The sequence below is a fragment of the Macrobrachium rosenbergii genome, chromosome 11, assembly GCF_040412425.1.
Source record: "Macrobrachium rosenbergii isolate ZJJX-2024 chromosome 11, ASM4041242v1, whole genome shotgun sequence".
Classification (NCBI taxonomy): Eukaryota; Metazoa; Arthropoda; class Malacostraca; order Decapoda; family Palaemonidae; genus Macrobrachium; species Macrobrachium rosenbergii.
The window spans coordinates 6261908-6333996 of NC_089751.1; the positions used below are offsets into that span (position 1 = coordinate 6261908).

Below are 72089 nucleotides of genomic sequence, written 5' to 3' on the forward strand. Positions count from 1 at the left end.
TCCCAGGCTGTTTCAGAGCGCCGTTGGAAAGGCGACTCAAGGAAGTGTCTTTCTTCAAGCTCCAGTGATTCACCTGCAGAGGCTGGAGATTTCCAGACGAGTCTAGACCATTGAAGAGGTCCAGGAATCTTTCGCCTTCAGCGGTTCAGAAGAAGAAGCCATTTCGCTTATCACAGCCTTCCTGTAGTTTTTGGGAGAGTCCGGAGAGATTTTCGTCGTCAGAAGAGTCTTCTCCCAGGCGCAAGGCTCATGTGCGCAAGAGGTATAAGACTTCCCATTCGGTATTGCCCAGCGTTCCCGGTGTTTCTCCTTTGGTTTCACGTAAGCCTTTGTGGCTTCTGCGCCTCTTCCTCATCACGATCCTGGCTCTACTGATCATCGTTCCCCAGTTGGATCCTCGTCTACTCATGACTTTCTTCGAGCGATGCACAAGAAAATTGGAAGCATTCTTGGCGGGCTCGAAGGCCTGGTTCTTCTCCAGCAAAGCCTTCTGAAGTGTATTTGATGCCTCCTCCTTCGTCTCGAGCTCTCGGAGCGCCCAGTACAAAAGCTCCTCCTCGATCTGTGTCTCTTGATCCTCCTTTGGTTCAGGCTCAGGATCAGGCTCGTGACGCCTAGTCAGGCTCAGGCGCTCCCTCAAGATTTAGCGCTCTCTCAGGCTCAAGCGCCTCAGGTAGCGCCAGGTGAGGCGCCATCCCAGGCTCCTTTGTGGCGCCAGTTCAGGCTCCTCTTGTGGCGCCAGTTCAGGCTCCTCTTGTGGCGCCAGTTCAGGCTCCTCTTGTGGCGCCTACTCAGGCTCAGGCTCCTCCTCAAGCTCTTATTCAGGCTCCTACTCCTCCTTCACAAGATGTGTATGTGCAAGCGGAAGGTTTTTCTCCTATTTCGTCTGAGGAAGAAGTTGTGGAAGAGTTTCCTGTAGACGAACCAGACTCCTCTCGCTCGGATTATAAGAAGCTTCTTCGCTTCTTTATTGATAATTTTCCTGAGGATTTTGCACCTGCGGCCCGGCTTCCCCTCTCTCTCAGTACGCAAGAGACTCAAGCCTCCTACCTCTTCCTTTATGAAGTTAGTGCTTTCTATTTCAGCCAAGAAGGCATTAAAGAAAATGAACTCCTGGTTGGAAGACAAACGTGATCAGGGAAAACCACTTTCTGCTTCCCTCCTTCCAAGCTTTCTACTAAGACGAAGGCTTGCTACGACACTGGGGAAGTTTTCTCTCTGGGAGCTTCTGCCTCCTCTCAGGGACTTCTCCAGTCTCGTTGATTCTACTCGTCGTTCTGCAATGAACTCGGCTCGGATTTTCTTCTCTCCTTCAGAGTTGGACCACCTTTTGAAGAACGTTTTCCGAGTTTTGGAAGTCATCAGTTTTATGGACTGGACTATTGGCGCTTTGGGTAGGAAGGTAAAGTCTTTTGGTCTTTCCGAAGCGCATTTCAATGATTTCTCTTCTGTTATGTCCTGCTTAGATAAAGGGATTCGTGACGGTGCGTCTGAGTTAGCCTCCATCTTCACGTTAGGAGTTCTTAAGAAGCGACAACTTTGGTGCTCTTTTGTCGCTTGTGGAGTCTCTAGGACTCAAAGATCGGCTCTTCTTTTCGCACCTCTGGATAAGAAGTACCTTTTCCCTCAAGAACTTGTGGCCGAAGTGTCGAAATCCCTTACTCAGAAGTCCACACAGGACCTTTTGGCGCAATCCACTCGTAAACCAAAAGCTCCTCAACCTTCTCTGCCAGCGCAAACTCGTCCTCTAGTTAATCAAGATAGGCCCTTTCGTGGCAGGCCCTCACCCATACAGGATCTAGTTTCCGGGCAAAGCAAGATTTGTCTCCAAGGCTATCAAACCCTCAATTAAAAAGTGATCTGCATGTCCTCCATGCACTAGTAGGAGCCAGACTTCAGCAGTTCTGGCAAATTTGGGAGGAGATCGGAGCGGACCAGTGGACCACGTCCGTGCTAAAGGAAGGATATTCTATCCCCTTCCTCAAGAGGCCCCTCTTGCAACAGAACCTTTAGCTTTGACAGCATATTCCAGCAACTTAGAAAAATGCTCGGTTCTGAGTGCGAAGTAGACTCCATGCTTTTAAAAGGAGTGATAGAGATCGTGGAAGAAGTCAACTCTCCAGGCTTTTACAACCGCCTTTTTCTTGTTCCAAAGGCCTCAGGCGGCTGGAGACCAGTCCTGGACGTGAGTTCTCTCAACCTTTTCGTGGAGAAACCAGTTTCTCGATGGAGACGACGCAATCCGTCCTCAATTCTCTTCGTCCGGGGATTGGATGGTCTCAATAGATCTGCAGGACGCTTACTTTCACATTCGATCCATCCCGCGTCCAGGAAGTTTCTTCGCTTCGTTTTCCAGGAGAAGACTTATCAGTTCAGGACTCTGTGCTTCGGTCTGTCCACAGCCCCTCAAGTATTCACAAGAGTTATGTCCACTGTTGCCAAAGCTCTTCATCTCAGAGGAATAAAGATCTCTCTCTATCTAGACGATTGGCTCCTTCGTTCCCAGTCTCAGTCTCAGTGCTTGGAGGATTTGAAAGTAACTCTCGACTTGACACAGAAGCTAGGACTTCTAATCAATTGGAAGAAGTCTCACCTATCTCCCTCACAATCCAGGATCTATTTAGGAGTGAGACTGGAAACAGTTCCTTTCTGGCTTTTCCGTCAGATCAAAGAATCTCGGACTGTCTCGCAAAAGTCCAGAACTTTCTGGATATGGATACCTGTTCCGCAAAGGCTTGGATGAGCCTCCTGGGAACTCTGGCGTCAATAGAAAGTTTGTCTCCTGGGGAGACTTCACATGAGGCCCCTTCAATTCTACCTCAGGGAGCAATGGAACAGGAAAACGCTTCCAGACTCCTTCTCCTTTCCAATCTCGGACCGTATCAAGGAGGATCTAAGGTGGTGGTTAGATCAAGAAAATTAGAGAAAGGTCTCTCTCTTTTCCGTCGAACCCGAACCCGAACTGTTTGCAGACTCGTCAGAAGTAGGATGGGGAGCGACGTTGGGGGTAAAAGAAATTTCAGGTTTGTGGAATGCGACAGAAAAAGAATGGCACATCAACAAGAAGGAGTTGAAAGCAATCCACCTGAGTCTCGTACACTTCCTACCATTCGTACAGGGACAAACAGTTCTGGTTCATTCAGACAGCACCACAGCGTTGTCTTACATAAAAAAACAGGGGGGCACTCATTCTTACTCCCTCAGCGAGGTAGCAAGAGACCTCCTTTTGTGGGCAGAGAAGCACAAGATTCTGCTCCTAACGAGATTCATTCAGGAGCCCTCAACGTGAGAGCGGACTCCTTGAGCAGGAAGTACCAGGTTCTGTCCACAGAGTGGATTTTGCACGAAGAAGTGTGCAAGTCGCTGTGGAGACTTTGGGGTCAACCTCTGGTAGACCTGTTCGCGACGAACAAGTCGAACAGGCTCCCAATCTTCTGCTCTCCTGTCCCGGACCAAGCAGCCTTCCAGACGGACGCAATGCTACTGAATTGGTCGGGTCTGGACCTTTACGCCTTCCCGCCGTTCAAGATGTTAGGTGCGGTGTTGAGGAAATTTCAGCACCACTCCAACACCAGGATGACGTTGATAGCCCCCTTCTGGCCTTCCAGGGATTGGTTCCCAGTTCTCATGGATCTCTTGATCGACTTCCCGAGGAGCCTTCCAAACAGAGTAGATTTACTCAGACAGCCCCACTTCAGGAGATTTCACGAAAACCTGTCAAGTCTGCGGCTAACTGCGTTCAGACTATCGAACGTCTACTCAGAAGCAAAGGATTTTCGAAGAAAGCGGCTCAATCCATCGCTAGAGCCAGAAGACCATCTTCGATCAAGGTCTATGAGTCCAAGTGGAATATGTTTCGTTCATGGTGCAAAGATCATGACATTTCCTCTTCCAGAACCTCGTGACGCAGATTGCGGATTTTCTTTTGTTCCTCGGGAATAAGAACCTTTCTGTATCCACACTTAAAGGTTATCGTAGCATGCTGGCTACTGTTTTTCGTCACAGAGGTTTGGATATCTCTAATAACCAAGATATAACGGACCTTATTAAATCTTCGGTACCTCTAAGAGGTCAGATGCTAAAGTTGTTTCGTGGAATCTTGATGTAGTCCTGAAGTGGCTTATGTCTGAGAAATTTGAACCTATGGATTCTGCTTCTTTAAGAGATCTTACGAGGAAAACCCTCTTTTTAGTTTTGTTAGCTACAGCTAAGAGAATCAGTGAGATCCACGCCTTGGATAAGAGAGTAGGATTCTCTGCTTCAAAAGCAATTTGTTCTTTCAAACTGTTTTTATGGCCAAGAACGAGACCCCTTCGCACCCCGTGGCCTCGCTCTTTTGAGATTCCGAGTCTGTCGGAATTGGTAGGTAAGGAGCAGGAGAGGTTCCTCTGCCCAGTCAGAGCCTTGAAATATTATTTGCGAAGGACTAAAGATATTAGGGGTCCTTCAGATTCCTTATGGTGTTCGGTCAGGAACCCTCTCAGACCAATGTCCAAGAATGCCATGTCCTTTTTTATTAGAGATCTGATTTCTGAAGCTCACTCCAATATTTCAGAGAATGATTTGAAAATGTGTAAAGTGAAGGCTCACGAAGTGAGGGCTATCTCTACTTCTCTCGCTTATAAAAGGAACCTCTCCCTTCAAGATATTGTGCAAGCAACCTACTGGAGATGTAAGTCTGTATTTGCTTTGCATTATCTCTCGCAAGTGCAGACAGTGTTTGATGAGTGCAGCACGTTAGGGCCCTTTGTTGTATCTGGCACGGTAATGGGTAAAGGGGTAAAGGAGGATTAACCTACCTTTACTTACTTGTTTTTTGGAGTGTGAAGGTTTTTACGGTTGTCTGTGAGGGTAAGTGTTGGTTAGTTTTACCCCACAGTTGGTTTTGGTTTTTATGGTTATGCTTTTTCTTTGGTGTTGGGTGACCCCTTTTGTAATTCATGATGTTTGTGCTGCGCCCTGAGCAGGGGCATACTTGTGGTATTGTCACGGCCATGTCCTAGGTGACTGATACCCAGCTTAAGCAATCTGCGACCAGGTCATTATACCCCGCGGTTGCTCTAAGGATAGCAGGTTACTGAGGCAGTAACTGTGGAATCAGCTACCTTAGCAGGTGAGGAACTAAGAAATTTTCTACATTAATAACCTTAATGTTTCCAACAACTCTTTTAGCTGTCATTGCCCCACCTCCTAAAGGTGTCAATCAGCTATATGTAACTAACAGGTAAGTTGTATGTGTTAAAATGACATTTTTATTCTAAAATAATGTTTAACACATACTTACCTGTTAGTTACATATACGAAAGCCCACCCTCCTCCCCACGGGGACAGGTAGGCAAATTATTCTGAAGCATGTTGGAATAGTTCCTAGTACCCCGACAGAGGGCAGGTAAGGGCGATCACCCGATATTCGGACTGGCGCTGCCGCGCGTTTTGAAATTTTGCCGTGACGTCAAAGACTAAAGCTATATGTAACTAACAGGTAAGTATGTGTTAAACATTATTTTAGAATAAAAATGTCATTTTCAGCTGCAGCAGGAGTTTTGAAAAATTGTTCAGAAACTTGTATCAGGTAAAGTGGTTTTTTACTTATATTTACCGTGATGAAGAGATAGAAACTTTAAAAAGATTTTGCCTTAGTGAAATTATTGTTGATAAACCTTTTGTGCATTTTTGTATGTTCTTGTTTTTACATTTTTTGTGCGTTCTTGTGTTTACAATTTCATAATTTTACCCAAACTTTTGTGTTGGTGATTTAACATTTATTTATTATTACTTAGCATTTTACATATATTGATACTTTAATATTGCATACTTGATTTTATTGTCATGTTAAGATTTCTTTTTCAAATCTTGAGTAAATCTTAATTGTTTGAATTTTGCTTGGTTAATGTAATTTCTTGATAAATTAAAGTTTTTTAATTAATCTTATTTAAGAATGAATTATATCTTGTGTTGTTTTCAAGTAATGGTAAATTATTTTCAGATAGTGAATCCTAATTATAACTTTTGAAGTTAGAAGTAAATTTTTGTATTTAAATTTTTAAAAACACAGTGTTTCATTTTTGACCACCATTGAATAGGGTTATTTGTGTGGGCATAAGACAAAGTGATAGACATGTTTTGTTCTCCTCCAATGAATTGAAGTGAATGAAGACCAGGGAAACAGTTATAGTTGTTTGATGGAGTGATGCCCTTTTTTATCTAGTATATCTCAATACCTGACACATAACTTGATAAACCTAGTTGATATTTCTAGTGATAAGCAAGTTTTAAGGGATCACTGTTACCTTTAGAGTGTTCAATCATAATTTTATTGGTATGAGGGGTTCAGGTATCTGGCTGAAGTGAGGTAAATTTTTGGATTTTGTGACTAGTCGTGTAATAACCAGGTACTTGGTACGCTTCATGACAGTATATATATACAGTATATGTATATATTATATATGTGTATATATATATATATATATATATATATATATATATATATATATATATATATATATATGTATATATATATATATATATATATATATATATATATATATATATATATATATATATATATATATATATATATATATATATATATATATATATATATATATATATATATATATTATATATATATATATATATATATATAATTTTTGTTCATGAAACTTACCTGACAGATATACTGTATATATATAGCTGTATTCTCCGAAGGACCGACAGAAATTCAAAAACTCATGGCACACGCAGTGGGGCCAGGTGGTTAGTACCCATTCCCCCCGCTGGGAGGCGGGTATCAGGAACCATTCCCATTTTCTATTCAGATTTTCTCTGTCGCCGGTATTGTCAACACCCGTTGTCAATACCTTCGTCGTTGGATTTCGAAAACTTTTCCACTTGAGTATTCTGATTGTCTTTTGGTTTTTGACTTTGGTTTTGTGGATAGGCATACGCTTTTGTGGACTGTTTTGATTTTGGCTTTGTCTTTCTCTTTGACTACGATGTCTGGATCTAGTTATGCTAGTTTCAGGGTGTGTGGTGTGAAGGAGTGTAAGGCAGGCTACCGAAAGCTTGTAGACCCTCACACAGTATGCATGAGATGTAGAGGGCGTGTCTGTTTGTTTGATGATCGCTGCAAGGAGTGTGAGTCTTTGCCTGATGCAGATTGGAAGGTTTATGACTCTTATGTGCGCAAGTTAGAGCGTGACCGATCAGGAGGTCTTCCTCCAGGAGTGTGTCTGCTGGTGGGAGTCAGGGTAATAATTTGTCTCCTGTTAATCCGTCTGTAGACTTTGCTTCACCTATCCCTGTAGTGTTGCCTTCGGGCCCTGTGGTTGCATCTGCGGAAGGTAATGCCCTGACTGGGAGATTTTGAACTCCATTCGTGCTTTGGAGTCTAAGGTGCTTGCGATTGAAAGTGTTGTGAAGTGCAGTGATCCCCCTAGTGTTGTGGAGGGGGCGTCAGATCGGCCCTATAATGCCTCTAGGCCTGGACCTCTGCCGGACTCCCAGGACTCATGGAGTGGGCAAGTCGAAAGCCGCAAGAGGGTTACAGGGACTCCCCACCGATCTGGCGTCCCTTCGGCAGGCCCTGTTGTCGATTCCCAGGCTGCCAAGGATCGTGCTCGCGCACGCATCCTTAAGGATTGCTTCTCGTCCTCTGAGGCGCCCTCTCCACGCAAGGGGTCGTGCTCTCAGATGGACTCTCGCGCTTGGAAGAGAAGCTTCGCAGAGGAGGACGCTTCACCTCCTCTTTCTCGAGCACTCGTTTCTTCTCCAGATTGGTTCCACGAGTTGCCACCGCAAAAGAGGACCAGAACTTCTTCCGAGGAGGATGCTTTTGAGCGTCCCAGTCGCCCCAAGAAGAGAGCTGTCGTCGCCCCTGGTAGAAGGAAGAGGGCGTCCTCTCCCCCCCTCTTCTTCTCACAAGAGCAGCCCTTCTCCTGAGAAGGAGTCTTCTCTTTCTAAGCGTCTTCTCCTGGACATGCAGCGGCAGTTGGCGTCCCTCCTTGCTGCAAAGGAGTCTGAACCTCGTAGGCGCCGTAAGGATTTGAAGCTGCCTATTAAGAGGTCTAAGAGGTCTCCCTCTCCTCCTCTTCGTTCGTCTCTCTCTCCGGCGAGTTCTCTTGGTCGCCCTCATCGTTCGTTGGATCGTCGGGATTCTTTGCCTCGTCTTAACGCTCCTCAGGCTGCTGCTCCTAACGTTTCATACGCTTGTCAGGACGCCCCTCTTGCAGTTCGACAAAGCGCTCGGCTGGAATCGCGACAGGACGTTCGGCATGACGCTCATCTGGCCTCTCATCACGCTCGTCAGGACGCTCTTCAGGACGCTCGGCAAGACACTTCTCAGCACTCTCGTCAGGACGCTCTTCTGGACGCTCGTCAAGACGCTCGGCAGCATTCTAGGCAGGACGCTTCTTTACGGGACGCTCCAGGGCTGTCTTCTACACTCTCTCGCAAGAAGAGGTCTCTTTTACAGATAGGGCCAAAGGGCCTTAGTCTTCCACAAGTTCCGGAAGACTCTCCTGTTGCTCCCGTCGAAGAGGGATAGTTGTCTGCTGAGTCGGAGTCTGCAGAGCAGGAACAGCCCCTGTTGTCGTCTTCATCGGACTACCAGGTTTTGGCCAGCATGCTGAGAGACTTATTTCCAGATAAATTTCAGCCTTCTGCTCCTCTCTCACCCCCTTCGTAGTTAGCTTCGTCGAAGGTGAGGAAATCGCCCGGTTTCCTTCAGATGAAGACATCGCTCGCCACCAAGAGAGCGTTTAAGAAAGTTAATTCTTGGATGGAGGATCGGAAGACACAAGGCAAGTCTTCCTTTGCCCTACCTCCGTCTAAATTGTGCGGGAAGGCGGGAATGTGGTACGAGACTGGAGAAGAAATTGGTTCCAGAGTTCCTTCTTCCCAAGGAGATTTCGCGAGTCTGGTCGACGCTCCAAGGAGAGCCCTCCTTTCTTCAGCGAAGGTGACCTGGACGCTTTCGGAAACGGACCATCACCTTAAGGGACTTTTCAGGACGATGGAGGTCTTCAACTTTTTGGATTCGTGCTTTGGGGCCTTGGACTTGAGGACTCGAAGTCCAGACTCGATCACTCTGGGGGAGCTGTCCAGTGTGCTGTCGTGCATGGACAAGGCCGTCAGAGATGGCGCGGATGAACTGGCTGCTCACTTTGGTACAACCCTCTTGAAGAAGAGGGCCTTATATTGCAACTTCGCAGCGAAGTCAGTTTCTCCTGTGCAGAGGGCGGAATTGCTTTTCGCCCCTCTTTCTAGCCATCTCTTCCCCCAGCCTTTAGTCAAGGATCTCTCCTCCAGCCTTAAGGAGAAGGCTACACAAGACCTCCTCGCACAGTCTTCCAGGCGTCCGAATGTCCCGTCCACGTAAGAGGCAGAAGCCCTTTCGCGGTAGAGCTTCCTCCTCAAAATCCTTTCCTCGAGGAAGAGGCCTCTCCAGAGGCGGAGCCCCTTCTAACCCAAGGGGCAAGAAATGATATACCGGACCTCCAGACACCAGTAGGAGCCAGGCTTCTTTTGTTTTCGAAAGCCTGGAAAGCAAGAGGGGCGGACTCCTGGTCTCTCAGTGTCATCGAAAAAGGTTACAGGATCCCGTTCCTCGAATTTCCCCCCCTGTCCTCAACACCCAGGGATCTGTCGCCCTCTTACCACCCAGAGAAGCAACAGATTCTTTTCGATCTGCTCAAACAGATGCTCGAGAAGAGAGCCATAGAGCCAGTCCTGGATTAGGATTCTCCAGGGTTCTACAATCGTCTCTTCTTGGTTCCAAAACAGTCAGGGGGGGTGGAGACCAGTCATGGATGTCAGCAGATTGAACCATTTTGTTGTCAAGGAGAAGTTCAAGATGGAGACGTCTCAGTCTGTTTTAAGTGCTTTAAGACCAGGCGATTGGATGGTCTCTCTAGACCTCCAGGACGCCTATTTTCACGTCCCCATCCATCCTCGGTCAAGGAAGTACTTGAGGTTTGTCCTGGGGGGACAAGTGTACCAGTTCAGGCCTCTTTGTCTCGGACTGAGTACGGCTCCTATGGTCTTCACGGTTCTGATGAGGAACGTGGCCCGATGGCTTCACCTAGCGGGCATAAGGATCTCGCTCTATTTGGACGACTGGCTTATTCGAGCTTCGTCGGAGGAAAGGTGTCTGGAGGACTTGCACTCAACGTTGGAGCTGACAAAGTCCCTGGGACTTCTAGTGAACTTCGAGAAATCACATCTGATCCCTTCTCTGTCCATTGTTTATCTGGCGATTCAGATGGATTCAGTGGTTTTTCGAGCCTTTCCATCCCAGGAACGTCAGCAGCACTGCTTTGACAAAGTTTCGGCCTTCCTGGGGAAAGAAACATGCTCGGTGAGGAATGGATGAGTCTGCTGGGGACCATTTCATCGCTGGAGAAGTTTGTTTCCCTGGGGAGGCTGCACCTCAGACCCCTCCAGTTTTTCCTTGCGGAGAACTGGACGAACAAGGAGAATCTAGAGGAGACTCTCAAGATCTCTCTCTGCCAAGGACCATCTAAGGTGGTGACTCGATCCCGCAAAATTGGCAGAAGGGGTTACACTCTCTCTTCAGAACCCCGACCTAGTGTTGTTTTCCGATGCGTCCACGTCGGGATGGGGAGCAACACTAGGGGGGGAGGAAGTGTCAGGCACCTGGAAGGGGGAACAGGTGTCCTGGCACATCAATCTAAAAGAATTGGGAGCGATTCGTTTAGCTCTCCAGTTCTTCGAAGATCAGGTTGCAGGCCGGGTGGTTCAGATCAACTCGGACAACACCACAGTCCTGGCGTACCTCAAGAAACGGAGGTACTCACTCTCGGTCCCTGTTCTTGCTTGCAAAGGAGATCCTGTTGTGGGCCCATTCTCGACAAGTTACGCTTCTCACGAGATTCGTGGCAGGGGTCGAGAACGTACGCGCGGACCTTCTCAGTCGATAGCGACAACTTCTTCCGACAGAGTGGACCCTGCACATAGAGGTATGTCAGGAGCTTTGGAAGCTTTGGGGGCGTCCCCTGTAGACCTTTTCGCAACATCGAGGACGACAAGGCTACCTCTGTACTGCTCTCCCGTGCTCGACCCAGGGGCAGTAGCAGTAGATGCCCTCCTATGGGACTGGAAGGGTCTAGACCTTTATGCCTTTCCCCCATTCAAGATCCTGGGGAAGTCATCAGGAAGTTTGCGGCCTTGGAAGGGTTGAGGATGACATTAATCGCCCCTTTTTGGCCTTCAGCGGAGTGGTTCACAGAGGTCATGACATTCCTAGTGGACTTCCCAAGGACGCTTCCCATGAGAGTAGATCTTCTCAGACAGCCCCACTTCGAGAGGTACCACAAAAACCTCCCCGCTCTGAGTCTGACTGCATTCAGACTATCGAAAAGTTGGTCAGAGCGAGGGGTTTTTCTAGACCAGTGGCTAAGGCTATCGCCAACGCCAGGAGAGCCTCCTCCAATGCAGTGTACCAGTCGAAGTGGGCCATCTTCATGAGATGGTGTAAGCTTAAGGGGATTTCCTCTACCACGACCTCTGTGTCCCAAATAGCCGACTTCCTTTTTTACTTAAGGAAGGAACTAAAGCTGGCAGTACCTACCATCAAAGGCTATAGAAGCATGCTGTCAGCGGTTTTTAGGCATAGAGGCCTCAACCTTACGGACATCAAAGACCTTCACGATCTTTTAAGGTCTTTTGAAACTTCTAAGGTAGCTCACCCAAAGCTGCCTTCATGGAATTTAGATGTAGTCCTGAAATTCCTTATGTCCAGACGATTCGAGCCTCTACATTCTGCATCCTTCAAGGACGTATCCAGAAAGACTATTTTTCTAACTGCTCTGGCGAGGCGAAGAGAGTTAGTGAACTTCAGGCTATCAGCAAGCATATAGGTTTTAGAGGCCATGATGCGGTATGTTCTCTAAGCCCTATGTTTCTTGCAAAAAATGAGAACCCGTCTTCCCCCTGGCCCAGGTCCTTCGAGATAAGGGTTTGACGGAAATCCTTGGACAAGAACCAGAGAGAACCCTGTACCCTGTCAGGGCTCTGAAATTTTACTTGCAGAAGACTCAGGAATGTCGAGGTCCTTCCAACAATCTGTGGTGCTCGGTCAAGAGGCCAGATTTACCTCTTTCTAAGAATGCACTGGCGTTCTTTTTAAGAAGCACCATTATAGATGCACATTCCAGTGTTCAAGACAAGGACTTGAACCTTTTGGAAGTCAAGGCTCACGAAGTGAGAGCCATTGCTACCTCAGTGGCTTTCCAGAAAAACTTGTCTCTCAATGACATTCTGGGTGCCACTTTTTGGTGAAGCAATTCAGTGTTCGCTTCACACTACCTTACTGAAGTGAAGACTTCTTACGAGAATTGCTGTGCGCTAGGGCCTTACGTTTCCGCAAATACGATCTTGGGGGCAGAAAGCGACACTCATCCTATCCTGTAGTAAATGGTTAGATGTGTTTTTATTTTTTGGTTATGGTGTTTTTATGGTTGTTGGGTCACCACTGGGGGTGGTCGTCCCAGTCCTTAGCTTATGTTATGACGTCATGACGTAGCTAGGCTTGGTCAGGTGGTTGTTTCTTTTGTTGTTTGCCCTCATAGTAAGGTCATATGGTCTAGTCACATTGTGGTCTCGCCCCCGTTGACAGATCATCTAGAACTCACCAGCTTTATAGGTCGCTACCTCGCTGGAGACTCTAGTAAAGCAGAAGCAGGCTTGGGTGACAGTAATCTCGAAGTCAGCTATGCTAACAGGTAAGGAACCAAGGCGTCAATCGCCTACATATGTTTGTTTCCTAAATTCTATTCTGTCTCTTCCCACCTCCAATGGTGGGATTTAGCTATATATATATCTGTCAGGTAAGTTTCATGAACAAAATTATATTCTTATAATAAAATAAAGTTTGTTCATACTTACCTGGCAGATATATATAATCATAGTACCCACCCTCCTCCCCTCAGGAGACAGTAGCACTAGAAAATCTGAATAGAAAATGGGAATGGTTCTGATACCCGCCTCCCAGCGGCGGGAATGGGTACTAACCACCTGGCCCACTGGCTGCAGCCGTAAGTTTTGAATTTCTGTCGGTCCTTCAGAGAATACAGCTATATATATATCTGCCAGGTAAGTATGAACAAACTTTATTTTATTATATATATATATATATATATATATATATATATATATATATATATATATATATATATATATATATATATATATATATATATATATATATATATATATATATATATATATATATATATATATATATATATATATATATATATATGTATATATGTATATATATATATATTTATATATATATATATATATATATATATATATATATATATATACATATAACCCATATATACATATATACATATACAGTATATATATATATATATATATATATATATATATATATATATATATATATATATATATATATATATATATATATATATATATATATATATATATACTCTATATATAGAAGTTGAAAGCGGTTGCTATAAAACCCAATAGACAGTGGCAAGCGTAGAACCCAATAGACAGTGGCAAGGGGAAGGACAATTCCTCATTCCTTTCAAAGTACTTTATTTAGTTGACGTTTCAAGACTTATCAGTCTCATTTTCAAAGCTATAAAACTAAAAGAACAAACGTTAAAAACAGACTCAGGTTAAAAACAGAAAAGTTTTAACATAAAAATTACAAAAATTGAAGCATGATTGGAAGGAACAAAGTTTACCAAAGAGTGCTGAAGGCACTCTTTGGTAAACTTTGTATGCCATTCCTGAAGGACTTTTCCAACTCTTCTATTGCTATCTCTTTGTTCTTCAGGCTTTCATATATTGTAGCAAGCTCATGGTGACCAACGTTCTGGTGAATTTCATTAGACCACTTCCTATTCTGGGTGGTCATGGGGTCTCATATTTTTCTGTTTTGAGGGCCCTTTAACCTTTCAGGTTTTATATTCCTCACTGTTCCCTTTATTATCCCAGTGTTCTCTATTTGGTCTTTATCTGTTCATTCAGAGGGTTTCCAAAACTCCTCATTTATTTGCTTAGCCCCTTCTGCATGTTTTCCATCTCTCTTCAGCCACTTTCATATCCCGTAATATCTCATTTCCCTTTGTTGTGATTTTAATCCAGTTCCTCACAGTTCCTCTTTGGTCTTGCATTTAAGCTTCCAGCCTCTTGTCCCTGCAAAAATCCCCATCTTCCCTTTGCGCATTTTGATTTCACCATCATGCTTATTTCTCTACAATGCCCACCCCCCATGACGACTGGCATACATCTTCTGTTGCCGTTTGTATTCCCTCTAAGCAATTTCCACCAACCACTGGTGTGTAATATATGTTGTCACTTTTCTTTTCGGTCTCATGGTTTTTGTTTTGACTGAGTCTGTTATTTTATTTCCATCTCTCACAATTGCATTTTATAATATATATATATATATATATATATATATATATATATATATATATATATATATATATATATATGTGTGTGTGTGTGTGTGTGTGTGTGTGTGTGTGTGTGTGTGTGTGTGTGTGTGTGTGTGTGTGTGTGTGTGTGTGTGTGTGTAAAGTGCGTGAGTAAAATACATTGTTACATGCATTCACATTTATCACAATAAAAATCAAAATGTCTAATTTACAAAGATACCAACAAACGAACCTGAAGGTATTCCTACCTCTTGAAGAGTTAAAATAACAGAGTCAAAATTCTGCTTGAAAGGTGCATCATGTGGAATTGGCCAAGCATAGAGCCCAGACATCACTCCCTCCCGACCGATGTAGAATAAGGAGGAGCCATCTGCTTTTGTGTAGTGAAGAGCGAGTTGATGCTGAAGAAAACGTAGAGAATCGATGTGAGGATATCTGGAAAAGATAAAACAGACTACAACCTCTTCTTTTTAGTTATTTATGCTTCATTTGGTCTCACCTATTCCTGTGAAGAATGTTGTGGTCGTGAGTGTTGCTGCAAAGAAAATTGTTATAAGATTGTATGTAAATTTTATTCATATCTGTTCTTGGCAGGACTGAGTAAAAGACAAATTGCGTAATGGGTAACTATTTAACCAGTATCCTCACATTCTATTTCTCTAGAACGACCGCTGGCTTCTTTTCATACAAGGATAATATTAGTTGTTATTCACTCCCTGTTTTACGATATCATACAGCAGTAATATTTATAGACGTTATAGCGTAGAAGCTAGTTTTCATAGATTTGCAGTTTCTGCTCCACACTCCACAGTGAGGATAAGCTCATTTCTGACTTCATGCAATACCTGATATTGAATCTTATGCTTGAGATGAAATGATTTCTTGTCGTCTTGGTGAAAGAATGGCCGAATTCACTGAACTTGTGGACCTGATATCAAGACCAGGCTGCCCACATGAAAATTTCCTGTAGGGATGTAGTGCCGTCAGTGCAACTCACTCGGTGCACGGTAGGCATTACTTAAGGTTCTTTGCAGCGTCCCTTTGGCTCCTAGTTGCAACCTCTTTCCTTCCGTTTGCTCTACCTCCGTTCATATTCCCTTTCTGCTGTCATACTCTCCACCCTCACAACAATTTTTGTATCATAGTGCAACTGCGAGGTTCTCCTGTTACACATTTCAAACCCTTTTCACTGTCAATTTCCCTTTCAGTGTTGAGTGACTTCATAGGTCTAAATGCTTGGCCTTTGGCCTAAATTTTATATTCAATCCTCATATTTCCTTTAGGAAAATTAAATATTCATATAGGTAATGATTGTTGTAATTAGCTTGAACAAAATTGCAGTTATCGTATGCTATCTTATCCATTTTTTAGATTGTTCTCAAACGGCGCAGTAACTCAAAAGTTCATAAGTAAATGGAGAATATCTTTAGAATCATCACTTTTTTGACAGTGTAAGCTGGTTTCTGTTGTTTCTCCGATGTTCTTAAAACAAGAGAATATACGAACATAAAGTGCACAAGATTTGTCAGTTTTCGTTGTGTGTATGTTTGTGTCACTTATCATAGTGTCTGCCGTAAATCTCTCAGGGTAATTGGAAGTTTTTGGTCTTTTCCATATTTGCGAAAATGATTCCTTTGTCTATATTCACCTGTTCACGGGAAATGCCACTTATCCAAATTATGTAGCCTTCTGGTTATTTTTACATGGTTTGCAGCAATATATATATATATATATATATATATATATATATATATATATATATATATATATATATATATATATATCATATATGTAATTTTTTTATTTTAAATCACAAAAAATTAAAAACATGATAATTATATGAACAGTTACAGCCATGAAGGAAAACTGAAACACTGGAGATGCTGAGGACTTTTGTCTTATTACCAAGACATGGTCACAGCAACTATTCCCACCATATATATAGGCCCTTGTCTCTGTATACTTTTAGTTGCAGTGACCATGTCTTGGTATTAAGACGAAAGTATTTAGCATCTCCATTATATTTTCTTTTGTAAATATATAATGAATTAAGTTAAAACCCAGAGGTTATCTAATCACTCCCCTCTAGAAGTAGTCCTTCAGCTGTATTTTGTTGTTTATGATTTTAGCTGTCTTCAATTTTCCTTCATGGCTGTAACTTCGTTCTTATATTCCGTATATGTAAATGTATATATATATATATATATATATATATATATATATATATATATATATATATATATATATATATATATATATATATATATATATATATATATATATATACAGGCAGTCTCCGGTTTACTGACGGGGTTCTGTTTTTACGCCGTGTCGTATACCGAAAAATCGTCGTAAACTGAAAAATCGTTGAAAATCGTCAAAAATAATAAGAGAACCTTACTTTTAATGCTATGGGTGCATTGAAAATGATATAAACTGCATTTTTATTGAGTTTTCATCAAAAAAAAAACCTCCAAATTATGATCTTCCGTCGGATCGGCGTACGACGCGTCGTAACCCGAACATGCGTCATAAACCGGGAAATAATTTCTGATGAATATATTTGAAAAGCGTCAGAACCTCGAACGCCGAAAGCCGGACCCGTCAGAAAACCGGGGACTGCCTGTATATATATATATATTTACTGTATATATATATATATATATATATATATATATATATATATATATATAATGTATAATTATATATATATGTATATAATGTATAATTATATATATATGTATGTAAATATTTTATATACATATATAAATATGTATATATGTACTATGGATTACCTTAATTTCTATCAATATTCACATTCCAGCTGAAATAACTACCCATTGTTACATAAAAACTCACCTGTACTTGAGGGTCATTTGTAGTCCTTCTTCAATATCCGTTCCCACCTGCATCATATTTCCTAGGGTTCTTAATGACTCGATTTCAGATGCTAGAAGACTGTCCTGGAAGGTGTGTCCAAAAGCAGGTATGGTCACCCTGTAAGAGTTTGTCTATTTTTGTAAAATAAGCAATAACCCAAGAATATTATAACTTTAAAATCACACGAAGGGTAATTAAACCTTTTGATGTATTATCCGATAACTCAAGGGTGTAATCATAATATTGCAATTATTACTTGTAAATGAAGCTGCCAAGTTGTCAAAGATAGCATAACATTAATCATCCAAATATATTAGATGAAAGATGCATGAATGCTCTTGTCATATGTGCTTGAAAAAGAGTAGAGAGGACCTAAAAGGATGTCAGAAGCTATGTTAGAAGCTTTCCTGAACACAAGGACTGTGAACAGAGGAAATCAAAGTTTTATTTTCAAATGTTCAAATTCTAAATAACAATGGAACTCATTCAAAGATTGAATAGCAATAGAATTAGAAAATTTGCAAAACGCAAAATTGTTGCTCTCATGCCAACAGTAGTCGTGACAAATATAAAACTATTTTGTGGCTCTGAAAAGTTTATTTATGACCTCCCTAACTGAACAGTACACAGGTAACAGACACAAGAAAATTGGAACAGTTCTGTGAAAAGGGTGCAAGGAGAAAGGTATTCAAATAAACAAGGAAAGATGATTAACTGAATACATTGTTTGATAAGATGACAAACAGAAGAATCCAAAGTATGCAAGGATAGTGACGATGGATGCAAGAGATCCCGACTGGGAACGAATCATCCAAACCCCAAAGTCATGAGGCCTTTTCAGAATCCAGCCCACAATGGATATGTGTCCTGTTAAAAACACACACACACACACACACACACACACACACACACACACACACACACACCAAAGCAGGGTGGGGGAGGGGCTTTCATGCACCTAATAGAAAAGTATGTCGTAAACTTTCTGAAATTCATTCATAAAGGCTTTCTCATAGTTCTTTCTGGAGTTTCTGAACGTTTTCTTCATCTTTACTTGGGTATTATGAATTTATATGATTTTTTAATCATTTATTTCAAGGCTTGTTAAAACAACACTAAAAAAAAAACTTGTAAAGTCCCTGCTCAACGCGTTCCCTATAATGAACATCCCATTTTGTAACACATCGGACATTATTAATCATTATGTTTTCTGTATGTACCTGTCCTGTTTTTGTAGAGAAATAGTTTGACCTCAGGTCACCTGTAAATCTTTGTACCCGCGGTCTATGCGAAATGCGTGGATGTCCGCACACCGCTTTATAAGCGGATCGCTTCATCAATAAACTAGCAGTACTTGTCTTCCTGCTCATTATTTTGCACTCTCTCACAGTGGTGACCCCTGGAGTGGTTCCCGGAAGCCATTAACGGACTCAAACGATGACTAAATCTTGGCCCGATGAACCAACCCACGCCCCTAATGGACTAACTACGGCGCTCTAACCAAGCGTTCGGGCGTTACTGACCCTCGTCGACAGGTCACTGGCATCATTAGCAGACCCACACAGCACGCTCCCAAGCATGTATTGACACGAGTGTTCCCTCACACTCCAAGTGAGAGCGCGGAATGAACATGGACATAGACATTCCCAACCACATACAAATTAGCGTGAACTTCTCGGAGGCAGACGCCTCCCCCGTGAAACCACCACCCACGCGCTCCTCCACGCCGGTACCTGCACCCCATGCGATGACCTCCCTGACGGACCAACCAAAGGCGACCCTCAGCATAAGGCTGCCGCCATTCACCCATCCTGGTCCTACAGGGTCGAGGGGCAATTCAGGGTAGCAGGTCTAACCGACAAGGTGTTGAAGGCGGACATTGCCATCAACGCCCTCCTGGAGGAGATATACAAGAAGATCGCCCCATGGTTAATGATGATGTTGACCCCTGCCATCTTCCAGGGGCTAAAAGCCACTCTCGTCGAGACCTGCTCCTTGCCGGTCCCCGAGAGAGTTGCCCACGCACTCGACCTCGCCCTCAACCCCCGGCAGGAGGGAAACCTCTTGGAAACATGGCATGCCCTCCAGGACCACCGCCTCTTCCCTGAGACTGACAGCAGCAGCAGGCGCAAAGAAATCAGCCTGTCGAGGGAGATGTTCCTGCAGCAGCTACTGCTGGAGGTCCGTGGGCAGATCACAGGCATACACCCTGCCGGTCGAGGACCTGATCAGGGTGGTGCAGCAGCTGATGGACTCCACAAAGGCGGCAAAGCGGGTGTCCACGCCCGCACACCCCATCAACTGCCTCCAGCTGGAGGACCCCACCACAGAGGACGTCAACGTCGTCGCCCAGAAGAAGCCATCCCACCAGAGGCCGGGGCTTTGCTATTACCACCAGAGGTTCAGGAAAGCTGCCCGGAGATGCAAAGCCCCCTGCCTTTTCTTCCCTCCAAAAAATGGGGGAAGCGGCAGCCACCCACACAGGCCACTGTGGCAGCAGCAACTGAAACACCCAGGGGCCCGCACCAATAGGCTTTTACGTCCGCGACACCATCTCCGGCAGGATGATGTTGATTGACACTGGAGCCATGCAGTCAGTGTTCCCGCCTTCAGTAAGGGCTGCAGACGTCCGCTGGACCCGACTGCCTCCCTGATGGCTGCCAACGGGTCCCCCATCCTCTCCTATGGCACCAAGCTCCTGTCGATCTCCATCCTTGGCCGGAGGTACAGGTGGAAATTCATTGTTGTGGACGTTAAGACCCCGCTCCTGGGTGCAGACTTCCTCACCCACTTCGGACTGGCAGTCGATGTTGGCCGCAGACGCCTGCTGGACACCAAGTCCTGCCAGTCCCTGCCCTTGTCGCTGGGCCCCAGGGAGCCCACTGTCTGTTCCGTCGCGCCCCACCAGTATGGTTCCCTCCTGAAGGAATTCCCAGAAGTCTTCAAACCCGAGCTTCGCCAGGTGCCCGGGCCCCATGCCAAACATGGGATATATAATCACATCAAAACAAAGGGCCCCCTGATGCACGCGAAGTTCCGACGGCTTCCCCCACAGCGCCTTCAGGAGGCCAAGAAGGTCTTCGCTGAGATGGAAAGGATGGGCATATGCAGAAAGGCTCCCAGCCCATGGGCCTCCCCCATTCACATGGTGCAGAAAGCAGATGGCACCTGGAGGCCCTGCGGCGACTACAGGCTGCTCAACCTTGCTACAGAACCAGACCACTACCCTCTGCTAAACATGCAGGACTTAACGGCCTCCTTCCACGGGCCCAAAATATTCTCAAAGTTAGATCTCTTAAAATCATATTTTCAGGTACCAGTAGCACCAGAAGACATCCCCAAAACCGCCATCGTCACGCCTTTCGGTTCCTGCGTCTTCTTTTTCTCTACCTTTGGCCTGAGGAACACGGGCGCGACCTTCCAGAGGTTGATGGACAGCATCCTTGGGGACCTGGACTTCTGTGTCTGCTACGTCGATGATATCCTAATTTTTTCCAGATCCCAGAAGGAACACCTGCGGCACATCTGGAAGGTCTTGCAGCACCTGCAGGAGACTGGCCTCGTCGTCAGGTTCGACAAGTGCACCTTCAGCGTCGAGAAGGTGGAATTCCTGTGCCACAAGATATCCCCAAAGGGCATCTGCCCAATGTCGTCGAAGGTTGAGGCTGTCGAGAAGTTTCCTACCCCTACCTCCATCAGGGCTCTACAAGAATTCCTCGGAATGGTCAACTACTACAGGAGATTCATCATCCTGGGGATCGCGCACACCATGGCCCCCCTGACGGAGGTCCTCAAGGGTCATCCAAAGACCTTAGTGTGGGGCTCCAACCAGCAGAAGGCCTTCTTCCTGATGAAGGCTGCCCTTGCCAAGGCAACATCTTTGGCCCACCAGAACCCCAACGCTCCCCTCCAGTTGACAATGGACGCCAGCAACGTCGCCTGCGGAGCCGTCCAGGAACAAGTCATGAGCGGGACCCCTCAGCCCATCGCCTTCTTCAGCAGGAGGCTCAGCCGCCCCACCGAGTCCCACTATGGCACCTTTGACTGGGAACTCTTCGCAGTATACCAGGCGGTACGTCACTTCAAGTTCCTCCTTGAGGGGACGCCCTTCACGATTTGGACTGACCACCAGCCGCTGGTCCACGCCTTCATGAAACTGGCGGACGCGTGGTCCTCTAGGCAGCAGTGGCACCTCGCGGCTGTTTTGGAGTTCACCTGCCCCATCAAATACCTCCCCGGCAGGAAGAACCCAGTAGCCGACACCCTCTCGAGGATCGAGATCGATGCAGTGCAGCTTGGGATCGATTATGAGGACCTCGCCCGCGAACAGGCCGCCGACCCAGAGACCCCAGCCTACCGCACAGCTGTCACGTCACTGAAGTGGGAGGACATGCCCCTTGGCCCTGGAGGGTCAACAATGCTGAGCAACATGAGCACTGGGCGCCCCCACCCCCTGGTGCCCGCCTCCAGACGTTGGCTGGTTTTCTACATCATCCACGGCCTACCCCACCCCTCTGGAAGGACGACGGCCAGGCTACTGATGGTGAAGTTCGTCTGGCACGGCATTTGGAAGGATGCGATGGCCTGGGCAAGGCAATGCATGCAGTGTCAGGCCAGCAAAGTAGGGCAGCACATCGAGTCTGGGGTGGGCGAGTTTCTCCAGCCAAAGAGACGCTTTGGGCACATCCACGTCAACGTGGTGGGTCCTCTTCCCCCATCAGGAGGAGCAAGATACTGTACCTTCTAACAGTCATCGACCCCTCCACCAGGTGGCCTGAAGCTATGCCCATGGAAGAAGCCACCTCTGGTGCGTGCGCAGAAGCCCTCCTCTCTAGCTGGATCACCCGGTTTGGTGTCCCGGACCACATAACGACAGACAGAGGTCCCACTTTCCTATCCGAGCTGTGGACTGCCCTGTCATGCCTCCTGGGGACCACTCATCACAGCACCACCGCCTACAACCCTGCAGCCAACGTAATGGCGGAAAGGTTCCACAGGTCCCTGAAGGCGTCCCTCGTGGCTCGTTGCACCTCCGAGAATTGGAAGTACCAGCTGCTCTGGGTCCTCCTCGGGTTAAGAATCACCCCCAGAGCCAACGGCGACCCCTCCTCAGCAGAAAAAGTCTACGGGGAGACCCTGGTAGTCCTGGGGGAACTTGTCGCAGAAAACATGGACGACATAGCAACGCAGAGGCTCCGTGACAGGGTTGGGAAGTTCACCCCCTGCCAGAGGACATACACCAACAGGATGTCCCCCTTCATGCCTCCCAGTCTGTCCTCCGCCACACGTCTTCATCAGGGACGACGCCGTGTGGCCACCCTTAACCAGGGCCTACAGAGGACCTTTCCTTGTGCTCGAAAGGAACAAAAAGGCATTCAGGGTAGCCGTCCATGGAAGGGAAGACTGGATATCGGTAGACTGCCTCAAGCCCGCATTCCTGGAGGAGGACATCGAGGGCGGTTCCCAAAGCTTCTTGCAGGATATAACAACCCTCTGGCCAGCCCCATGTGCAGGAAAACGTCGTGGGCGTCCCTGGAAAACCCCGAAACCAGACAAGGAGGCACCCCAACACACCGCTCTAGAGGGCGCCGGGGAAGGCAACCACCCCCTCCAGTTGACATCGAGAAAGCGGGGTCCCCTCCGTCGCCCCAGCGGATACCTACTTTGATCAGACGTTACCTACGTCTTGGGGGGGCAGTATTGTAAAGTCCCCACTCAACGCATTCTCTGTAATGAACATGCCGTTTTCTGTGGTGCCTTTACATTGACCCCCCTCGAAGTAGGTTCCTTCACGTGGTGAGGGGGTAAGGGGCCCTGGCTTTTCTTCTTCGTTCTTACAAAGAATAAGAGCCCGGGCCCTGACGGATTACCTACAAACCTTTCGATTTAAATGGCGTGGATATTTTCACTTTCGTACAAATTTCTTGGACCTGGTAAATAGGAAAAGGTATCATAGCTGGGATTGGGTTTATATCCGAAGCTAAATAGTGAGAACCGTGGCAGGACCATCAACTGCCCGATAATGTTCGGACCTGAGTTTTCAGGCGGAACTATTCTACGGACTGGACCACGGATTCCAAGGGGGTCTAGTTCTGGGAATAGGACTCTCGGCATTCTGTCCGGTTTGCCCATAATGTAATTAGGGTGGGGATGATTGTATTCTAGTAATACTCTCGGTCCTAGCAAGCGGGTTTGGCTTACACTTGGGCCACTCTAATCATGTTATGCCATCCCCTTTGGGGTAGGGTAGGGAGCGGACATTTGGGAGTCAGTTCTCACTTGTGCCATTAGTGGAAGATTAAAACTCCATGAAGGGCTGATGATATCTTTTTAAGGTTTACAGGTTTTTTATTTTTGTTTTCCTCCCTCAAATCTGTATGGTAAGTGAAATTAAAGATTCGAGTACCCCTGGGCTCATTGATGGTAGTGACTTGGCACAGATGACGACCACTGGAACCTCCTGTAACAACCTTTCTTTGGAAAAAACAAACAAGAATCCAAATGTAATCACACTGGAACCTTATACTCCAGTACTCAATAAATCAAAAAGAAGTAAATATCGTCTTGACCCAACCTTGACTCACTTCGACTCTCTCTTTGGGAGTGGAAGTTGGTCAAGGTTTCTAACCATGGAAGCTGACCAAAATATTTCAGCCCTAAAACTAGAAAATTTTTTATTGAATAGACATCCAATGACAGATATGTCGTTTAGACAAGTAAAGGAAAAAACTTGGCTTACAGAAGCCACAACAAAAAGTCAGTCCGAGGACTATTTGTCTTTGAGAAAAATAGACAATATTAACATTAAAGTAAAAAAACTCGAAACTATGAACAATATTCAGGGTACCATAGTACTTCCTGAAAACAATAACGAACCAATCGATAAGAAAATGCTATTGGGCTCTCTCAAAAAAAGATACCCAAAGGTCCAAGATTGTGAGGTATATGCTGTACCAAGTAAAAACAGCAATAGACAAACGTTAAAAATAGCAAAAATAAAATTTGAGGGTGAAGATCTACCTCAAAAAATAAAAATTTTAGGCCAAAATAGAGAGTTGAGACCCTATGTCCCAAAGCCACTGCAGTGTCAAAATTGCAGTAAGTATGGGCACACATACAAAAATTGTAGAAATGAAACGGTATGCGCTTATTGTGGATCTACTGATCATACCACACAGTGGAAGTGCAGTGAACCCAAGTGTGTAAACTGTGGGCAAAGTCATCATGCAAGATCCAAAGAATGCATGTATTACATATACAATACGGAATTAAAGATACTACAAGAACAAACAGGGATGTCTATAAGAGAGGCTAAGCTAGAATTAAAAGTGAGAGGAATTCAAGATCCGTCTAAGAAACACACGTATTCTTCAATAACAAGAGCAAAAAATGAAACAAAAACGCAAACAGATAGAAGTAACAGAGCACAGACAAGTAAATCTCGAGAAAAAATTAATAATTTAGAAATAAAAAATAAAATAGAGAATAAAGAAACAGGCACAAATGAGATGGATAATATTTTATCCGATTCATTTGAAATATTAATGCAAATAGAAACACAGGACGATGCTGCTACTAAAGTGACAGAAGAGGGTAGAGATAGACAGGAAATTAAAGATAAAAAAAGGCCTTTGGAGAGAACACCACCCAAAACGAAGAAACCAACTATTATTAGAGAAACATCAGTTAAACCAAAGATAAAGGAGATGAAAAAGGAACAAAAACAAAAACAAGCTAAGAATATACCTTTATCTCCTAAAATAAAAATAGAACCTATGAAGGCAAATGTCGAGAACACTGATGATAATGATTATGTCAAGGGAGAAGAGATTACTCCTTCTCCAGTAATTGGAACAAGAGCAAATGAAAAGAGAAATACACATGATAATACTTGTGGATGTAATGATTGTTCCATTGAATTATGCAATAACAACAAAAGCATAACAAAAGATGGTTTAACAAACATTATAAGAAATTTTATGAAATATAGAAAAAAGAAAACACAGATTTGAGTAACCATGAAAAAGGGTGCATGTGCATTGAGCACTTAGTCTATTATAAGGAAAAACAGATGAATGTCGTGAGTAAATTATTAGAAAAATTCCAAGTTGATAATACAAAAAAAGAGAGTAAAACCTGACCGCTATAAAAAAAATATTTTCAGTAGTTATATTATACAATGGAACGTAAATGGTCTACAGACCAGATTACACCTAGGAGAAATACAACGGTTATTAAAAGAATATGAACCAATGATATTATGTTTGCAACATGTCAACAAAACAATATTAACGATAGGTAAATATACCTTAGCATCTGCATCAAGAGAGGAAGAGGGAAATTTAGGTACTGCTATATATGTACATAACAAAGTATGTTATGACAGAGTACCTGTAAAATTTACTGATCTGCAAACGTCGAGTATTAGAATACGAATAAAAACGATAATTATGTAATTCATAATTTGTACAATCAACCTAATAAAAATTATGACGTTGACAAAATCAAAGAATTACTTAATAATACTAAGGAACCAACGTTAATAGTAGGTGATTTTAATGCCCACAACCCAATGTGGGACTGTAATTGTACAGAATCAAATAGAGCAGGAATTAAAATAGAGGAATTCATAGATTCATATGACATGTGCTGTATAAATGATGACGAAATCAGCACATATTTTTCTAAAACACATGGAACATATTCCTCAATTGACCTAACTCTATGTACAGCAGACATAGTAGACAGATTGGACTGGAATACGGTAGATGACTTGCATACAAGTGATCATTTCCCCATATTAATTTCTTTATTACAAAATAACCCCACCAAACATGCCCCTCGATATAACATTTATAAAGCAGATTGGGAACAATATGAATTCCACACGAGGAATATCCCACCATTTGAATATTTGAAAGACCATAATGAAACTAATGAATTTCTTGTTGATTTCATTACAAATGCTGCTGATAAAGCAATACCAAAATCCAAATCTCATCCGACAAAACACAAAGTCCCATGGTGGTCTGAAAAACTAACAGAATTAATAAAAATAAAACACCAAATTGGAAGACGACTAAATAATTTGAATAGAAAATTCAGTAAATTAAACAAAACGTTATCAATATTAGAAGGAACCTTACAAAAACTGACTATGTTATTATTAGAAATTGATACATTAAAACCTCTGTATAATAAAATATCTGCAAAGTTTAAAAGAGAAGTAATACAAGGAAGAATCATTTCATGGAAAAAATATGTATCAGATCTCTCTAAAAATACTCCCATACAAAAAATATGGGAAAAATTCAGGAAAATAAATGGTACCCATGTTAAACCACCTAGACATGCTATAATAAAAGATGGGAAAAGAATACTTGATCCTAAAGAAATTAGTAATGTAATAGGTGAAAATTTAGCAAAAGTAAGTAGTAACAAAAATTTAGATGAGCATTTCCGCACAAAGAAAAATAATATAGAATTAATAACAATAAATTTTGAAACAGTAGAAGATATATATTATAATAGAAAATTTAGTATGGAAGAGCTAGAATTTGCTCTGTTGAACAGCAATAAATCTGCCCCTGGAGGTGACAATATTTGTTTTGAAATGATATGCCATTTAGCACCTTTGGCAAAGACATACTTGTTAGAGTTTTATAACCACTTATGGCTTAGAAATTTATTTCCTGATGAATGGCGTAAAGCTATAATTATTCCAATCCCCAAACCTGGAAAAGATCCCAGTAATGTAAGCAATTACAGACCAATTTCTTTAACAAGTTGTTTGTGCAAATTACTAGAGAAAATGGTAAATGCTCGACTAACATGGCACATACGAGAAAATAAAATTTTAACTCCCACTCAGTTCGGGTCACAGTGTAACAGATCTACATTAGATTCTCTCTGTAACTTAGAAGACCATATACGCCGAGGTTTTGAACGAAAACAAATTACTGTAGCTGTCTTTTTTGACATTGAAAAAGCATACGACACTACATGGAGGTATGCTATATTAAAAACTTTACAAAACAACAACATCTGTGGACATTTACCTAGGTTTATACAAAACTTTTTGACAAATCGCAGTTTTCAGGTGAGAACTGATGATGTTCTGTCTAGAACATTTCCTCTAGAAAATGGTGTTCCGCAGGGAAGCGTCCTTAGTGGCACACTGTTTACATTAGCAATTAATGATATCAGTAAAAATCTACCTACTGGTATTAAAAGTAACCTGTATATGGATGATTTTGCCATATATTATTCAGCATCTCGAATAAAACATGCAGAACGAATCATTAATAAAAGCATAGTAAAAATAGATGAATGGGCTTTATCTGTAGGCTTTAAATTTTCCATAGATAAAACCCAAGCAATCATGTTTTATAAAAACAAAAATGGAAAAAAGGAGAAGAAATAGACTTAAAAATCAGAAACCATAGTATACCAATTGGCCAAACAGCAAATTTTTAGGATTAGTATTTGATACTCACATGAACTGGAAAGCCCACATAACATACATGAAATCAAAATGTAAAAGAGCATTAAACCTAATTAAAAACTGTCGAACACTACTTGGGAGCCGATAGACATACCCTTACTTTATTGTATAAAGCAACAGTGCTGTCTATCGTTGATTATGGAAGTGAAATATATGGCTCGGCATCAGACGCAACGCTGAAAACGGTAGACCCAGTTCATAATGAGGGTCTTAGAATATGTTCAGGAGCTTTTCGATCATCACCAACATCATCTTTACAAGTTGAATGTGGTGAACTACCTCTGTCTCTCCATAGAGAGCTAGTAACGATGAAGAGTGCTCTGAGAATTCAGACAAATGATTCTCCAACCAAAAAATTATTTGGATTAAGAGATGTGTTTATAAACAATCATCCACCTTCTTTCCCAATTAGGGCTAGAAGATTGTTTGAGTCGCTAATTATGTATATACAATTACCTGTAATGTTAAAATTGCCTCCTCCTTGGACAGTGAATAAAATGAGAATTTGTACACACTTGAAATATATATCAAAAAATCATTCATATACTCCATAATACCAAAGACAACATGCAGTAGAGCATATAATCCGAAAAGGTCCACATTACGCAATATACACTGACGGATCGAAATCACAATACGGAGTGGGATATGCTGCGGTATCCCAAAACAAAACGTATCAGTTCTCCTTCCCAGACAAAGCCTCTGTATTTACAGCTGAGTTATGTGCATTAGTATCGGCCATAAAAATAATTAGAGAAGTCTCATATAATAATTTTGTAATTTATAGCGACTCCGGAAGTGCTATAGAAGCTATTCAAAGCTATAATCCCAAAAATAATATTGTACAACATGTAAAGTTCTCACTCCATAAATTGTATAATAAGGGAAAAAATATTGAAATATGTATTAAGGGAAATGAAGAGGCTGATAAAGCAGCTAAAGAAGCGGTCCACATGACAAGAACAAATGTAGACATCCCTATCAGTGACTATACAAAATATATAAAAACAGTCATTGTAAAAAAATGGCAAAATATATGGAACGAAGAACCTGAAAATAATAATTTAAAACAGATAAAATCCAGTGTTGGAAAATGGAATTCGTCATATCAAAGAGAGAGACAAGCACAAGTAATTCTGACACGTCTTCGAATAGGCCATACTCGTTTGACACATGGACACTTAATGAACAGTCCATGTGGCCCTCTTCCCAAATGCCAAGATTGCAATGTGCTGATAACAGTTAAGCATATGCTGTGTGAATGTCCAAAATATAACCTGCAGCGATTATCAAATTTTGGAAATAGACCGATAGAAGAAATTTTGTCAGAATCTTCAACGTTCTCAATAGCACCCATTTTAATGTTCATGAGAAGCTGCAAATTAATTGGAAAAATGTAAGAAAAAACAATCAATCAGTATAATGAATTTTAAAACAAGTAAATTTTATGATTTTACTTAATTTATTTTAAATTTTAATATACCTTTTTAGTGAGTATGTATGGAAGCATGAGTTTAAATGTATTTATTGTGTGAGTGTGTTCCAGTATGAAAGTGTATGCCTTTTTACAGCTTTTAATTTCATTTTCATTTTCGTTTATCATCATTGACAAGTGACCTAGACTTGTCATTCCATCCTAATCCTTTGGGCCAGCCCTATGAGAGCTGATGGTCAGCTCAGTGATCTGGTTAAACTATTTTAATAATAATAATAAAACTTTACATTGACCTGGGGTCGACCGAACACATATTATCATTATTGTGAATTGTATATTTTATTATCTGTTCAAGTGACCATGCATTATGTATATGTAACAGAGTATTTTTGTAACACATCAGACATTATTAATCATTATGTTTTCTGTATGTACCTGTCCTGTTTTTGTAGAGAAATAGTTTGACCTCAGGTCACCTGTAAATCTTTGTACCCGCGATCTCTGCGAAATACGCAGACGTTTGCACACCGTTTTATAAGCGGAGCGCTGCATCAATAAACTAGCAGTACTTGTCTTCCTGCTCATTATTTCACACCTGTCTCACAAACTCACCGATTCGTAGTGCTTCCCTTCCGCACTTCATCAGGCACAAGTCTTGAAAAACTATTTTTTAATTGCATACAGTATTTAGTTTCAAACCCAAATCCTAATGACCTGAAGTGCAGTAAGGAATAACATTCCCCTGATCATTTTTTGATAAATATATAACAAAAAAGACTTATTACTTCACTCGCTGTCCTGGCAATAAGATATATAACGTTAACATTCTTTTTATGTTTGGCATCACCTTTCAGTCATCAAAGTAAGGTTAATACAGGTTTCCATGCAATTATCCAAAGTATTTATAAATATTAGAGTAAATATTGTTCTAAAGTAGTAAATACTGAAAGATTAGAATTCAACCTTATAATATGCATATAGATTTATGCTTCATCGCACATACAACGCATCTTTATTTAAACTATAAATGCTAACATATGAAAAAGTTCTTGTAAACTACATAAATCCTGTAAAATTCTAACCCAAAACTAAAATGAAGTAAAATATCAAACTATTATTTTATCGTGACTATGATTCCTTTCAGCAGAAGGCGGACGCAGTAGAAAGGTTGATTTTTAGAATATTTGTGCGAGTTAAGTATCAGCTCGAGTCTACCCTGTCGTGTAGGATTTGGAACTGGATCATATTAAAACATTGGTATATACATGTAACAGCCTCACCTTTTAACATCCTTCACGAGCTCCTCCAGCGTCTCTGGTCTTGGAGGGTACCTAGGAGCCACGAGAAACGCCACGAGATTTCCCTTGTACACATTCCCAATAACAAAAGCAAAAATTAACCAGAAGGTTAGCAGGATCCTTACGCTGGCCCCCACAAGATGTCGGCCGCTTAATCCTTGACCTAATAGTGTGCCAATGACCCCTAAGACAATGAGACCAGAGTCGATTTTCATCATGGCTGATTGTTTCCTAGAAACTCTGATTAGCTGGAAAAGTATGCAGTATATTAAAAACTGTTCATGAATGGAAATTGGATTTTAATCTGTGACTGTTACACACACACATGCATATGGGGTTTTGTTACGTGTACACACATGACTTTTGTGTACTAAAGTATTGAGCCACAGATAACACTTAATATCAGATTTCCTTTACTCTGGGAATAACACACATCTAAGGGCATTAATAATTGATTAGTTTATCTGCCCAACCAGGATTCCAACCTTTTCATTTAACTACGGTGATAGGCAGTCGACTTATCCATTTCAACTCTGCTTTATACATTCCTCTCACATTCAGCTTTTGTACTTAGCAGACTGCACTCATCCCCGCCATGATAGCTGAATATTATGTTTGTAACACTTGACTAATTATGAAGTTTTGTCAAATTTACTCGCGTGACTTTTACATAACAAATATTAAGCCACAAATATCACTTAATATCGAATTTACTTTACTTTGGGAATAATCTTACACTAAATTCATAACTACCCAAGTGTTACAAACTCAGCAGTCAGATATAATGGTGGAGATAGACTGATATCGAGCCTAAGGACAGAACCTGAATTCGCCCGGAGTATGTACAGCAGAGTCTAAATCTACCTCTCCTGAGAGCCGAAAGGATACGACTACTGTCTATCACTGTATCCTAACGGAGAGGTTCAAGTTTAAATTCTGGCTGGGCAGATGCACATATCAATTATGATTCCCCTCGGATGTAAGCTGTTCCCAGAATGAAATGAATTAGGTTTGTTTTTTCTTTAAGAATTCAGTTGCTTAATTTACATACAGGCAGTTACAATAAATTCTACATTTCATCATGTATGTGTTTACAACATATATTTACAGATTCAATAAGCTTTTACTGCACAACAATCTCCTTTCAGTACTAAACAAATGATAGAACTTCTCTCCAAAAGATGTACAGGTATATAAGAGATTTTCATGGTACACAAATTTACTTCGAATTATTTGAATGACATTAGCAGAATCAAGGCCCCTAGCTCTCAAAAGCCATATTTCTACTATAAAAGTGTTACCAATAGTATACACATGCGTTAGACCTTTTTATTGCTTACTTTGATGTCATAGTGCAATATTTCTAACTTCTGTGGTGAATTAATATTACATAATTTTGACAAAGAAATTTTGAACTAATTAGATATAATTTCATTCCTCTTACAAAGATATATAGAATGGAGAACAATTTATTCTATATTGAAGTGCTTACACCAATACTTTCAACACCAATCCGATACAGCCTTTTCTGAGATGTGAAAAGCATCATGCAGATACCGATAAATAATTTTTCAATCCAATAGCTGAATATCTAGATTTTACATGGGACCATACATTTCCCCAACTGAAAGTTGAATATTTCAGCTCCACTGCTATAAATGGTTTTGGTTTCCTGAGCTCTTCGTAAACTAACTGACTATTCTACATCATATCTTCTAGAAGAATTTTAACGCCCATGAACATTTTATATGAATCCACAATAAAGGACGAGAGATCTCTTGAAATCCTATGTTGAACATTTTCACTAACAGTGAATAACTGAATATGGGCATAATAACCATACTTTTGAGCACAACAAAAGAGTTATTTTTCTGTTCACAAACACACAAGATTCCAAGTCAGAGATATAGCTTCATCGTAACAATTCGAGTAAAACAGTCCAAGTATCTTACGCAACTCCCTAGTTGTTAGGCAGTGTGGTAGGCCAATTATTCTTAATTAAAGCAACGCATAGTCCATAACTTCACTTTTCCTCATGGTGCAACCCAGCACTGCAAAAGCTTTTCAATTTTGCCAATAACATTTTGAATAACAACGATACTGTTTTCATATCCATCAAATATTCTTAAATCATCAGCAAACCATACGAGAATTATTGCCAGGTGGGACTGGAGGTGATATTAAATTGTCTCTCTTTATTGCTATGTAGAAAGGTTCTAAATATTATCACAAACAACGATAATGATAGAGGGCAAAATCACTTAACTGATCCATTTACAGAGAAAGATTCACTTAACAATCCATTAATCAAAGTCCTGCATGGGATAAGCTTGCAGAAACTTTGAATCCATTCTATGAAATTTTTATGTATTCCCGTTGCTGCCAGGATTTTAAATACCGACTCTCTGTCCTTCCAGAGCCATCTTGAAGGTCCTGATTCCATTCACCAATCCTTTCAAAGATCCATCAGGAAGTCGGTTATGCCTAATTGCCTCAATTTCCCCGTATATACTCAAGATTTATTTCCCAGTGATACATATGTAATCACCGAGCTGAGATTTGTTATTCAATCGTGCTCAGTGTAAGTGATCTTCACCTCTCCCTCAGCATACTTTTCTATGTTCTGAAATGCTTAACTACTCTGTTTCTGCAATGTTCTGCACACCAGCAACAGCATCATACTTTAATTCCATAATATTGAAGATTACATCCCTCGCTTTATCCATTGTTACATAGGGGTAAGAGAACACAAGCCCACTGGAGTCCTGTCTGTACAGTGCACTTGGAAAATCATGCGCAAAGAAATTGTGCTAGGTGGACGTTTGCTGTCTGCTCACCAGCAACAGCCCCCAGCCGAGGTAGAGAGCCCCAGAGCTTACAGTTCTTTCCGGCGAGTTTGCAGTCTTATTCCTATTTAAAGGATAGTAATGGAATAGTATTACTAAAAAAAGCACTTACTGCTATAAGGCCCCATGAAGCAACCGCAGTCGTTGCTAAGATGAGAATCCACACTTGATATGTTAGTGGGTAGTAAAGACTCTGCCACTTTGGTTCAACCGATGGTTTGACCATGACAAAGGCTAAGCTGACATCGTTTTCATAATTCCAAGTAAAATCTGTAGATTTTAATCTTGATGGCAGCAAAAAGTGGATTACGGGTGCCACCCATGATGAACGATTTGTCACACTCTGGAACACCTGAAAACAGTTACGTAATTCATTTAGAATTCTCCCTTTTTCCCTCTTTGTAAAACTACCACAGATTTATTTACACCCTTCGTATAACACTGTTTAAATTTATATGGGCTGTATGCACTCTCTTCTAGCATAAATAACATTTTCTTTAAATGCTCAGTTCTTCGTAATTCAGGGGAAATGTTAATCAATCACAAGAAGTCCTAACAAGAAGTGTTTTTAACAGTTTATGTATATATATATATATATATATATATATATATATATATATATATATATATATATATATATATATATATATATATATATATATATATATATATATATATATATATATACACCAGGTGTTTCAAAATTAGAACCCGCCCTCCACAGAACAAATGGAAAGTTATGAAGTTTTCTGCCATAGCCTATCTCCAAGTACATTGTTTTAAGTTTCTATTAAGCTATTTTTCATTTTACATTTCTTGTATTTTCAGACTGAGTGACAGAGTTAGATACAGCCATGGCTAACAACTTGGAGGAAATCAGATGGATTGACCTAAATCCGGGCTATAATCTTCAGAGAGGCCAAGGATGCTGGTGCATCCTTCATTTCATGTTTCTGGATAGCTAAATACATTAAAAGAGATGAATCCTTTGTTAAAAGAAAGTGGAACAAAAATCCATAGTTGCGAAAAGAGAGAATCTTGGAAGGCCTGAAGTCCTTTCTCAGGAGTCAAAAGACATCATAGCTGAGGCAGTGGGTAGACCAAGAAAGTCTTTACGTAAATTGGCACTTGAACTAGAAACAAAAAGGGGAAAGAAGGGAAGTTACAGTGCTGGTATCAAGCCATTTCATGTTATCAGCAAGCCCAACATCACTCAGCAACATAGAGAAGACCGTGCATGGTTTTGTGGTTCATTTCTTAAAGATTGGGATGAAGCTGGCTTTCCCTATGTTGCTGCATCAGATGAATTCTTCATTTACACAGTCAGGAAGCCAAATCATAAAAATGACATCATTTGGGCTGCAAAGTTGGATGATATCAGCAATGACGTGCGCTATCGCCAAGTTGTGAAATTTCCTGAATGTCTGGGAATTTTTCTTTATTTCACAGCCAAACGGTTAATGTGGATCATCAAAGAAAAAGGACAGTCATGGAATGGCGAATACTTCAGAGAAACTCGGCTTACTGGTGGAGTATTTCCTTTCCTCAAAGATCCTGAAAATGTGTTATCTGTTGAAGAAGTCACACTTTTGCATGATAAGGCATCATGTTTCAAGGCTCTTCAGACACAGGAGCTGCTTCGAAACAATGATATCGATTTCTTCTCGTCAAGTGAATTTCCAGGTAGCTCCCCTGACCTTAATGTGTGTGAAAACATTGGTAGTATCTTTTAAAGGATCGTGTTGAAGCACGCACAGTGAACTATGATGGTGTACCAAGCCTCAACGACCTGCAAAGAGAGGTGACCGAAGTGCTCAGGGAAATGGAGTTTGAGTCTCAGCTTTTTTGCAATTTGCTGAAATCATACCCCTCAAGAATGCAGGCTGTGGTACAGGCAGATGGAGGCCACACAAAATATTAAATACTCAGAGAGAAACTTAAATAAATACCTGTTCTGAATTACTTTTGTCTTTGTCCATATTAATTTTAGTTTATGCTGTAGAGGGGCGGCTCTAATTTCGAAACACCCTGCATATAAAGGTGCATTTGGCTCTTTTAGGAAATGAAACCTACATTCCTTAGCAGTTGCCATCTATACCCATTTACGGTAGTGTGAGATTATACATTCTTGGTGGAGATAGGCCAACATGTATTTTAACTTCCTGACCTCAAATAAATCATTTCTAGAATGTACAACATTATTCTGTATCGTCCGTTCATATCAAACAGTCAAGAATAAATCCACTTTTTCTTCGGACCAATTCTTACCAAATTTGCAGGCAGTGTCACCGAGGTAAATTAGTGCCAGAGAAGTGCACTTTACATTCTCTCTCTCTCTCTCTCTCTCTCTCTCTCTCTCTCTCTCTCTCTCTCTCTCTCTCTCTCTCTCAAAGATCTCTTTAGAGAGAGAATTCTAGAGAAGTGTCACATGCCATGTGATGAATTTTCTGCATGTTTTCTTTCGTTTACATTTGTTCTCCTAATATGGTCGTGTTCGGTTTTATAAAAGGCTTGATGCTAAATGAGTCACTCGTCAATTTTGCAGACCGTAACTAAAGAAAACAATTTTTAAACTACGGGTGTTATATATGTTACAGTCAACACGCGTAATCAGTCATTACGCGTAATGACTGAAATTTCAGTCATCATGCGTAATGCACTTAGGGGACATTTGATCCCCCCAGGAGCTAGTACTAAACACGGCGAAACAGTGAGTCACCTACACTGTTTCGCCGTGTTTAGTACTAGTCCCTGGGGGGTCAAATGTATTTCGCCGTGTTTAGTACTAGCTCCTGGGGGGATCAAATGTCCCTAAGTGCATTACGCGTGATGACAAATTTCAGTCGTTACGCGTAATGACTGATTACGCGTGTTGACTGTAACATATATATGTCGTGACCATTCATGCTTTTTGGCCTTATCACTTGCATATCAGACAATTTTCTTTTTTTTTTATCGCATTTCTGGCACATTATTCACTGATACAGTCCATGTTTTTAGAGCTTAAGAACTCAAAAGAGGAAAGTTAACTGTATCCTTGAAATTTGATTTTACTTTTCTGGAAAGTTTTTTTGGTCGCCTCAACAGAAAATAAAGGAGATTTAGTTTATTCTTTTTTCTTTGTTGAGCAATCAATAAATGCGGGGCTGTGACTCTCATGGGAAAGAAACTTACCATTCACATGATGACAAAACCTTCCAGTGGGGGAAGTGTCCCCCTTGCTCTGTGAACCTATTGAGTTTTCACCTAGATAAACATCAAGAAAAATGAATGACGAAATATTCCACCACTTGTTAAGAACTGATTTAGAATACACAAAGCAAAATGATTTTCATATCTCACCTCATCCCATGTTGTAACGGGCAAAAGAATGACAGAAAAGTTGAGGGTTGAGGCCATGGCCTCAAGCATAAGTCTGTCTGATCCCGAATAAGTGACTGACCCATCCTTGGCTCTGTCTTCCATCCAGTATGGTTCGTAGGGCAAGGCCGAAATGTTTATGGAGCCACCGTACATGCTGTGAATGTCGGAAGACGTGTCACTGAGAATTTGCAAGCTTATGGAACGATAAAATCGAGCTCTTATTTTCCCCCATTGTGTTAGATATTCCCAAGGCAAAGTAAAATCGAAATTAAAGCGTAATTTTAGCTTAACATTGTAAGAGAATTAATGGAAGGGCGAGAAGACCTTAATGGACAACCAGAAGAGGTAGAAAGGTAACAGTGACCGTCTTAATTGTTTTTCTTCGGAGCCACCCTTGTCGGGGACTTAATGGTATAAAGTCCTTTTTTATTTTCATTTTTGACTTGGGATCAGAGTTGAGATTTATCATCTGTCTGTCGTACTGTACAGTATGTATTCTTTTTTACTTTTTTACCTTTTCTTCTTTCTACAATAAATATAGACAGGAGAGAGGGTAAAGAAGCAGAAAAGAACACACAGTAATCATGCACTCCCACAAGAAAGGAGACACTGATAGAAAGAATTTCAAGCTTGGATGTGTATGAGAGGCATCAATAAATAAATGGAAACGTTATTTGGTAAGAGAATTGAAATACAATAAATTAAATCACAAATAATCGGACGCTAAAAGAAGTCACATTACAAGTGAAATTGGGAGAGAATCCTTTGCAACGACAAGATTTCTAAATTAGACAAAACGTTGGAAGCAGAAGGAAATGCAGACAATAGGAAGAGTAAATAGTGCCGTCTTTGGTATGATGGGGTGAAAATAGTTCCAATAGTAAATGCATTGCAGGCAAGCAAAAGGCTTAGTGCAGGAGATACATAAATATTCACATACATGCAGTGGACTTGAGATTAGAAAGAAAAATTATTTGCATTGGTTGCTGTAACTTACTTTGAAAATTTTTGAGGGAAAAAGGGGAGACTGCTATGTTTTACCAGACCTTTTGAAAGGCTCCAAGATGCGAGTCGAACCAGTCGGCTCCCAGAGGGAGTGAAGGGCATAAACGTAAACACATCCCACCTGCAAGAAAACTTGTTATTATCACCTTTTGTTTAAATTTGTGTAAAATGGTTGTGGATATTACATGTCCATTTTTGGTGTAGCTGAATCACAGTGCATGCAGGAACTGTTTGTATTTCAGGCTAAGGTTATTCTGTCTTGACATGCAATTAATGGACGTGTCTTCCATCGAAGCATCAATTAAGACTAAATACGACCGTTTCCGACAACGGAGACATGTATATTTTTTTAACAGTCAAACTAATGAAATTAAGTTTTATAACGAGGCTAAAGGTCAAAATATAAGTATATAAATAACACTGTGGTACTTTTTTTGTGACATATGACCCAGTTATTATTTCTTTCCCGATAAACAAGTTTTATATTTTTCCTCAACCGGAAACGAAAACCTTAATACTGTGAAACTCAACATTGATTTTTTGTGATTATACACGTAATGTGGTATGCTGAAAGCATTTTCATAAAAGCTCCAGTATTTATCACATCTTATCTAATGTTTTCTTTCATCTAATCTTTTAATAATCATGAAAAGTTCTACGTAGAGGTAGCAAATGCCAATACTGCAGAAATACCTCAGTTAGCGTATACTCGCTTCAGCGTACCCAGCTGCACAGGATTAAGATTTTTTTTTTTTCAGACAGTTAATTTTATCGCTTAATTTGGCCCAGATGATTAGCACAAGTCAGGAAAGGTGCCTTTCACACCTGTGTTTGAATTGGTCTCAGGTTAAAACTAAAATGCATGCAGTGCTTTTGACAGTAAATGTAGTGGTTAATCTTATCAGTGTCTTAATTCTAAGTTTCAGTATGTATAATCAGATACCTTTAGAAGTAATCAAATGTTTATGGGACAGCAAGGCTTGAAAGCCTATCCAACAAAAGAAACCATATCGTTATCAAACAAGACATCCAGACTGACCGAATGAGAACCAAAAATTGATTCAAACAGCTTACAAAACCGGAAACATGATCTTAGAGCTACAGTACATTTTCACGATATCAGCTGACCTTCAGCAAAGGAGATAACTCACCTTTCACGCAATCCTTTCGTCTTTGGTATCATTAAAAGAGTGTTCATGACGGAGACTGTCCAGGAGCTAGTAAGGTCCTGGATAGACTCGTTTTCCAGACGCCCTATGACGACTAGTTTCGTGATGCCGGATAGGAGGCGGTTTTGTGTACACGATATGACGAACTCCTTCAGGAAAGCTATTTCGTCACTCAAAACGACAACGTTAACGCCCAGAGAGGCTTTGCGAACCTGGGTGGTTGGGGCAAAAGATATTTCATCGTTATAACCAGATGATGAAACTTCTCACGTAATCTTTTCATTGTGATAAAAAAAAGCTATCGAAATATAAGTTGCAGGGCAATGTGCAAGTGCTATTTACTATGGAACCCAGTCAAGTCTTCTTTCATAATGGCACCCATAGCCTCGAACTGCAGCTCAAAATCATTTTGTAAAGACAGAACTTCATCTATGTCATTACTCATAAAGTAAGAAACAACAAAGCAAGACCTTGTCCTCTTTCAATACACGTAATTATAACCTGGGCCTGAACGACTGGGTTGCAGGGGGTACATAGTCCGAGGGTTTTAAGGCTCCAGGTAATTTCCTGTGATCTTAGGAAACTTTGGCAAAATAGAAATCTAGCGTAAACACATTAAATAAAAAGAAAATATTTCTTTCAAGTCTTTTACCTCGAGAGACAGTTTGCAAAGTACAATACAATAACAGTAGATACAACACCAAATTTCTCTTGTACTAGACGAACTTTTCTTTAGAGATCTTCTTCTTCGTTTTAACTTGCTTTTTCCCGTTTTTATATAGGGTAAGCACGATGCCTTCTTTTGAAGGACTTTGATTTGGTGTTGGGGTAGGCCGTAGCCTCGACCGGCTTCCCTGCCTGACATTGCTTAGACCCCGGTAGCAAATGTGCACATGTCTCGTACCAAATCCCCAGCTCCCTTTCTCCCAGCAGCGAGGAGAACAACGGTTAGGTTGACAGTTCGAGACGTGAGGTGTCTGTTATGTTTTTAGAAGATGTTTGAGTGGCTTTGTTTATGTGTGTATTAGTCTGTAACACCCATTTGCTCTCAGCAAACTTACCCATTGATTACATACATAATCCCGGAGCGTCTACATAGATAACAAAGTGTCCGCCTCTCTGACCAGTCGGCTGTGGATTTGTACCCGCGCCACAGACCTCTATGAAGTCCGAGGCTGCTGCTCTACCGACCGAGCCATTGAAGCTCTTGACGAACATTTCTTTAGAGATAGGTACTCTTAAAAGTGTTATTAAGTTTGCAGATTATAATAACAAAAGAGGAGAAATCGCTCAGTTAATGATGACACACTGAAAGAACATGCTCTGTAATTGTAGACCTCAGCCTATGAAAATGAGGCAATAATTTTTTACTTTGTGGCCGTCGCACTCATAAAAAATGTGGAGAGAATGGTCTTGAATGCTTACATGTTGCAAAAACTTTTTTGAAACGATTCACAGTGTACCACGTGTTCAGTTCTACATGGTGCGATTTGTTACAAAGCCGCATTGGTTGTTCTCTTCATGGTATGTCTAAAGCAAAATGTCTGGTCGTGTTAAATGTTTTTTGTAATTCTTGTCTTATCTATTTATATTTATTTATATCTATTATTGGGGAGTCTAGGAGAATAAGACCTCGAGCATCAAGTCAACAGGGCCGTCCATTCCACCCCTCCATCTTTCATTCCACTTTGGCCTAGCAGCTCATGACTTAGGCTTAGTGGACAGGAATAAGCTGACCAAGGGAGGAAAGGAGGCCTCTTACCCTTTGACAAAATTCCTCTCAGGGACCCTGGTTATACCAGCTGATTTCATTAACCCCTGTTTGACTTCATGAAATGCTTTTCAGTCTTATTCTTTCCAAAAGTCTCCTTCGACGCTAAGCCAGTTTCCTGATGATCGTTTCATGTTTGAGTCCATCAACTACTCAGTTATTACTATACCCTTGCACTTGAAGTATTTCTCGTAGGCAATGCCTTTCTTTTTATAGACGTTCACTGGCTAAACTTGCACCTTAAATTTAATCTGTAACCTGTGTTAATGTTTCACGTACTGATTTGTTTAACTTTTTCTTTTCCTCTCTTCCTCTGTTTCTCCGCAGTAGTTTTCTGATCTGGAAACTTGATTGTCTTTTTTTTTTGTATTTGTTCCTTAAAGATACTTTTCCATTACTAATACTGTATTATTAATTGAAAATTTGCCATTTTCACATTTAAAACCCATCTAGGTTCTCAGAATTTATTCCCTGATTATATGATAATCGGATATATTCCTTTAGAGGAGATATTGATAATCAGATGTCATTTGTGTATGAAAAGCCTTCACAAAAAGGAAATCTATATATATTTATTTACACTTTAAAAAGAAAGTAATTCATCACATGTTATCACAACAAATGTAATTTCTCTTTGTGGTGAAATGAAATCGTTGTTTTTGTATTATGAATTTTTCCTCAAGTGGATCTCGGTAAATTACTGAAGTGTTGCGTATTCGGTCAGCAGGTTGAAAATGGTTTGGTAGTATGTGCTCAGCGTAATAAAGGCAGATACAAGAAGTCAACATGTGCTATATTTTACATACAGGCACTTAACCGCGAATCCCCCAAACTTAAATATTTACTAAAAAAAATTTTTTTTGATTTCTGATAGAAGAGTGATTGATATGCAGTGATATTACCAGCAGCAGTTGTTATAAGACACACTATTAAAAGTTAACCTTTGACAATAATGGTAGGAATTGTTGTCAGCGTGGTAATATTAAAATTAATGGTGATATTTTCTCAGATTAAAAACTGTTAAGAGAAAAATATTACTTTTCCTGCTGAAGTAGTCAGTCTGTTGACTAGAGTACCGTTGGAGGCATCGCTCGCCATCGTGCTGAAAAGCGCCACACCGTGAAATACTTTCCCCATGATCAGTTCCTGTATTAGATATACAGTAAGTTAGTAACGATACTGTATTAAATAAAAGTCAGTAGTAATACTATGGAATATAAGACACTTGGGATGCCGGAGTTACGCTCATTGTTCACAAGAAGTGTTATGTAGGGCATTAAAAGGTAGTAATTGACGAGGTCGCTTGGGCTTCATAGTTAACGAAGTCGCTTAGGTTTGTCGTTACATCCAAGAGCTCTGATTTTTTTTTTCATAAGATTTGTCAACAGTTTTGATGAAAAATATACTTAGATTATTATTAAGTATTATTAGTAAGGATGCTCACTTATTAGCATATATGTTAGTAGATGCAGAAGTAATTCTCCAGAACTTCGCTTCTTGGAAATGGCAATTTTCTTTTAGTGAATTAGTTTTGGTACCCTTTAATCTTAATTATTTCCCGGTTACCAGGAGTTAAATACTAAGCACGGCTTGTTTATTTATTTTTTCTGTATTTAAAAAGTAAGAGGTGTGTATTTGCTCGTAAGGAACTAGTCTGGTGGAGGAATATCTGGGAAGAGTCTGGGTGAAGTAATTTTCAAATTGGGTATGGAAGCCGTATTTTTACTTGGAACTGGGGGCTAAGCACTTCTCCGTGCTTTGGGAGGCGCTTGTTTGTTGGGAGGTCTGCTTGTGTACTCATTTGAATGGGATTTACCGTCGGGATATTAGGTTTGTGTTGTTGATGGTCAACGAGGATTCATTTGGGTGTAATATGATTATTTAACATAAATTTCTATTTGGATGTGGAATACGTAACAACTTAGTTAAATATAAAAGAGAAGTGATTATTCGTTCTCTTTCGTGGCTCAGTGGAGAAGGTTCCTTGATTAAAATGTTATACTCAGAGATGCACGATGGTGTTTTTCTTATTAGGCTGTGTGAAAACAGTGTTGTGTGGTCCACGCTTGAGGTTTCGAAAACTGAAGGCTACACTGTAAAGATTTATTGCTTTCGTGTGTATTTCTGTGGTAAGTTTAATACAAAATTGTCAGTGCTTATGAAGTGTCGAATTTAGGACATGCTATTTGGCTTAATTTTAACCCGAAGAAAATACTCACTTTTAAACTGATGTACTTGAATTTGTCAACGATTAGGGTAATTAGGGATGTACTTTATTTCTACAGGTTAAAAGGTTTGTGTAAATTAAATTTTTGCTTAATATGAATTATAATTAAGCTTTGTTTTCGGTTTACCTTGTACCTGAATTTGTGTCTAGTAATGTCTAAATCACTATTACAAAATATTTATTATGCGTAATTTTTCAGTATCCACACGTGTTTGTAGCAAATAAACGAAGCTCATCGTGTGTGTGTGTGTGTGTGTGTGTGTGTGTGTGTGTGTATTTTAACTCCTGAGACATGAATGCACAATGCTTATTTTGATGTTAAATGACATTTAGGGAGAATAGACGCTCTTTAGTCTAGAAAAGAGAGAAACCCGTGAAAAATTACATCTATTTTAGAGCAAAAGTCTGTTAGAAAGCTTACCAAAGCCAGCGGCTGATATTCTCTACTGTTTCCGTCAGTGAAGATAATATGAGAATCACTACTCGAAAGTCCAACCAGTAGTAACATCTTTGCTACTCCTTGATGGGTGTCATTGTTAGCCATCAGGCTTCGGAGAAAACCTTGAGCTAAAAAATTATAATTTACAAGTATGACAGTTAGATACGGATTTTTCTTAAATTTCGGAATGAATTCTTATACTTGAATATTTACAAATTTTGTTGTTGTTGTGAATGATGTATATATGATAGAATATAAACAGAAAATGGCAACTTTTAAGGAAAATTATATATGTATATGTATATATATAATGTATATATTATATTGTGAGCGTGTTTATGTACGTTTATACATTTCACGGTCACCATCACTGTCTGCACAGTTAAGATACAGGGATTAGTTTACAAACCTTACCTGGAATCGTTGGATGAAAAGCCAAGAGGATAAGCAGGACCATTACACTTCTGAGAGAAAGAAATTCCATGTCTTGCTGTACCTTGGTCTGCAAATTATAATGCAATTCCTGAGTGAATGAGAAAAGGGGGTTTGGAAAGCAAGAGTTCATATTTAGTCATGTGCATTGAATCTGCAATCAAATATTTCATCTCTCTCTCTTTTTCTTTCGCTTTCTTATTCTTGTTCTTAATGCGACCGCCGAGTACCGTAAATAGACGAACGGATCAGAGTTGCAATTCGTACGTTTGTAGAGCAAAAAAAAAAGTAAAAAATTGAAAATTTATGAAAAAGAGAGATCAATTATTTTCATGACAACTATTTTCATGTAGCGTAAATTTTTAATGCACATGATTTTTCCCAAACGAATTCCAAGATTATGAATTTTTTTTTTTAGATAAAAACGTGACACTATTTCAGTGATCTGCGCAGATAAACAAGCCCTTTCTGCATCAAATACACATACATTTTTTTTTATCCTGACAAAATATATCTACGTAAGATGGTTGAGTTTTTTTTTTTTTTCGTTTGGTGCTTCGATCCGGTTTTCACATGACTATCCTGGATCACTTGAAACTCTCTCTTAAGTTCTCTGGACTTCCAATTTCAGGGCACAGGGTTTAACTGGCTCTCCAACTTGAAGACTCATTCATTTTAATACATTTTCGTCTATATTGATTGATTAATTTTTTTTTCTTTTTAATAAGTGAGATTCCTTTTTTCTGTATTTCCCTTTACCTACTCTTACTTCCTAATGAGCACCATATTCTTTGGAAGCTTGCATATCAGGTCTATGGCCCTGTGGGCTTGTTCCATATGAATAGGGTTCATCTTCTAAATAATAATAATAATAATAATAATAATAATAATAATAATGGGCCACAATGAGGTCTGAGAGCAGCTGAGTCTCTCTCTCTCTCTCTCTCTCTCTCTCTCTCTCTCTCTCTCTCTCTCTCTCTATATATATATATATATATATATATATATATATATATATATATATATATATATATATATATATATATATATATATATATTATATGTGTTATTAATAATTTTCAAAAATCACAGAAGATACTGGATATTCAATTTAATTGAGATCATCTGCGTTGTAGCAGAAATGAAATTACAGGGTACATTTTTGAAGCACAATTTTCTTGGCTTTTTAAACAAGTAATGAGTTGTTTAAGCAACCTGGCTCTGAAATAAAATCCTTGAATGTTCAACAGTCCCATCGAATAACTCTTTAACAATATTTTGTTCTGTGCTAGAAAGAGTGAGAGAGAGAGATTTGCTTGTCCATAGCAAAATAATAATAATAATAGTGATAATGATAATAATATCCTACATTTCTGCTCAGGGGCATGTACAGGGACAGACAGACAATAGAAACAGCACAATACACAACATTGAGACCCACGAGATAAAAAGCTATGACAGTGATCGGCTGCACCCAAACAGTTGCTGTGAGTGAGAGGCATTCACAGTAATTGTGACCGTTTCAAAAACTTCTTCACATTATTTTGGAATCTGATCATCAAGTCCCAAGCTTCTCTGTTGCGTTCTTGGAACCACAGAAAAAAAGAAGAGTGGAAGATCAAAACTAGAATTAGTGGACCCAATCGAGAAAATAAAAATGAAAAAAGGGAATTGCGCACGTAGTAAGGGGCCAAGGAATGAGAGAACTTACTGCGATCGCCTTTGAAATCAGAATGCTGGATAAAATAAAGGATAGAATGACGGAAAGCTTCGTTGTGTCTTAATATGAATGAGGTCAACTCGATTCCTCGAATCAAAGCCGAGAGTTTTTTGAGTTCCTCGGTTATTGGTGGTTGAAAGAGATACGCACATGCGCGGAAGTAACTTAGTCTCTTTGTTTTACGGAGGAGATTTTTCTTTGTTTACTTATGTATGCTAAATGTAATATTTCCTTTTAGTGACGTTATACACATACAAATGCGTACTCTTATAATTACGTTATATATATATATATATATATATATATATATATATATATATATATATATATATATATATATATATATATATATATATTATATAGATATTTATATATATATATTTATATGCATATTTATGTATCTGTATATATATGTATATGTATATACTGTATATATATGCATATGTATACACAGATATATATATATATATGCATATAGATATAAATATCTATCTATATATATATATATATGTATATGTATGTATAGGCTTATTTATGTGTGTTTGTCTGCGTCTGTGCGTGTTTGTAAAAAGGCATGTGATGCGTAACAGGTTACACACTATGTGAACATAAACTAATCAGCTAGACAGCCAATCTAGAATGGGCAATGCAGTACCGCCTAAATCGAACCCTGTTCAGAAGTAAATGTGGAATTGGCGATTGTTTCTTTTTCATGGATATATTTATTGTGAACGAAGGATGAGGAAAGCAATCCAGATGTCAGAGGTGAAAAAAAGAAGGGCAGACCCATAGATTGAGTCATAAATGCATAAAAAAGACAGTAGAATACAGAGCTATGAATTGACAATCATAGACAGAAACACACTGATGAGTATAACCTGATTTGTAATGTTGCAAGAACTGTTTTTTCGTATTTGATTGATTATTTTCAGATAAGCATCTGAATGCCGACACTCGATTTTAGCTTCTACCTGGAAACACCTTGTAAATAAGTATATTACATACTTTTATTGTTATCAAATTATTTTTGAGACTATCGGTGCTATTACTCTGTCTTTCGATGATAATAAAAAATCCTAAACAGAAACTTCCATCAGAGAAAAGGCGGCTTCCTTTGTCAACTTTTTTCTCATTTTTTTTTTTTGTCATCAATGTTATATTCATAGGAGCTTACACGCGTGAGCTTAAAAAAAAAAAAACAAGATATTCTGGTTGACAGTTGCTTTCCAAGAAATAAAAGTTTCATGAGCAAGCGTCAGGTTCGGAGTTCCTTGGAAATCTTGAGTAACATCGCTTGACGCCTCGAAGAGAAACTTGGACCATATGATTGACTGGGGATGTGTGGCAAGAATTCATAACATCACATGTGAATACAGAAGATGACATTCACTACTCTAGCCTTTGTACTCTTCTATCAACCTGTTCTTTTTTCTGTATGCCTTTTCCCATTAGAAAAGAGTGGTTTCGAAAAGGCGTTAGTTACCCTTCCGATTTTAGTAAGATTTTGCAATGAGGTTGGTAGCAACTTGCATCTGCCCTGTGAATGGTCACAGGGTGTATGGGGATTCCACTGAATGGAATATGATTAAAATGCAAAGGATAGATATTATATCCAAATGTAATAACACTTTTCTAATGATTCATAGACATAAATCTCTTATGTTAAAACTGCGGTATGTTGAATAAAAAAGTGTGCATTATATGGGCAAATATAATAAACATAAAACCAGAGTATATTTACCCAGTTGTACCTGACATCATGAGGCTCAAATCGAAGATTATTTGATAAGACATCGCGCTGAGGTTTTGGCGCAACAAAGGTTTGGGAACAATGACTGTATGGCCAATAAGACAAATCAAATGTGGTTCCACCTACCAACTGTCGGTGCCGCAGATATTCCAGGCAGTGACGCAAAAGTCGACAGGAGGGGATGTGGATTTCCGCTACTTTCAGTACATCACAAAATTTACTTGTAGAGATTTGTGTGATCTTTTCCTTTTCATTCATGGGATGGTGCTGTTCAGTCACTGTACAGTCGGAAGCCAATTATCACATTACAGGAAGAAATATTACAAGGAAAAGAGATTTTGATTAAAACACTTTAGATTTAAACAGAACTGCACGTCAGACTTGCCCAAAAAGTCTAATTTTCAATTATTTGAGGCCTTTAAAAAAAAAAAAAAATATATATATATATATATATATATATATATATATATATATATATATATATATATATATATATATATATATATGTATATATATATATATATATATATATATATATATATATATATATATATATATATATATATATATATATATATATATATATGTGTGTGTGTGTGTGTCACGTGTGTGTGTGTATGTGTGTGAACATAAGCCCAGATATTAGCTTGATTGGAGGAATCAAATTCGGAGATCGAATGTTTAGATTATAATGCCTATTTTGGTTAACGAGAGTCTAATGACATCAGATTCGTCTTCAATATGATACCATATCTAACTATGTTGTTTTCTAGCCCTTTGCAGAATATGTACCATAAAACCACATGATTTAGTTCAGCGCAGGAATTTATAGTAGCATATTATTTCTCAGTACCTGACAAGTTGTATTAGTATATTGTAAAAGGCTTAATGTACAAAGTGTCATGCCAGGATGGAATAGTCTCTGAAGATCAGCATCTATCCTCGTAAGATATAAGTTGGTATGCAAAGCGTAGGAAGTGAAATTCGGGATTCATAGAGTTATTCAGGAGTAAAAATAATGTTGCAGATGATGGGAAAAAGAGAAAGGAAAAAACAGCCTGTTAAAGGATGCAAATGAAGAAATTGCTCAGCCAGTTCTCACGCATGGTGGTGAAGAGCAACCTTGGGAAGCAACTGAAAACTTCTTCAAATAAATTATCTGCAAATATCGGGTCACCGACAGGATCCGCTACCTTCAGAACAACACCTCTACAGCTTTTATTGGAAATCAGTGTATTTTGACTTTTACATATTTTGTGTACTTTTCGTATTGTTTTCTAGGCAGGCTAATAGTTTGTTTAATTTATTGTTGTTAAGTTAGGCTACTAAATCGTATAATTCGGAGTTTATTTGCACAATTGTTAAGTACGATTAAAGCAAATGTTTTTGTTAATTTCCTACTATTTATTCTCGTGCGTTGGAACAGGCTAAGCACATGCTTGGCACATTATAAGATATACAGTCTTTAAATCAAGAAGATTGTTCTCCCTTTTATCTTTTTTTGAGTTTTGTCTTTGGTGCAGTGGTTTTCGAATATACTGATGGAAATGGCGTGTTACGTTTTCACCCTGTCTTTTCATTTGCCTGACAAAGCCCGGTCTCACCTGAAAAAGTTTTCGGAATCTAAACGCCCATTTTTTTCACACTTGTTCATTTGTTTGACACTCGGCAAGTGAATGCGCCGGAGGGCTGACCTGCCGAATGTCACCAAGCCACGGAGGAAAAGGTAATGCCAATCAGAGACGTGTTCACGTCCTGAAATATTATTGCTAAGAAAGAATTTTTAAGTGTTTTTTTTTTACATTTTTGTTCACCGGATTTACCGGCATTGAGCGAGCGAAAATTTTTTGCAAACATTCTCTATGACTTTTTAGGTGGAAGTGAGAAATGTACTTTACTTTCCTACTAAAATACACATTATTTGCATTAAAAACTCTCTCTCTCTCTCTCTCTCTCTCTCTCTCTCTCTCTCTCTCTCTCTCTCTCTCTCTCTCTCTCTCTCTCTCTCTCTCTCTCTCAGAAAATATAATACCTGAGTAAATATGTATCTGTGTATCTCGATATTGCCCTGTGAGCGACATTGTGCGACAAATTGTCGTACAATGTCTGTATGACTTGCCAATTCTGGATAGTAGAAAGCGAGAAATTTACTTCAGCATCCCACTAAAACTTCCCATTTTGTACGGTAGGAGCTTGTTCGGTCTCCAAAAAAATATAAAAAATATCAAAAAAGTAAATATATATGTATCTCGATATTTTGAACTCGTTATCACAGGTGCACCATGCCAACTAGTATACATATAATATTTTATGCTTCTTGACATATTTTTACTGTGTATTTTCGGAAATATGAAATTATATAAGTAGGTAACAGTTCCAAACAATAAACCATCTCATTTGTGCAGGTTGTCAACTAGTATATTTCAATACCAAATTAGTTACAGTTTGGTACTGAAAAATGTGTTTGGTGTTGAAAAACAAAATTTGGTATTCTAGTATTAAAAATCTTAAAGTTTGGTATTAAAAATGAATCTGGTGTATATTTTCTAATAACATTCCCCATTTCAGTAAAAGAAATATATGTATCAGTGAGATGGCTATACTTTTTTCTTTTCCTTATTCTACTGTTATGTACCATTGCCTCTTGCTCCACGCGGCATGCCCTCAGCTTTGGAGTCATCCAAAGTTTGTTTACAGATTATAGACAGCGGTGGTGGGTGATTTTAATGTTAGAAGCAGCCTGAATCCAGAGTTTCCCAGCAATGTTGCCAGATCTACAGAAATTTTTGTATTTTTACTGGATTTTTTGCAAATCTACAGAAATACAGCATTTTTCTCATTTTCGTCATAAATCTACAGGATTTCGTTGTACACGACTCAGAAATTCTCAAGAAATTGTCGTGATGGAGCAGCAGTCTTGAAATATTAATTCCTGTCCATCTAAAAATAAAGTTGGCATGTCACTTTCGAGAGATCATGGAATAGAATCACAAAGTATTCAAGTATTTCGGCAGCGTTGTTTGTCATTTGACATTGAAGCTGCCAGTCAGATATTGAAGAGATTTTCTTTTAATAACCCAGTCTTTCAAAAATCAGAAGCACTAAACCCTGCGGTCGTGAAAAGTAAGGAAATAAATTCTCTTGCACCTCTTATGGCAGCTTTCCTATCCTCGTCTTTTGTCACTGACAACATGGTGCAAGGCATTGATGATGAGTGGATGTTACTGCTAGCTCTTCGTTGGGTGAGTCGGTAGAGCTGCGGACTGGCACTTGCTGGGCCGGAGTTCGATTCCCCGGCCGGCTGATGAAGAGTTAGAGGAATTTATTTCTGGTGATAGAAATTAATTTCTCGCTATAATGTGGTTCGGATTCCACAATAATCTGTAGGTCCCCTTGCTAAGTAACCAATTGGTTCTTAGCCACGTAAAATAAGTCTAATCCTTCGGGCCAGCTGTTAATCAGCTCAGTGGTCTGGTAAAACTAAGGTATACTTAACTTTTAAGCTCAGAGCTACTGTCTAGATCTAGTGATGAAATGGCAGTTAAATTCTGGATAAAGGTAAGAGATGCAAAGTTTGGGAACGGAGACCCCCTTTTTCCTCTTTTATCCAACTTCATGTTAAACTTGCTGTGTCTCTGTCTCTGTCTCCCGCACTCAAGTGCAACGGTTGAAAGAGTATTTTCGGCCGTGAATAGGCTCAAAACTAAATTGAGGAATAGGTTAGCCACAGAAACCATCAATGGAGGGTTGCACACGAAAATATTTCTAAGTAATATAATCTACCAGTAGGTAAGTCATTACTAGATAAATTTAATAGCAGCAGGTATACGTAGGGCATTACTAAGGATACTGAGGAAAGTGATGAGGGTTATACGGTAATCAGCAACAAATCTCCCAGAAGATTGTAGTAATTATGAGTGCATAGTACAATAGGTGAACTAATATTTTTGTTTTTCTAATAACTTTTAAAGTACCTATATCATTAAGAGGTACAGCCAAAATTGTTCATAAGCATTGAATATTTATTTTCATTATTGTCATTCTTTGTAGGCCTAAACTGTTTTGCATTGTTGCATTATCAATTTCTAAAATGATGGTGAAGTGTGTCTGGTAAAAGGACTAACATTTATATTATTTATGCAAATTTATGTATAGGCATTACCTAGATAGTGTTGCAGCATTTCACATAATTTTCCAAAGTTATGTTAAAGTGTTTCTGTATATGTAAAAGGATCAAATTTATGCAGTTTTTGCAGTTATGTATCAGTAATTTCAAATGTTTGTATTAGATAGCAAATAAATTAAGTATGAGTAGTCTAACGAAATTTCATTAAATCTACAGGAAAAAAATGAACAAAATCCACAGAATTTTGCCAAGGGCATCTGGCAACACTGTTTCCCAGTCTTACCGAAGATCACAGTTTGTAAAGGTGTGCGTGTAAAGTGATTAAGAAATGTGTGGACCTTTTTGATATATATATATATATATATATATATATATATATATATATATATATATATATATATATATATATATATATATATATATATATATATATCTATATATATATATATATATATATATATATATATATATATATATATGTATATATATATATATATGCAAGCATATATAAGCAATTTTATTAATTTGGTATTGAAACATGAAATTTGTTATTATATGATGGTCGATTTGGTATTGTTTGACTTGCAAGGGTTGGCAACCCTGCATTTGTGTTTAGTAACTTTTTCTGGTTCAAGCATTATCCTACTGCTGTGTGACGCAGTTTCTTTTCGGATTTTCTTACTGTGTAGTGCCTTCACGCAATTCCATTTCCATAAGCAAGGAAAGTACCATCCTTGTGAGGGAGAAATTTTGAACGTTTGCGTCTCGTAAGTTTGTTACAAGAGAAGGACGAAGCAAACTGGAACTGTCTCGACGCCTGCTGGGATTAGGAACAACACCAGAACGCCCATATCTAAGTAAGGGATTTGTTTTCTTGCATTAGGATATTCTAATTGGTGATTACTCTTTTTCATAACATTAATAATTATGTAAGAAAACAAAGCTTGATTCTACTGCAGTGAGTTGTCGTCTGACTCGTGACTTGTGTAGGCTTGGTTGTTCAGTGTTTGTTTACTTTATCCTCGCAGTTGTTTATTTATCTGCCTCTCAATATCTGAACGGAAAACATGTACAGCGGTAGCGTATATAGGTTATTTAGAAAATTTATATTGATAGCATATACTTTTATAGGTTATGAAGAAAACTTTAGGGTGAGTGTAAAGTGATGGGAACAAACCTTTCCTCGAATACAATGCCTGGCCTAACCTCATTAGGGCATTTATTTTTATAACTTCAAAAAAAGTTTTGGGTAATCCTAAGCCGGCTGTCATGCGGTGAGCTAGACTGTGGCAATTGGCGTTTTTCCATGTTATTTTACTTGCTTTACAAGAATTTAAAGGGTATTTTGTCGGCCGGCTGTAACTAAACTGTAATTGACCTTTGAAGACTACACGACTTGAATTACCTAACGCTGGATAGGTCTAATCCGGCATTCATGCAAGCCCCCAGTAGCCAATACAGCAAAATTGTAAACAGTAAACACCTCTGGAGTACGTTAGGGTGGTATTTTTAGGGGTGTTTGCTGGTTACAATTTTGCCGTATTAACTATGGAGAGGGGGCTTGCTGCGGAATGCCGGATTAGACCTATCCAGCGTTAGGTAATTCAAGTCGTGTAGTCTTCAAAGGTCAATTACAGTTTAGTTACAGCCGGCCGACAAAATACTCCTTTAAATTCTTGTAAAGCAAGTAAAATAACATGGAAAAACGCCAATTGCCACAGTCTAGCTCACCGCGGACAGCCGGCTTAGGATTACCCAAAACTTTTTTCGTAAGTTATAAAAATAAATGCCCTAATGAGGTTAGGCCAGGGCATTGTATTCGAGGAAAGGTTTGTTCCCATCACTTTACACTCACCCTAAAGTTTTCTTCATAACCTATAAAAGTATATGCTATCAATATAAATTTTCTAAATAACCTATATACGCTACCGCTGTACATGTTTTCCGTTCAGATATTGGAGAGGCAGATAAATAAACAACTGCGAGGATAAAGTAAACAAACACTGAACAACCAAGCCTACACAAGTCACGAGTCAGACGACAACTCACTGCAGTAGAATCAAGCTTTGTTTTCTTACATAATTATTACCTAACGCTGGATAGGTCTAATCCGGCATTCCACGGCAAGCCCCCCCCCCCGTAGCCAATACAGCAAAATTGTAAACAGTAAACACCTCTAGAGTACGTTAGGGTGGTATTTTTAGCGGTGTTTACTGGTTACAATTTTGCCGTATTAACTATGGAGAGGGGGGGGGGGCGCGGGCTTGCGGCGGAATGCCGGCTTAGACTTACCCTGCATTAGGTAATACGAGTCGTGTAGTCTTCAAAGGTCAATTACAGTTTAGTTACAGCCGGCCGACAAAATATTACTTTAAATTCTTGTAAAGCAAGTAAAATAACATAGGAAAACGTCAATTGCCATGGGCTAGCTCATCGCGGACAGCCGGCTTAGAATTACCAAATTTTGCACTGATAGCATATAGCCTACTATTTTTTATAGATAGCATATATTATTTTTATAGGTTATGGAGAAAACATATTGATAGCATATATTAGTGGATTTTTCTTTTGAAAAAAATTTTGCACAATATATATATATATATATATATATATATATATATATATATATATATATATATATATATATATATATATATATATATATATATATGAATATATTTTACTGTAATATAACCATATAATATGAAGATAAAAAAACCCATAAAACACTATTTGAACGTTACAGCCATATATATCAAGCACTTCTGTGCCCCTGTTCACTGGTAAAATAGGGGAGATGATGCGTTACAAGTGTACATATACTGCTATACCTGCATATGCTTTGTATATAGCATATACTCTTGTAATACATCATGTGTCCATATTTTACCAGTGAACATGGGCACAGAAGTGCTCAAAATATATGGTTGCAGCATTCAAATAGTGTTATATATATATATATATATATATATATATATATATATATATATATATATATATATATATATATATATATATATATATATATATATATATATATATGTATATATATATATATGAAAATTTCAGGGCATATTTTCTTATATGACAGAATAGTTTTTGTGCAAAAATCAGCCTTCCAACTCTCATAGTGTCGTAGTTATTGCAAAATAACCATAAATTTTTTTCTTTTGCCATTTTCTCAAAACTTAGTTTTTTAAAAGATAAACGCTTATAACTCCAAGAAGACTGAACCAAATTCAATGAAACTTTTACAGAGTGTAGTATAACTATATATCTTGATTTCATACAGTTCCTCATTGGGTGGGTGGGTTCCATTCTCAGCTACCACTCTGCTGGCCCCGTGTTCGATTCTCCTACTGGCCAATGAAGAATTAGAGGAATTTATTTCTGGTGATAGAAATTCATTTCTCACTATAATGTGGTTCGGATTCCACAAGAAGCTGTATGTCCCGTTGCTAGGTAACCAATTGGTTCTTAGCCACGTAAAATAAATCTCATCCTTCGGGCCAGCCCTAGGAGAGCTGTTAATCAGCTCAGTGGTTTGGTTAAACTAAGGTATACTTAACATGATTTCATACACAGGAAATTTATTTTAGAGTGAAAAATTTTTTTGCATATTTTTTAAAAGTTTTGAAATCTCTTTGCCAAGTGCAAAAAAAAAAAAAAATTAACTTAAAAGTCGAATTTCTAAATTTTCCATGTAGGAAATTTTTGTTATTAGTTGAAGATTAAGTGGTAAAAATTTGAAGCAAATCTCTTCATTCATAAGGAAGCTACAAGCACTTAGTTTATAATGGGGCCTTATGGAGTCAGCGGTTCCCTTAAGTTATGGTGGACGGTAATAAAATCACAAAAATAAAGTCAAAGAAAAAAGTCATAATTAATTTTATGGCAAAGTTGTTTTGTGGTAAAAATCATTAGGACAAATTATATTGCGTAAACTTTTTGTATATTTTTTCTGTAAATGTTCTGATGTGTAAAACAAATAAATACAAAGAATTGAATAAAATTATAGGATACATCCTAGATAAATAATATCGATGTAGTAAGCAAAAACTATTGCAATGGTATACAGTGAACCCCCCGTATTCGCAGGGGATGCGTCCCACACACCCCTGCGAATAGGTCAAATCTGCAAATGCTTAAAACCCCTCTAAAAACACTTAGAACTGCCCATTTTGATAGCTTAAACCAAGAAAAACCCTGTAAAAATGCTTATACCTGAGTATTTTAATAGTTTTATCACAAAAAGTGCATTTATTCATGAAAATTATATAAAAATACAGTAATTAGTGAATATTTCTCAGTGAAAAATACCGCAAATGGGCGAATTTTCCGCGAATGTTGGCTAGATATGTTCCACGGAGAAATCCGCGAATGCGTGAGTCCGCTAACCATGAGAACGCGATTACGGAGGGTTTACTGTACTTGATAATTACTGCAAATGAAAGATGATTCCTTGAGATGCACCAAAAGCAATGATAATGATGAAGTAGAAACATTTATTTTTGTGGATGAAACCTTTTAAGTACATATGGAATAAAGCCACATGTACTGAAAGTATCAGTAAAGTATACTGTCATGTGAATGTGTCTTCATTTTAATAATTTCAGGGAGTATATACATAGCAAAAGTAAGCTACAATGACTTACTGTTCCTTACTTGACCTAGACATACTGTACATACACAGTTGGCGAGCTGCATGGTCTTTCCTTCAACGTTAAACACTCAAGGGGATGGGGTTCTGTCACGCTCGAATTTATTCTGGAATTCGTAGCGAAAACTCAGAATCCGTCTGTCCCTGACTCCAGATTCAAATCTTTTTCGATCCCCTCCTTAGAGGACTTTGTTGGTAGTAATTCAGATGAGATGCTACTGTGTCCAGTTAGGATGCTGTGGTACTACCTTAAGAGGACTCAGCAGCTCAGGCCTAAGTGTCAACAACTCTTTGTTAGTACTGGCTCGACCAAGAAAGAGGTGTCCAAGAACACCATTTCTTTCTGGCTTTGAGTGGCAATTAAACAAGCGTACTCTACGTCAGACGAGGTGGATGGGAGTACATACTGAGCAAGAGCTCATGAGGTCAGAGACATTGGTCTGTTCCTCGCATTCAGGAAGAACCTGCCAGTTTCACAGGTACCAAGGACAGGAGTGTGGTTGTGACAGACCACATTCACCTCCTTCTACCTTTGGGACGTTGCCCATAGGTCGTTGGACACTTTTCCCTTGGGTTCTGTGGTGGCTGCTCAACAAGTTGTGTAGCTCACCCAGCTCCCTTAGAGGGGCATGTAGCATCTCGCTTAAGGTGTATGGTTGCGGAAGAGAGAGAGTGTGAATGACTGGCTCCTCCCTTTCTCTTTCATATCTTTCCTCTCCCAGTGGGTAGAGGGACAGTTGGCAAGCTGTCACATGCTGGATGGGCCTGCAGTGCAGGTGGAGAAGATTCTATACAAATTAAATCTCATAGAAACAGCTACAGTATTATTATTTTCACTAATAATAGTTGTAATGATAATAGTAACAACAATACTGATAATGCACCATGATCATAATCAGAATGCATATTAACGAGCACACTGGCCAACACTGACACAACAGCATGTAACATCTTGAGAGGTTTCAATATAGAAATGAAAAAAACCCTCCCTTGAGTACCCTTCCCTTTGCAGGCACTAGGGCTTCTGTCCAGATAGGAGACCTTCCTCTGGGGATATCTCCCTCAGAAAAACCCAGGGCTCTTTGCCCTGCTGGAAGGCCTTCCTTTGGTTATGCTTTCACCTTAAATTTCAAGTTGACCTATTTCGGGTCTGCCTTCCCCAAGAGAGCCTGGATACCTCACCCAGCTGGAAACCTCTCTTCCATGGCTGTCTTCCATGGGAAACCCAATGGTGCCAGCCATCCAGACTGGAAGATCTCCTCTTGGGCTGACATTCCCAGGGGACTCCACGAGCACCTGCAAGGGCTAGAGACCCATCAAAAGAATGCCTTCCCTAATAAACCTTGGCCCCTTACAAAGTGCAGATGCTTTTTGGCCTGACAGGAACCCTGACTCCCTCCTGAGAAGACAGCCATGGAGGACTGCCTTCCTGGTAATGGTGCCTGACTTCCTCTGGGAGACATTCCAGGGGAGGGGCTAGAGACTCTTCTTCAAACTCCTTTCCTGGGAATCCTGTGGTTAGGTCAATTATGAAGATGCTTCCCAGCCTGGAAGGAGCCCGACTATCTCTTCAGAAGGCAGCCCTGAAGGATGACCTCCTGCTTGAGGATGTCTTTCCTAGGAAGCCTTAGCCTCATTTGTATTTTGAGGCCCGCCTCCAGTTATACTTCCTAATATGGGAGGGCTCTTGCCTCCCTCTTGGGAAGGCAGACCCAGAGCAGGATCTCACTGGTGGGGTTGCCCTAGCTCTCTCTGCGAGGGCATCGCAGGGGTATGGGCTTGAGACCCTCCTCAAGGTATCCCTTGCCCAGGAATCTTGACCCCCACCACTGTGGTGAGGCACTCTTATACAGGGGTGATTCTCAGTCCAGCAGGAATCCTGTCTTCCTTCCATTGAAGGCAGCTCCAGAGCTTGGGTGCCCCAGCTCTCTCTGGGAAGGCATCTCTGGGGTTAGAGACCTTCCTTGAGGGACCTCTTACTGAAGGGACATTGGCTCCCCATCCCCTCAGTAAGGACCTCCTCCAGGGATGTTTCTCTGCCTGGCAAGAGCCCTACCTACTTGGAAGGCAGCCCTGAGGAAATCTTTCTTAGTGGGCTCCCTAGCTCGGATACTGCTAATGGGATATCTTCCCTAGGAAGCCTTGGCCCCTACCCCCAAGGTGAAGTTATTCACCAGTGATCCCACAGAGCCTGGCAAGAGCCCTGCCTCCCTCCTGGAAAGGCTGCCCTAAAGAAGGCCTCCTTGCTGGGAGTTCCCTGGCTCCCTCTGAAAATGAATCTCTTGGGGGCATCTCCTGACTTTTATGTGTTTTGTTAAATGCTGTAGTTGGCTAATTTTCATAGTATGCTACACTAAGGACACTGGAATCACATTTCTAGATAGCAAGTCCTCTTTGAGGACCCCAGCCATCAAAACAGGCTCCCAAGTTCCAGAAGCTTGAATAATGTTAATCTCTTTTTTTGCATTTCTCATATGGCTTCCATTTCACAAGTTCACTTTTTACACAAATGTAAGAACCATATTATAAGTTATAGCACTTGCCTATTGGACATAGTTTATATAACAATCATTTTTGTGGTATTTTATAAGTTTAAAGTTCATTTTCATTTGAGCTTAAAATTCTTCCAGGATAAGCATGTATCCACGTTTTTTCAGTAGTCAGGATCTTGTTAATCTGGTGGTTGTACCTCCTTTTGACTTGAAAGTTCATTTAACCCCAGTTTTACTTAATTCAAGTAGCATATTTTCTTTTCATTTCAAAATTCGTGAAGTATATGCTTGAACTTTTGTTTTTACATGGTTAACGAATAGCTTGGTATCATCAGGCTTACACTGAGTAGGTCGTACATAACCACGGTCTAGAAAGATTCTAGACGTTCACATAATTATCTTGTCAGCCAGACAGTTCATGTAGATGAGCCATTGACTAACCAACATCAAGCAATTGATTATTGGCAAGCCAGTGATCAGATCACGGTCCTTAGGTAACAAATAAATGTGACCTACATCCCCACTTTAATCCTTTATGGCTGCCATTGTGAGCAAGAGCCTGTGTTGGCATAAGGACAGCTTAATCTAACAAATAACAAGAAGTTCATTCTCACCCTTCACTGTGTCTTATTGTGACAATATTTTGTGCTTTACGACGAAACTTTAATATTAATAGTATATTGTTTTTGCTTTACAGTGCATATTGAATGAATTACCAGTATGCATCTGTAACTGTGATCAACAGTGAACTGCCTGATGTTCATTTGCAATATAAAATAGTTCATTGTTGATCACTTTCGTCAATAGTCTCTCTCTCTCTCTCTCTCTCTCTCTCTCTCTCTCTCTCTCTCTCTCTCTCTCTCTCTCTCTCTCTCTCTCTCTCTCAAACTTTTGATTAAAAGGAACCTGGAAATTAATGAAAAATTATCTTATTTTGCAATTCTCTTTTATTAACCTGTAACTGTATGCTATTTGTTATGTCAGGCAAAAATGTTTTGCTAATAGTGCTGTATTGTGCAATTTTCGCCATAATGGGGAATCGATCAGTTATGAGGAAAATGTTTTAAAAAATGTTCCAGTCTTTATCATATCTCTTTGTTTTAGTACCAAATGCTCCCTAGTTTCAAGCATAACTCTGGCAAATCAAAATATTCCATCAAGAAGATGATTGCCGCAAGGTAAACTCCAATTCCCAAAATTAATAGTGGCCCCTGGAAGTGAACTATGGTGAGCGACTTGAGCTCTTCTCCGCCGTTAGATGTGGTACTCTGAAACTGTGTATCAGTGTTTCCTTGTTTTAACTGATTCGTCATCAATTCTAGGAGGCTATTCTCTCTTCCCAATCTCCTTGCATCTTCCAACCAGTTGTGAATCCACTTGTCATAGAATCCCCCCTGAAAAAGACCAAATCAGTGACAAAGTGCATTTCTGTCAATCATTGTTTGAAGAAATTTTAAAAGAAATATTTGTTCACCTCTTGAACCGTTTTATTTTGATTTACATAAGGTAAATTAAAAGGAAGAAACTGCAATATTATAGTAAAAAAAAAAAGACCATGTTATTGAAAAATTTTAAAATGTTATTTCATCAAGTGCAGCACACACCATCAGTTTTATCTTTGTCAGTATGATTATAGGTTTAAAAACAAATTGACTGAAAACTTCAAAAGAAATTTATGCTACAGTCCAGCTATACAGTAGACCTTGAATCAAAACTAATATAATTTTTTTCATTTACTCAAGTAATTATGGAAATGTCTCGTTTTGGCCATAAAATCATATCTGGAAATCTTGTCAGAAACTTGTGAAGCCAGAGGGATATGATTTTCTTTCCAATTCTCTGGAAGCTTCCTTTCATCTAAAATAGCAAGTTTACTAAGGACTTTGTTTACTTGAAAAACTTGCCATTAATATCTCCATGTTTAGAATCTGCCTTTTTATAGTCTATCTGTTAATGAAAACTATATATATATATATATATATATATATATATATATATATATATATATATATATATATATATATATATATATATATATATAAATAATATACTATAATGGTATGTCTTATAATATGTATGTTTTTTGTAATTTTCATATATTCTCTCTTGTCTTTGGCATGTGCTGTGTTGAGATATCAGGTCTCAGATCATGAAAGGGTTAGTTGACTGTGATTTTAGAGATAATATAAATTTTCCTGTTAGGCTCTTGTGTTTGGACAGCTGAATGTTTGTTCAGGTGTCAAGTGTGTGACCACGGTATTTGTCCCTTTATGCAAAAGAGGCCCCAAACCACTTAGTTGTCAACTAAAAGGGAGATGAGATGACAGGTTTAGATAACAGTGGCTGGTCTAAAAGTTTGTTGTTTGCACAAGTGTGAACACAGGAAATCCTCTAAAGAGATGTGGGATGACAGGTTTAGATAAGCTGCTTACTCCAGAGGCCTTTTCTGTTTGAACAAGTGTGCATACAGGAAATCCCCTCTACATTTAAAAAGGTGTATGCTGACAAGCCCAGAGAATAATTCCCGAGATTATTTTTCCTCCTCCAGGGGAAAAAACCGTTTGTTCCTTTTTTTTTCCCAGGGAAGATTCCCAGAGTGACCCATTTCAAAAAAATGCCTAACTGGCAACATAAGTTTATTCTCATAGTAGAGTTTTGGGAAACTGATCAGTCCAGACAGAGACTGTAGAGTTTGGTTAGGTTTTGTCTTTCTCTCTCTTATCCCTCTCCTCCTTCAGAGGAGAGTAAAATTTACAACATAGCAGATTTGGTGTGGTCTCTATTAAAATGTGTATCTTTCTGAGGTCTTACTTTAAGAAAGTGTAAAATAAGTGTAATGGCGCCTTAGATAAAAAGTTTGTTTCTGCTGCAGGAAGAGTTTTGAAAAATTGTTCAGAAACTTGTATCAGGTAAAGTGGTTTTTTACCTAATTTTACCATGGTAAAAAGATAGAAACTTTAAAGAGATTTTGCCTTAGTGAAATTATTGTTGATAAACCTTTTGTTCATTTTTGTATGTTCTTGTTTTTACATTTTTTGTGTGTTCTTGTGTTTACAATTTCATAGTTTTACCCAAACTTTTGTGATGGTGATTTAACATTTATTTATTATTACTTAGCATTTTACATATGTTGATACTTTAATATTGCACACTTGATTAGATTGTCATTTGTTAAGATTTTTTTTTTAAATCTCGAGTAAATCTTAATACCTGTAGTTTGAATTTTGCTTAGTTAACATAATTTCTTGATAAATTACAGTTTTGTGAATTAATCTTGTTTAAGAATTAATTAAATCTTGTGTTGTTTTCAAGTAATGGTAAATTTTTTTCAGATTGTGAATTCTAATTATAACTTTTGAAGTTAGAAATAAATTTTTGTATTTAAATTTTTAAAAACACAGTGTTTCATTTTTGACCACCAGTGAATAGGGTTATTTGTGTGGGCATATGACAAAGTGATAGACATGTTTTGTTCTCCTCCAATGAATTGAAGTGAATGAAGACCAGGGAAATAATTATAGTTGTTTGATGGAGTGATGCCTTTTTTTATCTAGTATATCTCAATACCTGACACATAACTTGATAAACCTAGTTGATATTTCAAGTGATAAGCAAGTTTTAAGGGATCACTGTTACCTTTAGAGTGTTCAGTCGTAATTTTATTGGTATGAGGGTTCAGGTATCTGGCTGAAGTGAGGTAAATTTTTGGATTTTGTGACTATTCGTGTAATAACCAGGTACTTGGTACTCTTCATGACAGTATATATACAGTATATGTATATATTATATGTGTGTGTGTATATATATATATATATATATATATATATATATATATATACATACACACAAGTTGAAAACGGTTGCTATAAAACCTAATAGACAGTGGCAAGCTTAGGGGAAGGACAATTCCTCATTCCTTTCAAAGTACTTTATTCAGTTGACGTTTCAAGTCTCATTTTCAAAGCTATAAAACTTAAAGAACAAACATTAAAAACAGACTCAGGTTAAAAACAGAAAAGTTTTAACATAAAAATTTTAAAAAATTGAAGCATGATAGGAAGGAACAAAGTTTACCAAAGAGTGCTGAAGGCACTTTTTGGTAAACTTTGTTCCTTCCTATCGTGCTTCATTTTTTGTAATTTTTGTTGAAACTTTGAAACTTTTCTGTTTTTAACCTGAGTCTGTTTTTAATGTTCGTTCTTTTATTTATATAGCTTTGAAAATGGGACTGATAAGCCTTGAAACTTCAGCTGAATAAAGTACTTTGAAAGGAATGAGGAATTGTCCTTTCCCCATGCTTGCCACTATATATATATATATATATATATATATATATATATATATATATATATATATATATATATATATATATATATATATATATATATATATATATATATATATATATATATATATACATATATATATATATATATATATATATATATATATATATATATATATATATATATACATATATATATATATATATATATATATATATATATATATATATATATATATATATATATATATATATATATATATATATATATATATATATATATATATATATATATATATATATATATATATATATGTATATATATATATATATATATATATATATATATATATATATATATATATATGTATATATATATATATATGTATATATATATATATATGTATATATATATATATATATGTATATATATATAATATATATATATATATATGTATGTATGTATGTATGTATGTATGTATGTATATATATATATATATATATATATATATATATATATATATATATATATATATATATATATATATATATATATATATATATATATATATATATATATATATATATATATATATATATATATGTATATATATATATATATATATATATATATATATATATATATATATATATATATATATATATATATATATATATATATATATATATATATATATATATATATATATATATATATATATATATATATATATATATATATATATATATGTATGTATGTATGTCTATTATGTATACTGTTTATATATATACACATATATAGATTTATACAGTACACCTATATCAATCAGGTACTTGAGGGACCTGACCTCCTCCTAAGCAAGAAAACTGATAAGTACCGGTATGTGTTACCTCTTTGCAGACCTGCATTGATATAGTATATACAACAGGGTTTTCAACTTCCTTCCGTTCCCCATATACTCTTGTGTAATACATTTCTGACATTGAAAACCTCTATGCATATAAATTCTGTAATCCTCTTGCGATGCTGTATGTAACTTTGGGTGTACAGTGGAGAAGTCCCCCCACCTCCCTTTGCCCGCAAGAACTACATGATCTCTTTCATGTTGGTACTTTTCCAATGTTTCCTTTCCAGTAACAGTAACCTTTTGCTTATGCTGATTTTCCTCCAATCTCCTTCGATTCCAGTGCAAGCATAAGTCGTCGCATGAATCCGCTCCAAGAAGCTACCTTTTCTGAACTCCATTGTAGCTTCTTCCTTTATAATAAAAGCAAGTGGCTCAGAGCTGAATTCTCCCGATTCACCTGCTACAGTCTTTACTCTAAATCTAGTGTTGTGGAAAGGAACATCACTTGGCTTAATGGGCCTTTCTGGTACGCCCTGCCTTCATGATGCCCAGTTACCCTCTGCTTTCATAATGCCCATTTAACTGTTTGTCTTGGTAATCTGTCAAATGCCTTTTTAAGACCCACAAATCTCTTCATGTGCGTACTTTTCCTGTAGTTGCTAACTGACAATTTTTATCAGCCTCTCCTCCAGCACCTTTTCATAATATGCCTCAATAGTCATATTCCTCTGTAATTTTCACAATGCACTGCATTCCCTTTCTCTTTTGTATGCCATTCATGAAGGGCTCTTTTCCAACTCTTCTATTGCTATCTCTTTGTTCTTCAGGCTTTCATATATTGTAGCAAGCTCATGGATGACCAACATTCTGGTGAATTGCATTAGACCACTTCCTATTCTGGGTGGTCATGGGGTCTCCTATTTTTCTGTTCTGAGGGCCCTTTAACTTTTCAGGTTTTATATTCTTCACTGGTCCCTTTATTATCCGGGCATTCTCTATTTGGTCTTCATCTGTTCATTCTGATGGTTTCCTAAACTCCTCATTTATTTGCTTAGCCCCTTTTGCATGTTTTTCATCTCTCTTCAGCCACTTTCATACCCCATAATATTATCTCATTTCCCTTTATCTGATTTCCCTTTCCTTTGTTGTGATTTTAATCCAGTTCCTCACAGTTCCTCTTTGGTCTTGCCTTTAAGCTTCCCACTTCTTGTCTCTGCAAAAATCCCCATCTTCCCTTTGCGCATTTTGATTTCACCACCGTGCTTATTTCTCTACATTGGCGCACGCACCCCCCCCCCCCCACCCATGACGACTCGCATACATCTTCTGTTGCCATTTGTATTCCCTTTCAGTAATTTCCACCAACCACTGGTGTGTAATATATGTTGTCATTTTTCCATAATACTTTTTTATTTGTTTATTTTTCGGTCTCATGGTTTTTGTTTTGACTGAGTCTGTTATATTATTTCCATCTCTCACATTTGCATTATTATATATATATATATATATATATATATATATATATATATATATATATATATATATATATATATATACATACTGTATATATACTTTATATATATGTAAAGTGCATGAGTAAAATACATAGTTACATGCATGCACATTTATCGCATTAAAAATCAAAATGTCTAATTTACAAAGATACTAACAAACGAACCTGAAGGTATTCCTACCTCTTGAAGAGTTAAAATAACAGAGTCAAAATTCTGCTTGAAAGGTGCATCATGTGGAATTGGCCAAGCATAGAACCCAGGCATCACTCCCTCCCGACCGATGTAGAATAAGGAGGAGCCATCTGCTTTTGTATAGTGAAGAGCGAGTTGATGCTGAAGAAAACGTAGAGAATCGATGTGAGGATATCTGGAAAAGATAAAACAGACTACAACCTCTTTTTAGTTATTTATGCTTCATTTGGTCTTACCTATTCCTGTGAAGAATGTTATAGTCGTGAGTGTTGCTGCAAAGAAAATTGTTCTAAGATTGTATGTAAATTTTTATTCATATCTGTTCTCGGCAGGACTGAGTAAAAGACAAATTGTATAATGGGTAACTATTTAACCAGTATCCTCACATTCTATTTCTTTAGAACAACCGCTGGCTTCTTTTCATACAAGGATGGTAATAGTTGTTCTTCACTCCGTTTTACAATATCATTCAGCAGTAATATTTATAAACGTTATAGCGTAGAAGCTAGATTTCATAGATTTACAGTTTCTGCTCCACACTCCACAGTGAGGATAAGCTCATTTCTGACTTTGTGCAATACCTGATATTGAATCTTATGCTTGAGATGAAACGATTTCTTGCCGTCTTGGTGAAAGAATGGCCGAATTCACTGAACTTGTGGACCTGATATGAGGACCAGGTTGCCCACATGAAAATTTCCTATAGAGGGTAGTGCCGTCAGTGCAACTCATGCAGTGCACTGTAGGCATTGCTTAAGGTTATTTGCAGTGTCCCTTTGGCTCCTAGTTGCAACCTCTTTTCTTCCTTTTACTGTACCTCTTCATATTCTCTTTCTTCTGTTATACTCTCCACCCTCATAACTGTTGTATCATAGTGCAGCTGCGAGGTTCTCCTGTTACACCTTTCAAACCCTTTTCACTCTTAATTTCCCATTCAGTGTTGAATGACTCCATACGTCCAATCGCTTGTCCTTTGGCCTAAATTTTTATATTCCAATCCAAATGAAAATTTTCCTCGTATCTATCTTATCCATTTTTAGATTGTTCTCGAACAGCACAGTATAAATGGAGAATATCTTTAGAATCATCACTTTTCTGACAGTGCAAGCTGTTTTCTGTTATGTTTCTCCGATGTTCTTAAAACAAGAGAACATACGAACATAAAGTGCACAAGATTTGTCAGTTTTCGTTGCGTACGTTTTTGTCGCTTATCATGGTGTCTGCCGTAAATCTCTCAGGGTAATTGGAAGTTTTTGGTCTTTTCCATATTTGCAAAAATAATTCCTTTGTCTATATTCACCTGTTCACGGGAAATGTCAGAGTACTTCTCCAAATTACTTAGCCCTCTGGTTAATTTTACATGGTTTGCAGCAATATATATATATATATATATATATATATATATATATATGTGTGTATATATATATATATATATATATATATATATATATATGTATATATATATATATATATATATATATATATATATATATATATATATATATATATATATATATGATCTGTTGGTCACTTTTTACCAGATACATATGTAATTGTATCAGCCACAATGCCCTCTTAACTTCTCGAATTCTTCGCGCTTTTTTGGATACGCTTGTCACTACAAAGCCGTAAGATCCAAGTGCAACAAATATGAAGAAATTATGTATTATATATATATATATATATATATATATATATATATATATATATATATATATATATACTGTATATATGTAATTTTTTAAGTCACAAAAAATTAAAAACATGATGATTTTACGAACAAAGTTACAGCCATGAAGGAAAACTGAAACACTGGAGATGCTAAGTACTTTCATCTTATTACCAAGACATGGTCACAGCAACTATACCCACCATATATATAGGCCCTTGTCTCTGTATACTTTTAGTTCTGTGATCATGTCTTGGTATTAAGACGAAAGTACTTAGTATCTCCATTATACTTTCTTTTGTAAATATAATGAAATAAGTTAAAACCCAGAGGTTATCTAATCACTCCCCTCTAGAAGTAGTCCTTCAGCTGTATTTTGTTGTTTATAATTTTAGTTGTCCAAAATTTTTCTTCATGGCTGTAACTTTGTAGTATATATATATATACGTACTATGTTATATACATGTATATATACTGTATACATATGTTATATACATGTATATATGTACATATGTTATTATATAGTATATATACATATATATATATATATAAATGTATATATATAATATATAATTATATATACGTGTGTGTAAATATTTATGTATATACATATATAAATATGTATATGTATACTATGGATTACCTTAATTTCTATCAATATTCACATTCCAGCTAAAATTACTACCCATTGTTACGTAAAAACTCACCTGTACTTGAGGGTCATTTGTAGTCCTCCTTCAGTATCCATTCCCACCTGCATCATATTTCCTAGGGCTCTTAATGACTCGACTTCAGATGCTAGAAGACTGTCCCGGAAGGTGTGTCCAAAAGCAGGCATGGTCACCCTGTAGGAGTTTGTATATTTTTTGTAAAATAAGCGATAACCCAAGAATATTATATAACTTTAATAATCACATGAAGGGTAATTAAACCTTTTGATGTATTATCCAATAACTCAAGGGTGTAGTCATAATATTGCAATTATTATATGTAAATGAAACTGCCAAGTTGTCAAAGATAGCATAATATTAATCAGCCAAATATATTAGATGAAAGATGCACAAATGCTCTTGTCATATGTGCTTGAAAAAGAGTAGAGAGGACCTAAAAGGATGTTAGAAGCTTTCCTGAACACAAGGACTGTGAACAGAGGCAATCAAAGTTTTATTTTCAAACGTTCAAATTCTACATAACAATGGAACTCGTTCAAAGATTGAATAACAATAGAGTTAGACAGAAAATTTGCAAAACACAAAATTGTTGCTCTCATGCCAACAGTGGTCATGACAAATATAAAACTATTTTGTGGCTCTGAAAAGTTTATTTATGACCTCCCTAACTGAACAGTACACAGAAGATGACAAACAGAAGAATCCAAAGTATGCAAGGATGGTGACGATAGATGCAAGAGATCCCGACTGGGAACGAATCATCCAAACCCCAAAGTCACGAGGCCTTTGCAGAATCCAGCCCATATAGGATGTGTGTCCTGTTAAAAAAAACACACACACACCAAAGCAGGGTGGGGGAGGGGCTTTCATGCACCTAATAGAAAAGTATGCCGTAAACTTTCTGAAATTCATTTATAAAAGCTTTCTCATAGTTCTTTCTGGAGTTTCTGAACGTTTTCTTCATCTTACTTGGGTAATATGAATTTATATGATTTTTTTGTCGTTTATTTCAAGGCTTGTTAAAACAACACTAAAAAGAAAAAACTTGTAAAGTCCCTGCTCAACGCGTTCCCTGTAATGAACATCCCGTTTTGTAACACATCAGACATTATTAATCATTGTGTTTTCTGTATGTACCTGTCCTGTTTTTGTAGAGAAATAGTTTGACCTCAGGTCACCTGTAAATCTTTGTACTCACGGTCTCTGCGAAATGTGCAGATGTCCGCATACCGCTTTATAAATGGATCGCATCATCAATAAACTAGCAGTACTTGTCTGCTCATTATTTTGCACCTCTCTCACAGTGGTGATCCCTGGAGTGGTTCCCGGAAGCCATTAACGGACCCAAACGGCGACTAAGTTTTGGCCCAATGAACCAACCCACGCCCCTAACGGACTAACTACAGTGCTCTAACAAAGCGTTCGGGCGTTACTGACCCTCGTCGACAGGTCACCAGCATCATTAGCAGACCCACACAGCACGCTCCCAAGCTTGTATTGACGCGAGTGTTCCCTTGCACTCCAAGTGAGAGTGCGGAATGAGAATGGACGCAGACATTCCCAATCCCATACAAATTAGCGCGAACTTCTCGGAGGCAGACGCCTCCCTCTTGTAACCCCCTCCCGCGCGCTCCTCCACGCCAATACCTGCACCCCGCGTGATGACCCCCCTGACGGACCAACCAAAGGCAGCCCTCAGCATAAGGCTGCCGCCATTCACCCATCAAAACGCAGCGTCCTGGTCCTACAGGGTCGAGGGGCAATTCAGGGTAGCAGGCCTAACCGACAAGGTGTTGAAGGCGGACATCGCCATCAACGCCCTCCTGGAGGAGATATACAAGAAGATTGCCCCGTGATTAATGACGACGTCGAACCTCACCACCTTCCAGGAGTTAAAAGCCACTCTTGTCGAGACCTGCTCCCTCCCAGTCTCTGAGAGAGCTGCCCACACCTTTGACGTTGCCCTCAACCCACGGCAGGAGGGAAACCTCTTGGAAACGTGGCATGCCCTCCAGGACCTCCTCCTCCTCCCTGAGACAGACAGCAGTGACAGGTGCAAAGAAATCAGCCTGTCGAGGGAGACCTTCCTGCAGCAGCTACTGCCGGAGGTCCGTGGGCAGATCACAGAGGCATACACCCTGCCGGTCGAGGACCTGATCAGGGTGGCGCAGCAGCTGACGGACTCCACAAAGGCGGCAAAGCGGGTGTCCACGCCCGCACACCCCATCAACTGCCTCCAGCTGAAGGATCCCACCACAGAGGACGTCAACCCCCGGCAGGAGGGAACTTCTTGGAAACGTGGCATGCCCTCCAGGACCACCTCCTCCTCCCTGAGACAGACAGCAGCAACAGGCGCAAAGAAATCAGCCTGTCGAGGGAGACCTTCCTGCAGCAGCTACTGCTGGAAGTCCGTGGGCAGATCACAGAGGCATACACCCTGCTGGTCGAGGACCTGATCAGGGTGGCGTAGCAGCTGACGGACTCCACACAGGCGGCAAAGCGGGTGTCCACACTCACACACCCCATCAACTGCCTCCAGCTGGAGGACCCCACCACAGAGGACGTCAACGTCGTCGCCTAGAAGAAGCCATCCCACCAGCAGAAGAAGGAGAGGCCAGGGCTTTGCTATTACCACCAAAGGTTCGGGAAAGCTGCCCGGAGATGTGAAGCCCCTTGCCTTTTCTTCCGTCCAAAAAATTGGGGAGGCGGCAACCACCCACACAGGCCACCATGGCAGCAGCAACTGAAACACCCAGGGGTCCGCACCAGTAGGCTTTTACGTCCGCAACACCATCTCCGGCAGGATGATGTTGATCGACACTGGAGCCATGCAGTCAGTGTTCCCGCCTTCAATGAGGGCTGCAGACGTCTGCCGGACCCGACTGCCTCCCTGATGGCCGCCAACGGGTCCCCCATCCTCTCTTATGGCACCAAGCTCCTGTTGATCTCCATCCTTGGCTGGAGGTACAGGTGGAAATTCATCGTAGCAGACGTTAGGACCCCGCTTCTGGGTGTGGACTTCCTCGCCCACTTCGGACTGGCAGACAATGTTGGCTGCAAACGCCTGCTGGGCACTGAGCCCTGCCAGTCCCTGCCCTTGTCGCTGGGCCCCAGGGAGCCCGCCGTCTGTTCCGTCGCACCCCACCAGTATGGTTCCCTCCTGAAGGAATTCCCGGAAGTCTTCAAACCCGAGCTTCTTCAGGTGCCCGGGGCCCCTGCCAAACACGGGATGTATCATCACATCAAAACAAAGGGCCTCCTGATGCACGCGAAGTTCCGACGGCTTCCCCCACAGTGCCTTCAGGAGGCCAAGAAGGCCTACGCTGGGATGGAAAGGATGGGCATATGCAGAAAGGTCCCAGCCCGTGGGCCTCCCCCATTCACATGGTGCAGAAAGCAGACGGCACCTGGAGGCCCTGCGGCGACTACAGGCTGCTCAACCTTGCTACAGAACCCGACCACTACCCTCTGCCAAACATGCAGGACCTAACAGCCTCCTTCCACGGGGCCAAAATATTCTCAAAGTTAGATCTCTTAAAATCATGCTTTCAGGTACCAGTAGCACCAGAAGACATCCCCAAAACCCCCATCATGACACCTTTCGGTTCCTACGTCTTCGCTTTCTCCACCTTCGGCCTGAGGAACACGGGCGCGACCTTCCAGAGGTTGATGGACAGCATCCTTGGGGACCTGGACTTCTGCGTCTGCTATGTCGATGATATCTTAATTTTTTTCCAGATCCCAGAAGGAACACCTGCGGCACATCCGGAAGGTCCTGCAGCACCTGCAGGAGAGTGGCCTCGTCGTCAGGTTCGACAAATGCACCTTTGGCTTCGAGAAGGTGGAATTCCTGGGCCACGAGATATCCCCAGAGGGCGTCCGCCCAATGTTGTCGAAGGTCGAGGCTGTCGAGAAGTTCCCAACCCCTACCTCCATCAGGGCCGTACAAGAATTCCTCAGAATGGTCAACTACTACAGGAGATTCATCATCCTGGGGATCGCGCACACCAGGGCCCCCCTGATGGAGGTCCTCAAGGTTGTCCAAAGACCTTAGTGTGGGGCCTTGACCAGCAGAAGGCCGCCCTCGCCAAAGCAACATCTTTGGCTCACCAGAACCCCAACGCTCCCCTCCAGCTGATGACGGACACAGCAACATCGCCTGCAGAGCTGTCCTGGAACAAGTCATCAGCGGGACCCCTCACCCCATCGCCTTCTTCAGCAGGAGGCTCAGCCCCACCGAGTCCCGCTACAGCACCTTCGACCGGGAACTCTTTGCAGTATACCAGGCGGTACATCACTTCAAGCTCCTCTTGGAGGGGACGCCCTTCACAATTTGGACTGACCACCAG

At 39.5% G+C, this 72089-nt stretch overlaps 1 protein-coding gene across 1 annotated transcript; it reads left to right on the forward strand.

The window, feature by feature from the left end:
• Window positions 1-21243: 21243 nt before the first annotated feature.
• LOC136843467 (uncharacterized) lies at window positions 21244-59309 on the forward strand. The gene is made up of 4 exons (XM_067112003.1): window positions 21244-21917; window positions 22094-22521; window positions 50380-50525; window positions 59259-59309. The coding sequence occupies exons 1-4, from the start codon at window positions 21244-21246 to the stop codon at window positions 59307-59309; spliced, it is 1299 nt and encodes a 432-aa protein (XP_066968104.1).
• Window positions 59310-72089: the final 12780 nt, after the last annotated feature.

Bases quoted from the DNA above. Each gene is read 5' to 3' on its own strand.
- LOC136843467 (XM_067112003.1), top strand. From the start codon at position 21,244: ATGGACGCCAGCAACGTCGCCTGCGGAGCCGTCCAGGAACAAGTCATG. The intron at 22,522-50,379 runs GTGACAGGGTTG...TTCAAAAATCAG, and splicing joins CATAGCAACGCAGAGGCTCC to AAGCACTAAACCCTGCGGTC. The intron at 50,526-59,258 runs GTGAGTCGGTAG...TTTGCTTTACAG, and splicing joins TACTGCTAGCTCTTCGTTGG to TGCATATTGAATGAATTACC.